This window comes from Lontra canadensis, unplaced genomic scaffold, assembly GCF_010015895.1.
Source record: "Lontra canadensis isolate GAN:19392208 unplaced genomic scaffold, GSC_riverotter_1.0 scaffold66, whole genome shotgun sequence".
Taxonomy (NCBI): domain Eukaryota; kingdom Metazoa; phylum Chordata; class Mammalia; order Carnivora; family Mustelidae; genus Lontra; species Lontra canadensis.
Window position 1 is genome coordinate 3,448,659 of NW_022631060.1, and position 68,404 is coordinate 3,517,062.

The 68,404-nt window shown below is 41.7% G+C and overlaps 2 protein-coding genes across 3 annotated transcripts in view; one reads left to right on the forward strand and one right to left on the reverse strand.

Annotated features, from left to right (window-relative positions):
• Positions 1 to 243: 243 nt before the first annotated feature.
• LOC116880325 (solute carrier family 22 member 9-like) lies at positions 244 to 32,605 on the forward strand. Of its 2 annotated transcripts, XM_032879297.1 has the most exons (11): positions 244 to 414; positions 553 to 959; positions 1,646 to 1,749; positions 12,311 to 12,465; positions 12,564 to 12,732; positions 13,698 to 13,821; positions 26,301 to 26,416; positions 27,583 to 27,797; positions 29,184 to 29,292; positions 29,978 to 30,181; positions 32,429 to 32,605. In XM_032879297.1, exons 1-11 carry the CDS (start codon positions 300 to 302, stop codon positions 32,487 to 32,489), a joined length of 1,779 nt encoding a protein of 592 aa, XP_032735188.1. In that variant the 5' UTR covers positions 244 to 299; the 3' UTR covers positions 32,490 to 32,605. The 2 variants fall into 2 exon arrangements, with proteins under 2 accessions (XP_032735188.1, XP_032735189.1); XM_032879298.1 differs by lacking the exons at positions 12,311 to 12,465; positions 12,564 to 12,732 and having other exon boundaries at positions 246 to 414.
• A 27,381-nt stretch (positions 32,606 to 59,986) lies between these two features.
• The window catches only part of PLAAT5 (phospholipase A and acyltransferase 5), a 14,972-nt gene continuing 6,554 nt past the window's right edge, over positions 59,987 to 68,404 (reverse strand). The window contains exons 4-7 of the mRNA XM_032879907.1: positions 67,034 to 67,142; positions 63,723 to 63,831; positions 62,432 to 62,694; positions 59,987 to 60,713 (exon numbers count right to left, since the gene is read on the reverse strand). Coding sequence (XP_032735798.1) covers positions 60,621 to 60,713; positions 62,432 to 62,694; positions 63,723 to 63,831; positions 67,034 to 67,142 — 574 coding nt within the window. The 3' untranslated portion in view covers positions 59,987 to 60,620. The remainder of the gene's footprint in view (positions 60,714 to 62,431; positions 62,695 to 63,722; positions 63,832 to 67,033; positions 67,143 to 68,404) is intronic.

The following is a 68,404-nucleotide window of genomic DNA, read 5'->3' on the forward strand; positions in this document are numbered from 1 at the left end:
GGTCACTTTCCACCAGGGAAGGATTGCACCATACTTCACGTGCTTTTGTTTACTCGGGGTTATTTTCATTAACCTTTTTAATCAAAATCAGTACTACACTAAATCTTTAGGGCTTTTCACAGGAAAATCAAAAAAGGTTCCCTTTTGGGGCTCTCAAGGGACACATTCTGCAAAAAACTGGGATCCTTATAGTAGGTTTATTCTGTGTTATTTACAGATGTGGGGATCAAAGTCCAGGGCCATTTCAGGGCACTGCTGACGAAAAGACTTTTCACAAGGTGCACCTTTAAACAGTGCTGATGGTCAGCTGTTGGAAGCATCTCAGCAAAATACTTCTCTGGGACTTTAAAGAAAACGGCTACCTGCCTGATCCCCAAACAATTTGGAGAATCAGCTTCCGTGGCCCTGGTGGAGGTAAAGTGGGGCCCGTTGAGGAAAAAGTGGGGTCAGGATCAACACACGCTTGGTGTGACGTAGTGAATGGAGACCCTTCTTCCTTTGAATTTTTCTAAATAAAGTCCTTTTGCCTTCCACGGGGGATCACTTGTTCAGCCTCGATGGCCTTTCAGGACCTCTTGGATCAAGTTGGAGGCCTGGGAAGATTCCAGATCCTTCAGATGGTTTTCCTTAGTCTCTCCAGCCTCATAGTGTACCCTCATGTTTCGTTGGAGAACTTCACGGCAGCCGTCCCTGGTCACCGCTGTTGGGTCCACATCGTCGACAATGACACTGTCTCTGCTAATGGCACTGGGATCCTGAGCCAAGAGTCCCTCCTGAGAATCTCCATCCCGCTGGACTCAAACCTGAGGCCAGAGAAATGTCGTCGCTTCATCCATCCCCAGTGGCATCTCCTTCACCTGAACGGGACCTTCCCCAACACGAGTGAGTCAGACACAGAGCCCTGTGTGGACGGCTGGGTGTACGACCAAAGCTCCTTCCCCTCCACCATTGTGACTAAGGTAAGGCATCCGTTTACCTTTTGTGAGTACACAGTCTGGGTGTTTAGAGGCAGCACAAATAATGACAATGCTTCAAGCCTTTAATCACCATATAGGTGTTCATTCTTCATTATTTCAGGAAATATTCTTTATTAAATGCCACTAATTACGTATTTAATGAGTCTCAGGACTAAAAAGTAGATGTGACCTTGCAATTATATGGCTTTTATTCTTAGGAAGACTAAAGTTTAAACAAGGAATTTATGTAACGGGTTAAACTTGTTACGCTTGTGAATTAGAAACATCAGGATATTGATCAAAACCTGTGGCTGTGCCCGGCCACAAAGACTGTGCCCAGGAGCAGCCATGTGAGATCTGCGGTAAAACTCTGCCATCGGTGAAAGTTTAAAGCTTCTCCAACGATTGCATTCTGAGGCCAAGTTTGAATCACCGCATATGAAATGAAACAAGGCATTAATGTAGCCAACAAGTTTAGATGAATCCTTCTAGAGGAAGTTGTATTTAGGCTGATACTTGAATGATAAAGATCAGCTAATGCAAAAAAAAAAAAAAAAGGAAGCTGGAAAGGAAGAAGGCAGCCTGATATAAAGAAACATAAAAGTCATTCGAGTAGCTTCAATCAGGTTTCCACTGAGGGGTTATGAGGTGCTATACAGCGCTCCTTTGCCGGTTTCCTTTTCTTCCAGTGGGACCTGATATGTGAATCTCAGTCACTAAAATCAATGGCCAAATTCTTATTCATGGCTGGAATGCTGGTGGGAAGCATCATATTTGGTCATTTATCAGACAGGTGAGTGTCTCTGGATCAAGGGAGTATTTTGTTGAACCAACACATCATTCTTCCATGAAGACACACTTATTGTCGATTACACTGGCCTGGGGGCTTCTGTGGTCCCCAGGGATATAGAAACCCATGGGGGTTCACACTCAGTATAGCAGGTGCTGTCAGCTGTGATTGCCACATACAGGACACAGAAACAGCATCTCCGTCAGACATGGGAACATTTTCGGACAGGGTTTAGAGAGGAGGTGACACAGCATGTGGTTTAGGAGGTTGGGGAAAAGTTACCTATGGGAACAGAGAGGATGTATCATGACATAAGATTTGGGCTATTTGAAGACACAGATACGTAAAACGATGTCCCAGACTTTGGCCAGGAAGGCGTGTTCAGTGCCTCCTGGATGCTGTGAGCTGAATGCTTATGGATTTCCAGAACATGGTCACCATGTCCCTGTTTCCCAAGTGTGATGGGTAGGCATTCCTATTAAACTTGTTGTGTCCATAAAAATATGTCTTGATGGTATACAGAAAACATGTTTCCAGTGACCTTGATTTTTGTTTTTGCAAAAACAGCATTTTAAATGTAGTTTTCAACCATGTAATCAATCTAATGACAACTGCCGTCACCATTTGTAGTGTTAGAAATTGGAGAATCCTGTGACTGACAGTACCACTTCTGAGTTAAACAGACAATTGCCAGCACCAGGCATGTCTCCTCTGGGGGTTATGGAGAATTAAGGTTCCCCTTTCCACTTACCAACATGATGTCATCTGTTACGTCAGCTGGAAACTGTGAACTCTGAAGGTATGACAGTAAATGTAGCTTTTAATAGTGTTCCAAGTCAGAGTGTCCATTTCTAATGGTTCCATAACACAGAACCACCCGCTTACAGAAATAAAAATAAAACCATATCTCTGTGGCTGATTCATTTTTTGAAAAGAATTCCAAGATCATTCAGTTGGTAAAATACAGCCTTTTCAACAAATGGCTCCATGACAACTAGATATCCACATGCAAAATAATAAAGCTAGATCCTTACCTAAAGCCATAATAAATATTAACAAAAAATGGGTTAATGACTTAAATACAAGAGCTAAAACCATAAAACTCTAAAAAGAAAATGGGGGCAGTGAATCTATATGACTTTGGGTTTGGCAATGAATTCTTTGTTATGGCACCAAAAGCACGAGTGATGAAAAATATCTATAGACTGATCTTCATCAAAAATTAAAAACTTTTGCACCTCAAAGCACATTATCAAGAAAGTGAAATGATAACCTATGTAATGGGAGAAAATATTTTTGTAAATCATATATAAGCCATAAAAATAGGAAAACAGACCAATGGAATGGGTTTAGTATTCGGCATATATGAAGAACTACTCTAAAAAACAAAAAAGACAAAAAACCCGAATTTTAAATGAACAAAGGACTTGATTATACATTTCTTTAAAAAAGATGTACAAATGGTGCATAAGCACAGGAAAAAAAGTGTTCAACATCATGATATTGAAAACAATGTAAGTCAAAGCCATAGTGAGGTATACTTCATACCTACTAGAATGGCTATAATATAATAAAACAAGATGGTGGGTGCTCCTGAGTGGCTCAGTTGGTTAAGCCTCTACCTTCTGCTCAGATCATGATCCTGGGTCCTGGGATTGAGTCCTGTATTGGGCTCTCTTGCTCAGCGGGGAGCCTGCTTCTCTCTCTCCGGCTCCCCTGTACTTGTGTTCCCTCTCTTGCTATCTCTCTCTGTCATAAATAAATAAAATCTTTAAAACAACAACAACAACAACAAAACCAAGATGGAAAATATCATGCATTCACAAGGATGTAGAGAAATTGGAAGTCTGCTGACAGGAAGGTAAGATAGTACAGCCACTGTGAAAAATACTTTGGAAATTCTTTAAAAAGTTAAATGCAGAGAAACCATATGACCTAGCAATTCCATTGCTAGGTATAAAACCAGAAGAATTGAAAAAGTGACTCAAACAAATATTTACACAACAATGTCAATGCAGCATTATTCACAACAGCCAGAAAGCAGAAACAACCCGAGTAACCATCAATGGTTGAAGGGATAAAAGGGGTTGTGTACATCCAATGGAATGCTTTTCAGCCATAAAAAGAAATAAAGTTTTGGTCCATACTATAATACAGATGAACCATGAAAACTTTATGCAAAGCAAAATAAGACAGACAAAAGAGGACAGATACTGTATTCACTTCTATGAAATAACTAGAATAGGCAGATACATAGAGAAAAAGGTAGGTTAGAGACACCAGAGGATGGGGGAAAGAGGACTGGAACATTATTGCCTAATGGATACAGAGTTTCTGTTGAAGATTTTGAAAAGTTCTGGCAGTGGATAGTGGTTACACAACATTGTGAATCTAACTAATACCAGTAACTTATAACTTTAAAGTGGTGAAACTGGCAAATTATATTTTTTTACATATTATATTGCAATGAAAAAGGAACAAAATCAAGAGAATAAGACAAATCACAGGCCAGGAAAAAGAATACTTGCAAAAGATTTATCTATCCAAAATATAATCTTTTTTTTATTGTGTTATGTTAGTCACTACAGTACATCATTAGTTTTTTTTTTTTAAAGATTTTATTTATTTATTTGACAGAGAGAGATCACAAGTAGGCAGAGAGGCAGTCAGAGAGAGAGAGAGAGGGAAGCAGGCTCCCAGCTGAGCAGAGAGCCCGACGCGGAACTCGATCCCAGGACCCTGAGATCATGACCCGAGCCAAAGGCAGCGGCTTAACCCACTGAGCCACCCAGGTGCCCCTACATCATTAGTTTTTGATGTAGTGTTCCATGATTCATTGTTTGTGTATAACACCCAGTGCTCAATGCAATCCATGCCTCCTTAATACCCATCACCCAGCTCACCTATCCCCCGACCTCCTCCCTTCTAAAACCCTCAGTTTGTTTCCTGGAGTCCATAGTTTCTGATGGTTCAGCTCCCACTCCAATTTCTCCCCCTTCATTTTTCTCTTCCTTCTCCTAATGTCCTCCATGCTATTTCTTATGTTCCACAAGTAAGTGAACCATATGATAATTAACCTTGTTTGAATTATTTCACTCAGCATAATCTCCTCCAGTCCCATCCATGTTGGTGCAAATGGTGGGTATTCATCCTTTCTGAGGGAGGCATAATATTCTATTGTTCATATATACCACATCTTTATCCATTTGTCTGTTGAAGGTCATCTCAGCTCTCCAAAGTTTGTCTATTGTGGACATTGCTGCTATGAACACTGGGGTGCAGGTGCCCCTTCTTTTCACATCTGTATCTTTGGGGTAAATACCCAGTAGTGCAATTGCTGGGTCCTAGGGTAGCTCTATTTTTAGTTTTTTAAGGAATCTTCACACTGTTTTCCAAAATGGCTCCACCAATTTGCACTCTCACCAACAGTGTAAATGGATTCCCCTTTCTCCACAGCTTCTTCAACGTTTGTTGGAGCTTTGTTGTTTCTTGCCTTGTTGATTTTTGCCATTCTAACTGGTATATGGTGGTATCTCAATGTAGTTTCAGTTTGAATTTCCCTGATGGCTTATGATATGAACACTTTTTCATATGTCTGTTAGCCATTTGTAGGTCTTCTTTGGAGAAGTGTCTGCTCAAACCTTCTGCCCATTTTTTGACTTGATTATCTGTTTTTTGGGTGTTGAGTTTGAGAAGTTCTTTATAGATCTTGGATATCAGCCCTTTATCTGTAGTGTCATTTGCAAGTATCTTCTCCCATTCCATGGGTTTCCTCTTTGTTTTGTTGACTGTTTCCTTTGCTGTGCAGAAGCTTAGCTTTCTTAATAATTGTCAAACCTTGGAAGCAACCACCATTCCTTTCAGTAGGTGAATGCATAAATAAACCATAATACATCCAAACAATGCAATATTATTCTGTCCTAAAAGCAAATGAACAGTCTAGCTATGAGAAGACATGGAGGAGTCTTGGATGCATAAAATGAAGCGAAAGCCGATCTGAAAAGGCTACACGCTGCATGATTCCAACTCTGTGACATTTTGGAAAAGGAAAAACTGTAGAGGCAGTAAAAAGATGAGTGGTGGGCAGGGGAGAGAGAAATAAATAGGCACATTACAGAGGTTTAGCGCAGTAAAACTACTCTACAGGAGACTGTAGTGGTGGGTACCTGTTAGTATACATTTGTCAAAAACCATAGAATGTACAACACCAAGACTGTACCCCAATGTAAACTATGGACTTTTGGGGATAATGATGCATCAATGTAGGCTCAATTATATCAAATGTCTCACTTGGTGCAGGATATTGATGTGTAGGGAAGCTGTGTGTGCAATGGGACAAGATATATGGGAAATCTCTGTACTTTCTGCTCAATGTTGCAGCCAACTTAAAACTGCTCTAAAAATAGTCTATCATAAGGAATAACATGGAGGACATTAGGAGAAGGAACAGAAAGTTAATTGGGAGAAATCGGGGTGGGGGAGATGAACCATGAGAGACTGTGGACTCTGAGAAACAAACTGAGGGTTTTGGAGGGAAGGAGGTGGGGGGTTAGGTGAGCCTTGTGGTGGGTATTAAGGAGGGTATGTATTGCATGGAGCACTGGGCTTGGTGCATAAACAATGAATCTTGGAACACTAAAAAAATAAAATAAGATGGAAGAAAAAAAGAATTATAGCTTATACCCAAAAAATAGTCTATCTTTAAAAAAGAAATACAAAAAGTAGTTTAATAAAGAAAAGAAAAAATAAGAAAATGTGGATCACAAAGCCTAAAATGATAATTATCTGGCTTTTTACAGGAACTGTTTACTGCTTCCTGGTGTAACAGCACTCTGAGGCTCTTTGTTCATTCTCTCAAATCATTATTTCTCTCTGCTCTTCCCCTTCTATAACCCCTATTGATCTATCTTCACATAGTCTCTCTCCTGTGTCCACATGATTGCTAAATCCATCCAGGGAATTTTTCGTATTAGAAACTGCTTTTTCAGCTCTTGAATTTCAATAACTTTGGCTTACCTATATTGCCATCCCTATTAGAATGTCTCTTTCTAAGCTTTGCATTTCATAGGTTAAAATCATAGTTTATTTCTCTTTGAGAATAGTTATACAACCACTTTAAAATCCTTGTTGGTTAGTCCCAAATTTTGTCTACTTTCAGCAGAAATCCAAAAGATTTCCATTCCCTAGGGAATGGAGTTCCATTTTCTTCGTTCTTCACAAGCAGGATATTATGAATTATATCTTGAATATTATAAATATTAAGTTGTGAAGATTCTATTTTCCATTATTACTCACCAGTAATACTGATTCCTTTATTTTAGCAGATAATTTTCAAGCCTCGGACTGAACTAAAATCTATTTCCTTTCTTTTTGAAGATTTTATTTATTTATTTGACACAGAGAGATCTCAAGTAGACAGAGAGGCAGGCGGTGGGGGTGGGGGGGAGAAGCAGACTCCCCGCTGAGCAGAGAGCCCAATGAGGAGCTTGATCCCAGGACCCCAAGATCATGACCTGAGCCGAAGGCAGAGGCTTAACCCACTGAGCCACCCAGGGGCTCCTTTTTTTTTTTTTTAAGGTTTTTCCTTTTTTTAAAAAAAAGATTTTATTTATTTATTTGAGAGAAAAAGAGTTGGGGGAGAGAAGCAGACTCTTGCTGAGCAGAGATCCCAACATGGGGCATTATCCCAGGACACTGAGATCATGACCTGAGCCAAAGGTAGAGACTTAACCAACTGAGCCACCCAGGCACCACTAAAATCTATTTCTTATACAGAAGTTCCAACCTCAGTTCAGATCTTTGTCTGTAGTTGACCTGCTCTGAGCTTATTCTGCATGTACTTACTCTAGGGGCTATTTAGGGGATGTGTGGTAGACACAATTGAAGGATCCTCTCTTTGCCACTTTCCCTTGCTGGGACCCTCACTCCCTTTGATGTTCCGTTTCCCACCTTCTGTGACCTGGTTCCCCAGATCACAAAATGCATGCCATTCACTTCTCTCACTGTGTGGATTGCCCCTTATTCCAGGCTAATAGCTCTGGAAATAGGATCTTCCTTGTATTGGTCTCCATCTGCCCTCTTCGACAAGAGCAAACACTCCCCACCACAATCTACCTGCTTCTGTTCACTCTCAACTAAGCTCAGGTAGTTGCTTTTTGTGCTCTGTACATGTGTCTTTTCTGAAGGAGTGAAAGACAAGCAGTAGGGTTTAAGACCTTATTCCTATAACCTGAAATGTACCCATCAGAGCCTTTTAAGAGGATTATTATGATAGAATATTTTTAAAATATCATTCTTGATGCTCCATTGATAATTAAGTGGGAGAGCCAGAGTGGTGGTAGGGAAAGCATTTAAGAGGCTATCAAAATAATCCTTAGGAAAGATGACGGGAGTTTCAATTAGGAAGGTGTCTTGAAATGGTAACAAGTAGCTCTCTTTGGAACATACTTGGTAGGTAGATGCAACAGTTTCCTGATGGTTTCTGGTTTTTAAGAAGGAGGCTTTGGTGTGGCAAAGAGAAGATCAAGGATTGTATCTGTATCTTCAACCAGAGCAAATGGATACATGCTGATATCATTTATTGAGATGAAGGAAAATAGGAAATGAATCATATAAGAGTAGAAAGTTAAGACTTCTGTTTGGGGTGTAATAAATTGGAAGTGCCTATTAGTCATGCAGCAGGAGATTTCAAGTAGAGGAAAACAGTGCTGAGTATGGACTTGCTTGAAAACAGTCTGTCCCAAATATAACCCCTGGCCAAGATTACACTCATCTAATAAATACCCAAGCCGCCATCTTCCCATGACTGTCCCATTAAAGGGGAATATATGGCCAACCAAGGAGATTCTAAAGTTTTATTTATTTGAGAGAAATAAGTAGCAGGGGAGGGGCAGAGGGAGAGAGAGACAGAGAGAATCTCAGGCCGACTTCCTGCTGAGTAGGGAGCCCGCCAAGAGGCTTGATCTTAAGAACCTGAGATCATGAACTGAGCCAAAATCAAGTCGGACACTTAACCAACTGAGCCAGCCAGGCATCCTTAGAAACTACTTGTGTTTTTTAATACATGCATGCTAAAAAAAACTAGGAGTGATGGGTCACGTGGTTTGTAACTGCCATTCAGATGGTTCAACAGAAAAGAATGTGTGTGTGTGTGTGTGTGTGTGTGTACGTATTCACAAAGGCAAAGAAATACAGCAAATATAGCAAAATGCTCTCTAGTGGTGAATCCGCTTGAGATTTACAGCAGTGTTCATTGTAATATTCATTTAAACTTTCATATCTGACCATTTTCAAAATAAAGAGCTAAGAACAAGTCCACTCAAGTGGGAGCCACATACATCAGATATATATGTTTTAAATAAAATTGGTAAAAATGTATACGTAATTTTGTAACCTCTTTTTATGCATATGTTTACAGTTCTACATCATGTTTTCTTGTCCAATTAAAAAAAATTTTAGACAGAGTCTTGGGGGGAGGGGCAGAGGAAGAGGGAGAAAAAGAATCCTAAGCAAACTCCACACCCAGTGTAGAGCTTGACTTGGGGCTCAATCTCTTGACTCTGAGATCATGACCTGAGCCAAAACCAAGAGTGGGACATTTAACTGACTGAGTCACTCTGGCACTCCTCAAATAAAATATTTTTTCAAATAAAGTTGAGAAAACTATACCAAAAACGATATACACATACAAAACTTCTCTAGTTACATCATCAAACACAATTATTCTAACATTACTGTGTTAGCCAAGGTAGCTAGTTACAGTAAGAACCCTAGAACCAAAATTGGGATTTTAATAAAATCATGATTCTCACTGTCCTCACAGTGTGGTATGGGTCATATGCCCCCCCCCCCATCCTCTGAGCAGTGGCTCAGGGAACCAGTGTCTTCCATTGTGTGACTTTTTCATCTGCACCTTTTTTGTTTCCAGCCATGCTATGAAAGAGAATGAGCAGGACCCAAGTGGACCTTGTATGAACAGGCCTGGAAGTGGCCTTGGTCACTTCTCTCCACAATCCATGGTCAGAATGCAGACCTGTGACTCTAACTTAAATAGAAAGCCAGGAAGAGTCATCTTCCTCAGCATCTGGGAAAAAAATGGTGAACATACAACCAAATTGCACAATCAATAATTAATGAAACAATCATCTTTCTATTTTGCATGGCACAAATTGTTCTTCCTTTGACTATCAACCACAGACAGTTGAATTATACTCATTTCATGAGACAGTGTCCTCATTAGTTTGGCCATGAATTCCTTTCATGTTTGTATATATGTGTTTCATTTTTTTCCTTATGTCCCAATCCCATTTCCTTCTTCCCAACAGGGGTCATTATAATGCATTAGCTATATTTCTTTAAATTCATATGTGCTTTTTTCAAAATAAATGACATTGGTTTACATATATTTTAATTCACAGAGGTATGTAAATGTGTTTTTTAAAAGATTTTATGTATTTATTTGACAGAGAGAGAGATCACAAGTGGGCAGAGAGGCAGAGGGGTGGGCCCTGTTGAGCAGAGAGCCTGATGCGGGACTCAATCCCAGGACCCTGAGATCATGACCTGAGCTGGAGACAGAGGCTTAACCCACTGAGCCACCCGGGAACCCCTGTAAATGTGTTATTATCTTATACTTTCTCTTTTGTACCCATTGCTATGTTTTTTGAGCTACATGCATATTCCTATGTATACTTCTAGTTCATTCTTCTAATTGGTGCATGGTGCTCTACAGTGAAGATCCACGATGACGTTCCTCATGCATTTTTTGGTGATGGACAACCAGACTGTTACCAAATGCCTGCTGCTCTAAATATCACTGTATTTTAAAGATTTTTTATTTTGTTTATTTATTTGAGAGAGAGAGTGCGCACGAGCAGGGGAAGAGGGAGAAGCAGACTCCCTCCTGAGCAAGGAGCTGGACATGGGGCTTGATCCCAGGATCCTGGGATCGTGACCTGAGCAGAAAGCAGACACTTAATCAACTGAGCCACCCAGGCGCCCCTAGATATCACTACATGATATATCTTTAATACAGCTGCTTTTCATTTTGACTGACCAGACTTTCCAATAGTTGTCATTACATCGTTTCATTAACCATAACATTTCTTTACCTAGATTTTATTCCATTTCAAATGGAAATGCGAGTGTATGTAATATAAATACTCAGAATATAAAAGATTTAACACTATGTTATAATGGAAATATTCTGCAAGCATAGCAAGGATTTCAGGGTTTTTGTGCAATCCCACTGGTTGTCCATTCCCGGTCATACAGAACCAGCACAGGTGTCTCATCCACATTGTCCAGAGAAAGGTCCTCTCTCCCAGAAAACGGAAACACTGAATTCTCCTTCCTTTTTAAAAATACCTTCTTGGGGTGGCTCAGTTGGTTAAATGTCTGCCTTTGGCTCAGGTCATGATCCCGGAGTCTTGGGATCAAGCCCCACATCAGGCTCTCTGCTCAGCGGGGAGTCTGCTTCTCCCTCTCTCTCTGCCTGCCACTCTCCCGCTTGTGCTCTCTCTCTCTCTCAAATAAATAAATAAAATCTTTTAAAAAATAAATAAAATAAAAATACTTTCTTCTTCTCTGTTTCTTTACCCTCATCTTACCTAATCTTTTCCTCTGACAATTCACTCTGGACTAAGTTCTCTGAGTTGTGGCCCCCTTCTTACTTTAGAGAAACATGTTCTAGGCCTATAAAGCCAGACTGAGCAGAGATGGGCTCTAACGCAACCCATCAGCAAGTTTACTGTATTGTTTCCTGGATGTTCCTTTCGTATAGTGTGTTCATGACCTGCATGGTCCCAGAGTCCCAAGTATAGATTTAGATCTTGTCTTAGTGAGCTCAAGCTACCATAGTAAAACACCAGAGACCAGGGGGCTTAGACAACATAAATTTATTTTCTCAAATTCCAGAAGCTGTGAAGTCCAAGATCTAGGTGCAGAGAGATTTGGTTCCTGGTGAGAGCTGTCTTCCTGACTTCACGACAGCTGCCTTCTTGCTATAGCCTCACATGGCAGAAAGAGGACAGCAATCTCTCTTCTTATAAGGGCACTAACTCCATCATAAGAATCTCCCTCTCATGACCTCATAGAAACCTAATTAGCTACCACAAAGCACATCCCCAAATACCTTTTCACTGGGTATTAGGTCTTCAATATATGAACTGGGGTGGAGGCAGGGGATGCAACTCAGTCCATGGCAGCTCCCTTATGTTCTAGACACTCCACAGAGTCTAGTGTGTCATCTCTCTCAGTTAGTACAAGGGACCTTTGTGATGTGTTAAAATTTCCAGGATTGCAATCAGTCTCATATGGCTTCAGTGTGTCTCAAAGTTCTGGTAACAGACTGGGGAAGAAACTTTGTTACACTCAGTATCTATTTACAAACAGGAGGGTTACTTCTGGGATGATCTCCTGATGACTAGCTCTTGATTTTTTCAAGTTCCAAGGGCAAAGTTTCATTTATCATAACATGCACTAAATTTCAAAGTGTGCCTTCTTTTTGTTAATTTTCCCCACAGGTTGCTCTTATTCCCCCATCTAACCTGTTCCCGTTCCTCAGGTTTGGGAGGAAGCTAATTCTCAAGTGGTGTTTCCTCCAGCTGGCCGTTGCTGACACCTGCGCAGCCTTTGCGCCCACCTTTGTCATTTATTGTGTGCTACGCTTCCTGGCTGGCTGCTCTACCATGAGCATCATGACAAATAATATTATGCTGCGTAAGTAAACACGTGGCGTCTTTGACATTTTCCAAGCCTGGACTTTGACTTTGAGATTCCATCTTGGAATTCAAAATCCTGTTTGTGTTTTCTGTCAGTTGTAGAATGGACAGTGCCCCGATTCCAAGCCTTGGGAATAACTGTGGCAGTCTGCACGCCTTGCGTAGGACAGATGATCCTAGGAGGACTGGCTTTTGCCATTCGAGACTGGTACACCCTTCAGCTGGTGGTCTCTGTACCATTATTTGTCTCTTTTCTTTTCTCAAGGTAAAGGCTTTATTTTTCCCTTTGGCTTAGAGGATCCTGGGATGCAAGATACATGGAATCAGGTCCTAAGAATTCTGTTTGGTTCTTAGTTAAGAACTCGAGCACATGCTCTCTTAGTAAGGTTCCTATGCATACTTCAAGAAACTGAATGGGTAGAGTTGCCAGATAATTTCAAGGACACTCAGTTAAGTTTGAATTTCAGGTAAACAACAAAATCTTTTTGTATAATATTCCAAATATTGCATGGAGCATAGCTACATTAAAATTATTCACAGTTTATGTGAAATTTCTCCCTCTCTCTCTTTTTTAAAATATTTTATTTATTTATTTGACAGAGAGAGGTCACAAATAGGCAGAGAGGCAGGCAGAGAGAGAGAGGAAGGAAGCAGGCTCCCTGCTGAGCAGAGAGCCCGATATGGGGCTCCATCCCAGAACCCTGGGATCATGACCTGAGCCGAAGGTAGAGGCTTTAACCCACTGAGCCACCCAGGTACCCCGTGAAATTTCTCTTTATCTGAGAGTTCTGTATTTTTATTTCTCAGCATGATAGAATATAGGGTGTCTTATTCAAGTAAAATTTCAAATAAACAACAAATACTTTGCAGGATGAGTAGGTCCAAAACATCGCATGGGAGATGGTTATACTCAAGAATTACTCATAGTCACTGTTTATCTAAATTCAGATTTAACTAGACACACTATTTTCATTTGCCAAACCTGGAAATATTCCCCAGAATAAGAGTGAGGGGGCAATATGACTCCTGCTTTATATTGCCAGTAGTGAAAAAGTACTGCTGGAGAGGTCATCCTCCCAGTTTTCTAGTTATGGTAAAGGAGAACATAAGTTTGTGTTTCCTGGTTTAACAGAACAAGAGGTAGATATTAGATGGGAAAGGAGAGGCATTTCAGGACAAAGCATATGGACACATGAGCGACTTGGCTGCACCTCTGTCTTCTTTGATCAGGTGGCTTGTAGAGTCTGCTCGGTGGCTGGTTATCACCAACAAATTCGAGGAGGGCTTAAAGGCACTGAGAAAAGCTGCACACAGGAACGGAAGGAAGAATGCTGGAGAAGCCCTCACCGTGGAGGTGAATAGGAAGAGGAGTGGGTTATGGGGTATAGGAAACCTGTGACCTTGGTGTCTATAAGGTGAATAAAAGGTGGGGACACAGTTCTGGCTTCAGGTCCTCTTACCTCATTGTCCTGGTTCTCAGTGGCCATCCACGTTGTCTGAATTGATATAAAGAGAATATCCCGTTGCTGGGAACTGAACACAGATATTTTTACTCAACAAGAGCAGACAGCTCTTAGTGTTTATGATCATAAAGATTGTGTATTTGTTAAAGAAAGTAACACAAATGAAACCATTTCTTTCCATTCATATTCTGATGGCCTTTTTTGAGGATAGTAAGACCAGTAGAAGGGAGGCTTAGTGACCACGCAAAATAGAGCATGGCAACTTGGTCATACACTCTTTCACTCATGGTAGCTACCCCGTGCCTCCCTGGGCCCCTCAGTTCTCTCCAGGAAACACGGCATTGGTCACAATAGTCCACACCTCTGCTTTGTGGAGTTTACATTCTATTTATTACAAGTTCCAAGAGCATGACAAGTTCCAAAGAAGTCTCTCCTGCCAACCCTGGGCCTGGATGACAGTGTTTGTTGTGGATCATTAAGTAAACCATTTATCATATCATGAACATGTACATTATCTATCAAAAATTATAATGTGCTAGTCATGGTGCTTGATCCTAAATTGCAGTATGGGACGAAATTCCATTTTTATTAGTATTAGTATTTATTAGCTTAGTATTAATAAGAGAAAAATCAGGACATCTTAAAATTAACACATATTATGAGATCTGGCTTCTTAAACTTTTAACTGTATGATAACAGTGTTGTTAATTGTAAATACAATGATCTCTCAAACTTTTTTGTCTTGCATGACTAAAACTCTATACCCATTGAATAGCAATCTCCCATGTTCCTTCTCCCTGGTCCCTGGTAACCACCATTCTATTTATTGTTTTATTTATTTTAATATTTTATATACTTCATATACGTGGAATTGTGCAGTATTTTTCCTTCTGGGACTGCCTTATTTCATTTAACAAAACTTCCTTGAGATTCACCTGTTGTAGCATCTAGCAGGACTTCCTCTGTTTATGAGTGAATCAAATTCTGTTTTTATGTATGCGTCACATTTTCTTTACCCATTTATCCACTGGTGGACATTCAGTTGGTTTCCTTGGTTTGGCTATTGTGAATAGTGCTGCAGTGAACATATGTGTGCAAATGTATCAAGATCCTGTCTATAATTCTTTGGGGCTTAACTTTAACCTTTCTGTTTGCAATGGTAGGGGGATGGAAAGGATTCTCATAGAGACAAGGAACCATCATCTTCCCCTGTTTAATTGAAAAAGGAGAGGATTAGGGTCTTGACAGTCAAAGAGGAGCAATAAAACATGTTTGAAGACATGTTCAATGGCACATCTGAAGGATTTTTCTTAAAACCACTTTATGCGCGTGATGAATAGCGAGATTCTACCCCTGAAACTAATAATATGATATGTTAACTAACTTGAATTTAAATAAAATCTTTTTTAAAAAAAACCAGCTTTATGGAGGTATGACTAACATACAAAGAGCTGTACGTATTTAATATATACAAGTTGATGAATCTGATAAGTACACATCCAAACGTCGGCACCACAACCCATGCAATAAACATATCCATCATCGCCTGAAACTTTCTCCTGCCCTTTTTATTCATTATTTTTGTGATAACACTCAATACAAGACCTACTAATAGCAAATTCTCAATATATAGTATAGCACTGTAACTAGAGACACTATGCTATACAGTGGATCCTTAGAACTGATCTCACATCAGTGAAACTTTGTACCCTTTGACAAGTATTTCCCGGTTTTCCACACCCCCAGCATCTGGAAAATACTATTCTGTTCTCTGCTTCTTTGTTTCAGATCTTACATCTTAGTCTTTAACCCTTTGTGAGTTGATTTTTGTATACAATGTAAGATGTTTCCGGTTTCAATCTTTTGCATGTCAGTATCTGTTTTCCACAACACCATTCATGGAAAACACTATTCTGTCCCCAGTGTGAATTCTTGGCACCACTGTCTGAGATCAAGGGACCGTGTTTGCTTAGTCTAATGCTATTCTGTTCCATTGGGCTATATGTTTGTTTTTATACTAGTACCATACTGTAGCTTTGTAATGTATTTTGACATCAAAACATGTGATTGCCTCTGGTTTTGTTTCTGTTCATAAGTTCTTTGGTTGTTAAGGGTCTTCTGTGTTTCCATATGAATTTTAGGATTGCTTTTTTTTCTTTTTTAAATTTAAATTCAATTAGCCCACATGCAGTACATCGTTAGTTTCAGATGTAGTAGTCAATAATTTATCAGTGCTTGCGTTTTCTTTCTTCTAGTGAGGAATAGCTGACAGACAACATTGCATTGGTTTCAGGTATACGGCATAGTGAGTCAACAACTCTACATTATACTATGCCCACAAGTGTAGCTGTTGCCCCATACAGTGCTAGCATCCCACCATTGGCTATAATCTCCATGCTGTACTTCTCTACTTCATGACTTATTCATCCCATAACTGGAAGCCTATACCTCCCACTCCACTTCATCAATTTTGCCCATCTCTTCACCTCCCACCTCTCTGACAACCACTGGTTTATTTTCTATATTTATTGATCTGTTTCTCCTTTTTGTTTTGTTTTTTAGATTCCAAACATAAGTGAAAATGCATGGTATTTGTCTTTGTCTGACTTATTTCATTTACCATAATATCCTCTAGGTCCATCCAGATTGCCACAAATAGCAAAATCTCATTCTATTTTTATGGCTGAGTAATATTCCATTAATATATATGTCATATACATACATATGAATTATGCACATACCACACCTTCTTTATCCATTCATCTATCAGTGGACATTACATCACTTCCATATCATGGCTATTGCAATAATGTTGCAATAAACACAGGGGCTTTCTTTGGGTAAATGTTTAGTAGTGGAATTACTGGATCACATGATATTTCTATTTTTAAAATTTTTAAAGATTTATTTATTTATTTTAGGGAAAGCGTGAACATGTGTGTGAGCCAGGGAGAGGTGGGGGCAGAGGAAGAGGGAGGGAAATCCTCAAGCAGACTTCCTGCTGAACATGGAGCCAAATGTGGGGCTTAATCCAGGGACCCTGAGATCATGACCTGAACTGAAATCAAGAGTCAGATGCTCAACTGACTGAGCCCCCATGGTGCCCCTCTATTTTTAATTTGTGAGGAACCGTCCATGCTGTTTCTGCACCAATTTACGTTTCCATCAACAGTGTTATATCCTCTTATTGAACTGCTCCCTTTATCATTAGGTAATGCCCTCTCTGTCTCTTGTTACAATCTTTTTTTAAAGTCTATTTTGTCTGACATAAGTATTGCTACCTGGCCCCCCTTTTTTTCTTTTTGCTTCCATTTGCATGGAATATCTTTTTCCATTCTTCCACTCTCAGTCTGTATGTTTCTTTCGGTCTGAGGTAAGTCTCTTGGAAGCAGCATATGGGGGGTGGGTCTTGTCTTTTATTTATTTATTTATTTATTTATTTATTTATGTTTGATCTTGTCTTTTTTAGTCCATTCTTCTACCATATGTCTTTTGATTGGAGCATTTAGATGATTTACACTTAAAGTAATTGTTGATCTAGATGTACTTATTGCCATTTTGTTTATTGTTTTCTGGTTGTTTTATTATCTTTCTCTGGTCCTTTCTTCTTCTTTTGTTCTCTTTTCCTGTAATAGATGACTTTCTTTAATGTTGTGATTGGCTTTCTTTCTCTTTATTTTTTGTGTATCTATTACAGGTTTTTGGTTTATGGTTTTCCTGAGGTTCATATATAGCATCCTAAATATATAGTAGTCTATATTAAGTTGATGACCACTTAAGTTTGGACACATTCTAAAAGAACTTCCTTTTTATTTCCTTCTCCACATTTTATGTATATATCACCATGTTTTACATCTAATTACTGTGTGAGCCCCCATAACTAATTCTTTTTAAAATTATGTTATGTTAGTAACCATACAGTATGTCATTAGTTTTTGATGTAGTGTTCCATGATTCGTTGTTGCATATGACACTTGGCACTGACACCCAGTGCCAATTCTTTACATGTAATTGATTTTACTACTTTTATCTTTTAACCTTCATACTAGCTTTGTAAGTAATTGTCCTCTACCTTTACTGTATGTTTGGTTTTACTCATGAAATTTTTTCCTTCCAGAATCTTCTCACCTCTAATTATGGTCTTTTCTTTTCCATGTAAAGAAGTCCCTTTAACACTTCTCACAAGGCCAGTTTATTGATGATGAACTTTTTAAAAAAGATTGATTATTTATTTATTTATTTATTTTATATAGAGAGCACATACACATGTGTGGTGGCTGATGCAGAAGGAGAGGGAGAGAAATCTTAAGCAGACTCTGTGCTAAGCACAGAGCCTCACACAGGCTCAATCTCGTGACCCTGAGATCACGATCTAAGCTGAAACCAAGAGTCAGATACTTAAACTAGGTGCCCCTGGTGCTGATGAACTTATAAAACTTGTTTGTCCGGGAAACTCCTTATCTCTCCTTCCCTTCTGAATGGTAATCTTGCTGGGTAGAGTATTCTTGGTTGTAGGGTGTTGTTTTTTTTTTTTTTTTTCCTCTTCAACACTTTGACTCTATCATGTCACTCCCCTCTGGCCTGCAAAGTTTCTACTGAAAAATCAGCTGATAGTCTTATGGGGTTTCCCCTGGTATGTAACTAGTAGCTTCTCTCTTGCTACTTTAAAAATTCTTTCTTTATCTTTAATCTCTGGCATTTTAATTATTGTGTCATTGTGTGGAACTCCTTGGGTTCGTCTTAATTGGGGCTCTCTTGCTTCCTTAACTTGGATATGTGTTTCTTTTCCAGGTTAGGGAGTTTCTCAGCAATTATTTCTTCAAATAAGTTTTTTTTGCCCCTTCCTCTCTTTTCTTCTTCTGGGGCCCCTATAATGTGAATGTTTGTTCACTTGGTGTTATTCAAGAGATCCCATAACCTATCTTCATTTTTAAAAAATTCTTTTTTATTGTTGCTTTCAGTGTGTTTTCCATTATCTTGTCTTCCAGATCACTGACATGTTCTCCTGCATCCTCTAATCTACTGTTCATTCCCTCTAGTGTCTTTTTCATTTCAGTTCTTATATTCTTTAGCTCTGATTAGTTCTTTTTATATATGTATATTTATATATATATTTTTTTCTTTGTCAAAGTTCTCACTGAATTCATCCACACTTCCCTCCAGTCTGATGAGCATCTTTATGACCACTACTTTGAACTTATCAGGTAGATTGGTTATCTCCATTTCCTTTAGTTCCTCTTCCGAGGTTTTGTCTTATTCTTTCATTTGGAGCATGTTCCTCTGTCTCCTCATTTTACTTGGATTTTTGTGCTTGTTTTTATGAATTAGGTGGAACACCTACTTCTCCTAAACTTGAAGGAATCATCCTGTGTATGGTTATTGCCTGTGTAGACTCTCTGTGCCTGGTGACTTGCGCTGGATGGCTAGAGCTGTGGCTGGTGTGGGCTAGGGACCCTAGGGCACTCTGTGGGTTGTCCTTGGTGGGTTGCCTGGTGCTAAAGTGGGAATGGGCCAGGGTGTCCCAGGGCTCTCCATGCAGAGGGCTCCCTGTAAGGACAGCTGAGCTGAAGTGAATGCAAGCCTGGGGTTCCTGGGACTCTCCATGCAGAAGACGCCCTAGCAGGATAGCTGAATCTTAAGCAGTGACAAGCTAGGGTATTCTCTGGTCTCTCTGCACAGAGAACCTTGCTTCTCTGTGTGAGCTCTGAAGCTGAAGTGCGTGCAGGCTAGGGAGTCCCAGGACACTCTGTGCAGGAGACACTGTGGCAGGCCGGTGGGAGCTGAGGTGGGTTCAGTCCAGATAAGAGGTGGTCCAGGGAAGTTCACTCAGGAGATGCCCTGGAAAATCATTTGGGACAAAGGTGTGTTTAGAGTGGGAGGTCCTGGGGTGCTCTACACTGGAGATTCCCTGGTAAGTCATCTGGAAACAGAGTGGTGCTGGCCTGGAGGGTTCAAAGTGCTTTGCACCTGTGTCATATAGATGAGACAGCTGGAGCAATAATGAGTGTTGACAGAGGTGTCTTGGTGTGCACCACACTGGGCCACCTTGGTGGGATAACAGGCTGGTGTGGGATAGGGGTCCAGGGCTTACTGAGACAGTAGACTGGTGAAGCTGCCTGGACCCTGCTCCCATCTGCACTATCAAGGTTGTAAGGAAATGTAAACCCTGGTGCTTGCCAACTCCTCTGACCTGGAAAGAGTTCCAGCAGCTCCCCTGCCATTTGGCAGAGTTGTAAGGCTTAACCTTTTACATTTCATATGCTCTTTTAAACTGGCTTTTTTTTTTCTGTGCCCCAGGGCAGACAAGTCTGCTCATAGTCCCACTGCAGTTTGCAGTGTCTGAGATGGGAACTCCCTTTGTTATCGTGTCTCCATTTCTCTTGCCATTCTCTGTGTGGTCTATCTTTTCTTATGCAGAAGCTGTTCAGTCATCCCTCAGATCTTCTCCAGGATTAATTGCTCTATAAAGAGATATAGATCGGTGTGTTCTATGAGGGAGGTGAGTTCAGGGTCTTCCTATGTTGCCATCCTGGACTACTCAGGATTGGTTCTTTCTTTTTTGTTGTTGTTGTTCTTTTAAAAAATTATTTGATAATTCATTCTAAAGGATTTGATGCATTTTACAACATTCACATATGTGAATCACTTGTGAGGAAAACAGAAATCAAAATTTAAAAAACATTAAGACTGTATAAAGAATAACACTAGGGGCACCTGGGTGGCTCAGTGGGTTAAGCCTCTGCCTTCGGCTCAGGTCATGATCTCAGGGTCCTGGGATTGAGCCCCGCATCAGGCTCTCTGCTCAGTGGGGAGCCTGCTTCCCCCTCTCTCTGCCTGCCTCTCTGCCTACGTGTGATCTCTCTGTCAAATAAATAAATAAAATCTTAAAAAAAAAAGAATAACACTAACGCATAGACAAAAAGATTATATATATATATTCTCCACATGTATTTTGAATCCATCCAGCCATTTTTCAACTCCACTGCTACCTCTATAGTCTGCATCCTTCTTCCCTCTGGCCTAGTTTCTCTCCCACCTCCACTGTTGCTCCCTTCTCATCCCTTGCTCAGAAAGTAGCTAGAGTGGGGCACCTGAATGGCTCATTCCGTTAAGCATTCAACTCTTGGTTTTGGCTCAGGTCATGATCTCAAGGTCCTGAGATCGAGTCCTACTCAATCCCCATCAGGCTCTGTGCTCAGTGGGGAGTCTGCTGGAGATTCTCTCCCTCTGCCCCTCCCCCACTTGTGCATGCTCTCTCTCAAATAAATTAAATTTTTAGGGGAAAAAAAAAAAGGGAAACAGCCAGAGGATACTTTAGAAACATAAGCCTGATCCTCTAAACCACCTTCTCCTGCCTAACAACATCTATAGATTCTCTCTTGAATTTAGGATAAAAGTCAATGTCCCTACATATGACCCACTAAGCCTTTTGTGGTTTGGTGCTGACAACTTCTAGCAGCCATTGTTGATTTTGAGCTGTCAATTAACTATTTGTATTTCCTAATTGCAACCTAGTTTTCTTTTAGGGAATCACATCTTTATCTTTGGATAAAACAGTCTGGTGGAACCCTCAGTTTGGTGCCCTGTCTTTTCCTAGGCATGGGGCAAGCTTTTTTTTCTTTTCTTTTCTTTTCTTTCTTTCTTTTTTTTTTTTTTGCAAACATATCTTAAGAGCAAGGCCAATAGATGCTCTGAGAATGAGTTGATGGACAGAGGTAAAAGTTGGTTAAAGTTGATTGATCCAAAAGGCAAGTACCTAGACCTGGACATACCTACTACAAGACTCTTCTTCCTGGACTTCCTGCTCCTAGCACTTTGGAGATTCCTGAATCCCGCCTATTTGAAATCCTTTCCATCAATTCAGGATTGTTTTCTCTATTTCTGTAAAGAATGACATTTGGATTTTGATAGGGATTTTATTAAATCTATAGATCACTTTGGGTACTATGGGTATTTTAACAGTATTCTTTCAATCCATGAATATGGGATATCTTTCCATTTTTTATTTGTCTGCTTTAATTTGTTTCTTCAGTGTTTATAATTTTTAATATACAAGTTTTTCATCACTGGTTAAGTTTATTTCTAAAGACTCTATTACTTTTGAATTTATTGTAAACAGGATTTTTAAAAAATACCACACCCAGGGTGGAGCCCAGTGTAGGGCCTGAACTCACGATCCTCAGATCAAAACTTAAGCTGAGATCAGGAGTTGGATGCTTAACTGACTGAACCACCCAGTTGCCCTGAACAGGATTGTTTTCTTAATTTCATTTTCAGATAGTCTGTTGCTGGTGTCTAGAAATGCAACTGATTTTTGTATTTTGCTCTTGTGTCCTGAAACTGAATTCATGTATTGTTTCTAACAAAATTTGGAGGTGTCTTTAGGGTTTTCTGCATAAAAAATCATGTCCTCTGCCAACAGAGATAATCTTTTTTCTTCCTTTCTGATTTGAATGCCTTCTGTTTCTTTTTCTTATCTAATTGCTCTGGCTAGGACTTTCCAATCCTATGTTGAATTAAAGCATCATTCTTGTCTGGTTCCAGATCTTAGAGGAAAAGCTCTCAGTTTTCCACCATTGAGTATAATGTTAGCTGTGAGCTTTTCATATATGACCTTTAAGGTAAGTTCCTTATTTCTTGAAAGTTTTTAAAATCATGGATGTGGGTTGAATTGTGTCAGATGTTTTTTTACATCTATTGGGATGATCGTATGTTTTCTAACCTTCAATGTTTTCTAACCTTCATTCTGTTAAGGTGGTGTATCACATTTCTTAAACTTTGCATACGTTGAATTATCCTTGCATCCCAGGAATAAATCCCACTGAGTCATGTGTGCAGCGTGTGTGTGCTGTTGAAGTTGGTTTGCTAATACATTGCTGATGATTTTTTCACTTTTGTTCATTGGGGATATTGCCCTGTAGTTTTCTTTCCTTATGGTGTCTTTGTCTGACTTTGGTTTCAGAGTCATACTGCACTCATAAAACAAATCTGTTAGTGTTTCCTCTATTTTTTGGAAAAGATTGAGGAGGATCAGTGTTCATAACTTACATGTTTGGTAGAATTCACCATGAAGCCATCTGGTGTCAGACTTTTATTTCTGGGCTACATTTAAAAAAAAAATTCTAGTTAGTTGACATACAGTTTCAATATTGGTTTCAGGAGAAGAGTTCATTGGCTCATCATTTATATATAATACCCAGTGCTCATAATAACACATGTCTTCCTTAATACCCATTACCCATCCCTCCCATCTCCCAACCACCTCCCTCCATCAACCCTGTTCTCTATAGTTAAGAGTCTCATGATTTTTTCCCTCTCTCTCTCCTTTCTTCCTCCCAAATGTTCATCCATTTTGTTTCTTAAATTCCACAAAAGAGTGAAATCATATAGCATTTGTCTTTCTCTGATTGACTTATTTTCCTTAGCATAGTACACTTTAACTCCATCCATATCATTGCAAATGGCAAGAATTCATTATGTTGATGGCCAAGTAGTATTTCTACATATATATATACACACACACATACATACATATATACCACATCTTCCTTATCCATTCACCAGTTGATGGGCATTTGGGCTCTTTCCCTAGTTCGGCTGTTGTTGATAATGCTGCTATAAACATCAGGGGGCATGTACTCTTTTGAATGTGTATTTTTGTACCCTTTGGGTAAATACCTAGTAGTGCAATTGCTGGATCATAGGGTAATTCTATTTTTTTTTTTTAAAGATTTATTTATTTATTTATTTGACAGAGAGAGAGATCACAAGTAGACAGAGAGGCAGGCAGAGAGGAGGAAGCAGGCTCCCTGCTAAGCAGAGAGCTCGATGCGGGGCTCGATCCCAGGACCCCGAGATCATGACCTGAGCCGAAGGCAGAGGCTTAACCCACTGAGCCACCCAGGCGTCCCGGGTAATTCTATTCTTAGCTTTTTGAGGAACCACCATATTATTCTCCAGAGTGGCTGCAATAGTTTGCATTCCCACTAACAATGTAAGAGAATTCCCCTTTCTTCACATCCTTGCCAACACCTGGTTCTTGTTTTATTAATTTTAGTCATTCTGAGAGGTGTGAGTTGATATCTCATTGGGGTTTGGAAAATTGAAAATTTTCATTAGTTTTTGATGTAGTGTTCAATGATTCATCAGTTGCATGTAACACCCATGCTCCTCACAACATGTGGCCTCCTTAATACCCATCATCCCAGGGTATTTGTTCATTTGAAGAAGCAGTAGCATATTCCAGTCTTTAAAGTCTGCTTAGCAGGAAAAGCCCTTCACCAGTCACCATGGCTGGAGATTCTGGGTAAGCCAGTTAGCAGGGTTTATCAGTGGGTCTGCTCCTTGGGCCCATGGATTTGTGGACCTTTTGCCAGGGTCTGCAGGTGGATCCACTGCCAGCTTCATGAACAGGTGGGCCAGGTTGTGGGCTTGCTAAAGCCTCTTTGAAGTAAAGCAAGGGTGGAATGTGAATAGCGAGAGAAGGACATAGCCTGGATTGCAGATGTGCAGGAGCTGAAAACTACTTGAACGTAGTTACATTTGAAATGGGCCTTACAGGTTGAGGTAGAACTAGCCAGGTTTAAATCAAGCAGGGATAGGACTAAATTTCCAATTGAGAGCAGTCCAAATGGCGGCAGAGGGGCCAAGCCAGTGGTGTGCTAGTAAATGTTTAACACCTAACATTATAGGAGGGTGGAAAAAAGCCATAGATCTCAAATTTGTGGTGATTATCAATTTCTGTAGTATGAATACTACCACCATTGTCAATAAAAGCCACCAGCATCACGGTGATTGTTTTACAAACTATCTAAAAATTTAACGAAGGGCTTTTGTGTATTTGTACCTGCTAATTCCAGGACAACAATGGGCAGTTTCATGCTTTTCACCCCAACATGGTGTTATGATGGGCACAAATAGTTTTGTGTTTTTTTTTTTTTAACTAGCAAAGGACAATCAGAGAAAAAGAAAAGATGCATTTAAAAAAACAAAGATCCAGCAGGCTCCCATTTGAATATAGGCCTCCTCTTTCTTAATTAAGAATTTTACCAGGTACGAGGAGCTCCTTGACTTCCCATAAATGACATGACATCACCTCCCTAAATTCTTCCGGAAATACAACTCACATCTCTGCTCACCAAAAGTGAATGGCCAGTGTGAAATAACCCATCAGCATCTCCCAGACGTTTACTCTGATACTGGATATGATTTGAGGTCAGTCTCACAGGCATGGCAGCCCTCATCTGGCCCAAGTTTAAGGTATGCTTGGAACCCATCCTTAGAATACTGCCTATGACAATGACCTGTGTTCATGAGTTTCTGGTGTTAGTTGCAGGAAGGAGATGCTATCTCGACTCTTCTCTTCCAAAAGCATAAGGCCAGCATTTTGCTGCTTGAACTAGATCTGCAATTGAAAAAGACATTCTTAATCTGGTAGGTCCTCACTTAGATGACCTTACATTTCTCTAAATTCCCTTCCTCATGGAATTTTTCCAATGGACTTCATGGTATTGTTTCACTTGTAAAGGCAGGATGAGAATTAAGTCAATATTATTGGAATAATTAGTAAGTAAGTATTTGAGGTTTGCTGGATATAATTCCATCTACATATTTATAACCTAATGTATGGCTAGAATGTCTTCATGAAAAGGTGCTATTATTTTTCTCTATTTGTTTCTTCTCCCCCTCCGTCTCCTCCTCCTCCTCTCCTCCTTCTTCTTCATGACAGAGAGATTGGGGTTTAGAAATACTTAATAACCTTCTGCAAGGTATACACCTAGCATGCTGCAGGGCCATTAAGCAACTCCAGATTATAACCAACTTGGGTATGAGTTATTCTACATCAAGATGCCACCCTGGTTTCATCCTCAGATTTAATTCTAGGCATCACCTTCATGGAAGCACAATATGCCAGGAATTTCCTCAAAGATACTGAATGAAGAACCAAAACAAAGGCTCTCAGGAAATGTCATTTTTCCTGAGGTAAACAGGATGCAAAGCATCTTTGCAAAGGATGGCTGGCTGAGAACCAAACTTAACGTCCAGGTCTTTCATGCCCATCTAGCATAAATGGAGCTTTGGACCTTAATCCAAGTAACTCACATTTGATTCCCTTCCTGATCTGAATATCTAACATACACACCCTTTCTGATGCCCGACAGCCCACTCAGATCTTGTGTTTAAAAAGTCCTTTATTTTCCCGAGGCTCCTTTAACTCCCTAATTCACCTTTCACATGTCAGTGTCTTTTTGAGGTCTTGATTTCCTCCTAAATATAACAGCAAGTGATCTAGCTTATCCTCTGTAGGGGGCCTCCTAATGCTCACATTGTGTGACAACTGAACAGTTTCTTGTGGTGGTTGTTGTTGAAGGTTTTGAGATCCAGCATGCAGGAGGAGCTGGAGATAGCACAAGAAAAACCTTCCGTGCCTGACTTGTTCCGCACGCCCATCCTGCGCAAAAGGATCTGTTTATTGTCCTTCGTGAGGTAGGTTTCACACTGTGCATGAAGAATATCAAAATAGTGGAGACATGAATCTATTCCTATCAAAGGATACAACAGGCTGTAGGGACAGATTTGGAGATAAAATGAGGAAGCCAAAGATAATTGTGTTTTTTAGTTACAGAAAGACTGACCCAGAACTAATTGTGCAATGAGTTTTGTTATTAGGTCAACTTATCAGTGGAAATGAAAGCTGTGAACTTCAATCACAGTAGAGATTTTAGCTTTAAGTTTGTTCACTTATTAGTTTCCATGTCAACGGAGATAAAATCACAAAGAGTTGGGATACCTGGCTGGCTCAGTCAGAAGAGCATGTGACTCTTGATTTCAGGGTTGTGAGTTTGAGCCCCACACTGGGTGTAGAGATCACTTAAATAAACTTAAAAAAAAATTCTTAAGTGCACCAATGTATATAGCTTGATGGATATTTGCATATGTAAATGTGTAACCATCACTCAAATTAGGATATAGAAAAAAACTCTAAAACCCTTGAGGGCCTCACTATTCTTTCTTTTTTTTTAAAGATTTTATTTATTTATTTGACAGACAGAGATCACAAGTAGGCAGAGAGGCAGGCAGAGAGAGAGAGGAGGAAGCAGACTTCCCGCTGTGCAGAGAGCCCTATGTGGAGCTTGATCCCGGGACTCTGGGATCATGACCTGAGCCAAAGGCAGAGGCTTTAACCCACTGAGCCACCCAGGCACCCCAGTATTCTTTCTTTTTAAAAAAAAAAAAAAAGATTTTATTTATTTATTTATTTATTTGAGAGAGAGAGAGAGAGAATACAAACAGGGTGAGGGGTAGAAGGAGAAGCAGACTCCCTGCTGAGCAGGACTCCAAGATCATGACCTGAGCCAAAGGCAGATGCTTAACTGACTGAGCTACCCAGGGGCTTCCCTCATTGTATATTCTTAAGAATACCCTCACCCACCAATGGTTACCAAAAAGTAACCATTATGACTTCCAATTTATGCAATATTTTGTGACAGTTTTTAAATCATCACCACGTAGAATATTCTACAAAACAGACCGTACCTTTGTGCTTGAACACCAACCACTGGCTGCCTGTCTGATGATATTTATGATTGTGTTTTGTAGAACCTAGGGTCTAAACATGATGACATCTATCTTTCTTCTTTTGTTCCCTGCAGATTTGCAACTTACATGCCCTTTTATGGCCTGATTCTCCACCTCCAGCACATTGGGAACAATGTTTTCCTGTTCCAGGTTCTCTTTGGCATGATCAACCTCCCCGCCAATTACGTTGCCCTTTTGGCACTGAATCATATGGGCCGTCGAGTAAGCCAGATGATTTTCGGGTCCTTACTTGGAATCTTCATTCTGACCACCACGTTTCTGCCTGAAGGTGAGAAAAGAGCACAGGTTGAAGAAAAGAAATATCTCAGGGACTTGGGGACTAGACTCACACAAGGAAAGGGAGAATATGGTTCTAATGATTCCCCAAAACTGATCTGAGGATTTAGGACAGATTCTACCATTAAGCAGCTGGGAAAGAGTCATAGCTCAGTAAGAGCTGGTGCAGACGTATGGCTATCCTTATCACATTTGAGAAGTATCTGGTGCTGTATCTTCCTTGAAGTTTCTCTAGGAGACCAGTTAATCACTTGCCCTTTTGGCTTTGACCAATCACACTTGTAATTGTAAATGACAGTATCGTGTCCAATATATGTTAATTTTATCTCATATGAGAACACAACACCCTCATTTCTGCTGTCTGGTTATTTTCTTATTACTACAGCTTCGGTGACAATTTCCTCCCTAATGTCTACCTATATTCACTTGTGTGTCTTGTATTAGGTCACCATCACTGCAATCACTGTTTAGGGAAGGCTTTTTGATTTCAAGAAAATAAAAGTATCTTGTCTTCAAGCAGAGAAGCAGGCAATAGGAACAAGGAGTGAGGCAGTTAAAGCCTCTCTTAGAATCTATTTTACTAAATTAAATGATCTTATGTCATGAATAGGGGAACCGTGGTGGTCCCGCGCTTTGCCTAACTCCCAGCATAGCTGTGTATGTTACAGGATCCCAGATTGGTAGCTCTGCCCTCATCTTGGATGTGTGCACTGATGCATGTTTGCTGCTTTACCACAAGTGTACTCCAATGTTGTAACACTCTCATGAGATTTTTTTTTTAATTATTGAGTAGAAAACGGACTCTGAGATTTCCTTTCAGAGGTTTCCAAAGTCCAACAATCATTCCCCTAACACAGATCTTTATTCTTAAATCTTCAAATATTGCTCTAGATCAAGCTAGTCTCCAGCTTATCCAGAACATGAGACAAAGGTCTTATTACTCTCTGCCGCAGTACTAGCCCCACATTAATATCATGTGTGCACCCAGGTTTTAAACTCCTCAAGGACATCGATGAGTTTTACATTCCTCCAAAATTGTTCATATGGAGTCCCACTTTATACATGAAAGGCAGAGGAGACGCTGGACAAAATAAATGAAAGCGAACTCACGTTCCCCTCTCCGTCTTTGGCAAATCTCTGATGTGTAAGGGAGAGGTAATAAAATGACTCGGGTTTTTTATTCTCTGTTTAAGTTGTAACATACAGATAAGTCACATTTCTCAGCTACTAGTCACTCCACGTTCTCTGCCTCCGTGCACTTTTTCTACAATGTACTTAACACATGCAAACATGTCCAATTGTCTTTTTCATTTGTTATTTGGTGGATGGTGATTCCTTTAGCTCTGATTTCCTGAGTCTCACTGGTCTTCCTCTCCAGAAATGCAGACTCTGCGTGTTACTTTGTCAACTTTGGGAGTAGGAGTTTCTTCTGCAGCTCTCATGAGTTCTTCTGCCCATGGAAATGAACTAATCCCTACCATAATCAGGTACAAAGCTCATGGAAGCTCTAGCAGGGTCTAAATAGACCTTCCCCAGCTAATTAACATTTATAGTGGAAAGAACACTGGTGAGTTATCAGAAGCATCAATTTTAATAGCTTTTTTAAAAAGATTTTATTTATTTATTTATTTGACAGAGAGAGAGAGAGAGAAAATACAAGCAGGGGGAGTGGGAGAGGGAGAGAGAGAAGCAGGTTTCCTGCTGAGCTGGGAGCCTGATGCAGAATTCGATTCCAGGACCCTGGGATCATGACCTGAGCTCAAGGCAGACACTTAACGACTGAACTACCCAAGCGCCCATAATAGTATTAATAGTAACAAAAATTACAACCAAAATTTAAACTAAATTTAAACTAAAATTTATTAAAATTTGACTTTGGCAAGGCACTGTGTTTTTTTTTTAACATACTATCTCACATAATCTACAGAACCACTCAGTGGTAGATGGTATGGAGAAGAGTATTTTTTAAATGATGAAAGTATGTGCTAATGCACTTGTGCACTTGAAAAAAATTGCTAGCAAACAAGACAGCATATTTGAAATGTAAGAGTATAACGTCAACCTTCATGTATCTAAACACTATTGTGATATCTCCCATAATTGAAACAAAATAATAAATCACAAATTACCTGCATGGATTTATACCTGTGTTTGTATTGTTTGCACTCCAAGGGCAACAGCGACAGGAATCCTGGGAATTGCTGCTAACTTTGGAGCAGCCCTGGCTCCCCTCTTGATGATCCTAACTGTGTATTCTCCCCACCTGCCCTGGATCATGTATGGAGTCTTCCCCATCCTCTCTGGTCTTACTGTTCTCCTCCTTCCTGAAACCAGGAATCGGCCTCTGCCTGACTTCATCCAGGATGTGGAAAAGGAGTGAGTAGACCCCCTGGCTGCCACTTAGGGGAACTGTGTGCTCTAGGTCTGTGACAAGGAAGGCAAGACACCATTCAGGATCACTGTCCCCTGGGAAAGATTTATGAATTTTAAAAATTTTTTTGATTTATTCATTTGAGAGAGAGAGAGAGCACAAGCAGTAGGAGAGGCAGAGGGAGAAGGAGAAGCAGACTTCCTGCCCAGCTGGGAGCCGTAGGGCTTGATCTCAAGACTCCAAGATCATGACCTGAGCTGAAGGCAGACACCCAAGCGCCCCTATGAATTTTCTTTTTTTTTTTTTAGTGAGCTAAATGCCCAATATGGGGCTTGAACTCATGACTCCAAGACCAAGTCACCTGCCCAGCGACTGAGCCAGCCAGCTGCCCCTCCCAGGGAAAGATTTAGACCTAGACATATGTCATGTGGTCAGTGCCTTTGGCTTAGCTACAGCTCTGTGCCTCTTCACACTGACTTCAGATACTCCGTGGCTCCCCAGGTCACACAGACTGGCTCTGCCCAGCAGCCAAAATTAGGTGTCTTAGGGTGACAAACACACCCTGAAGGTATTTCATAGACACACAGATCCAGACACCAGGATCTCATCCCTCAGACCCCAGAAGCACCCAGCTGGGGGAGTGCAGTGAGCTCCCTGGAGCTTCTGAGGACTGCCCTGGTCACTGAAGAATCTGAATGGGATCAGGGAGATGACAGGATCCCCTCCCACAGATGACCATGTACCTCAGGGGAAGAGTCTCACTGGGCTACCTGTGAGATCCAGACCAGCTGCTGGTTTTCTGCTGGGAATGCAACTGTTAAGAAAAGTGGGAAAGGAGGAGTAAATATAAGTTGGTTGGTTGGTTGGTTGGTTTTACACAGAACAAGAAATTTTATTATCTTGAATGCTGGTGCATTCAAACAAATAACAAGCTTAATTAATCAGAGGGAAACCTCATATACCATGGCAGATTTCTGGGCAGGTTTCAACCCTTTAAAGGTTGAAGGCATAATTGTTCAGTCTTCTTTCAGATGGAGGGCTTCCCTTTTACTTGACATTTTTACTTTAGCAGTTGTTACGAAGTTCAACCAAAGTCTTTCACCTGTAAGGTTAAATGGAAAACAGAGTGAAAAAAAATTGTTAGCGTTGGACTTTGTTTTCTTTGTTCTTTCATATACATGGTAATGTCTAACTTTGAAATTTTCTTATGGGCATCTTAATTTTTGAGTTTTTAAAAATGGTAAGACCATGAATTTTCTTGCTTTATGGATCATAGTAGCTTCACAAATTATGACTAAGATACATGTACAAACAAAATTTCAGATGCTCTCAAAAACATATTTGGAGATATAGCACACGTGATATATATTTCTTTTTGGGTCCTTATCCTTTTGGGATACTGAAGAATACCCAATTTAAAATATAGGCATTTTTTTGGTCATGGGGCCTACTCAAAAAGGAAGGAAGGAAGGAAGGAAGGAAGGAAGGAAGGAAGGAAAGAAGGAAGAAAGGCGTGCCTGAGTGGCTTAGTTAGTTACATATCTGACTTTCAATCTCAGGTCAGGTCTTGATCTCAGGGTCATGAGTTTAGCCCATGGGCTTAAATGGGCTCCATGCTGGGCATGGTGCCTACTCAAAAATAAAATAAAATAAATAAAATATAGGCATTTTAATTGAATTTTTAAATTTTTTTAAATTTTTTAATTTTTTAAATTTTGAAGAATTTTTTAAATTTTTAAAATTTTTTAAAAGTCTAAAAATTTTAAAAAATTTTTAAATGATCAAGAATCTGAAAAGGGGTGCCTGGGTGGCTCAGTGGATTAAAGCCTCTGTCTTCAGCTCAGGTCATGGTCCCAGGGTCCTGGGATCGTGCCCCACATCGGGCTCTCTGCTCAGCAGGGAGCCTGCTTCCTCCTCTCTATCTGCCTGCCTCTCTGCCTGCTTGTGATCTCTGTCTGTCAAATAAATAAATCAAATCTTAAAAAAAAAAAAAGAATCGGAAAGGATTTTTAAACTTTTGTATATTGCCTTTACCTCTTCCAGATCCCTTGGCCTCCAAAGGTGAGGGTGGGAGTTGAAACTATGGAAGCTGCCTTCCCAGAATTTACTCAGATCCTTCGGGCGGGGGTCCTGGTTTTAATCAAAATTAATGGGTCAAGAATCAGTTTGCTTTAAGAATGCAGGACCTATATGTTGACTTGATGTCTTCTCATTTTTGTGCTTCTTTGTTGGTTTCATTGTATTTTTACCAGGAGAGAAGACCTAAGAAAAACAAAGAAGGAAGATACCTTCATGAAAGTGACACAGTTTTAAGGAGTTCCAGTAACGAACTGCTAATCAAGGAGCAAGACAGAGGAAGGAAAGTCAGGATCATCCCCAGATACTGGAAAGATCTGTAAAATAAACAAAACAAAAAGCTATAAAGGAAACATGGATCCCTTTTATAATTGCAGGACTAAGTAACTATGCAATAGCTATAGTTAATCATAATGAGAAATTTGAGGAAAGCCCTAATACTTGAAAAAGTTTTTTTATTCTTGAAGTCTCGTAGATATACAATGTTCTATTAGTTTCAGGTGCACCACATAGTGATTTGACAATTCTATACATACAAAGTCATAATATTTTTAAAGGAATCATAGTAAAATATGTGCAAAATTATAGATGTCTAGCATCTTTCTGGACAGAAAGGTAGAATAGAATTTTAAAACTTTGATTTTGCCCCAGTTAATTGGTAGAGTAATTGCTGGAGTAATTACAATGGAAAACTCCATCTTTGGGGACAACTCCAAAAAGAGTTCCATATGTATGTACAAATTAATAATAGGCAAAATGATTCAGAGAAATGAGGCTCATGGAGGGAGGACGAGGTAGGTTTTTGGGGCAACATATGCTGGAATGAGACGCAGTAGGTCAAAAACACAATAGCAGATGACTTTACAAATCCAAAGAAGTCCAGAATGATATGGTAGCATATTTGAAACTTGAAGTTTGATCATTATCAATGATTTCATTATCAATGATTCATTGATCATTATCATTATCAACTAATCATTATCAATGATTTATGATGATTAAGGGTATCATGAATCACTGATAGAAATAAGTAATTACATAATAATTACCATTATATGATTTTATAAATAAATGCCTGGGGCGCCTGGGTGGCTCAGTTGTTAAGTGTCTGCCTTCAGCTCACATCTCAATCCCAGGGTCCTGGGATCGAGCCCTGCATCGGGCTCCTTGCTCAGCGAGGAACCTACTTCTCCCTCTCCTTCTCCCTCTGCTGATGTTCCCTCTCTCGCTGTGTCTCTCTCTGTCAAATAAATAAATAAAATCTTTTTTTAAAAAATAAATAAATAAATAAATGCCTAATTTTTAAACTTCATTCCCCAAACCAAAAAAATACTCCATGTGATTAAAAAGATATATAGAACAATTAAACCATGTTATTCAATACAAAACCTGGCTACAAAATCTTGGGGTTACAAAAGTGTTCTGCATAGTAAAGCAAATGCCAGAAATCTAAATGCCTAAATACTCGTTTAAAACCTCTGTTGGTCCAGCCCTAGAGATATAAGAGAAATCTAGAATAATACTCATAAAAATTATAAAAGCTGTAAACCTCTAGTGGTGTACCTTTATGAGATTTTTATTTTTTTATAAGTCTTTATATTCTAAGTTTAAAAAGGATAATGCACCATTTAAAAATATTATAAGGAATCATCAAAAATAAATTTCAGGGACGCCTGTGTGGCTCAGTCACTTAAGTGTCCGACTTTTGATTTCAGCTCAGGTCATGATCTCAAGGTTGTGAGATTCAGCCCTGGGTCAGGCTCTGAGCTAGGTGTGGAGGCTGCTTAAGATTCTCCCTCTCCTTCTGCTCCCCCCACTAAAAAATTGCAAAAGACAAATTAAAAATTTTCAAAATGGCTCTATATTAATATGTATATCTAATAAATATTCATGAAAAAGTACATAATTCAAGATTAAATAGTCAAAAAGCAAAAGCAGGGGTGCCTGGGTGACTTAGTGGGTTAAGCCTCTGCCTTCAGCTCAGATCATGATCTCAGGGTCCTGGGATAGAGCCCCACATTGGACTCTCTGTTCAGCGGGGAGCCTGCTTCCCTCTCTTTCTCTGCCTGCCTCTCTGCTTACTTGTGATCTCTCTCTCTCTCTGTCAAGTAAATAAATAAAATCTTTTTTAAAAACCCTAAAGCATATAATTTTCAAAGAAAAAAGTCTTGCAACTAATGAATCATTGAACACTACATCAAAAACTGATGATGTGCTATACAGTGGCTAACTGAACATAACTAAAAAAAAAAGAAAAAGGTCTCATAATAATGCAAACCTGTACAAAACCACTGGAATTTAAAGACATTCAAGCAAAAATAAAACACTGACGAACCATGAGAGACTGTGGACTCTGAGAAACAAACTGAGGGTTTTGGAGGGGAGGGGAGTGGGGGGATGGATGAACCTGGTGGTGGGTATTAAGGAGGACACGTACTACATGAAGCCCTGGGTGTGGTGCATAAACAGGGAATCTTGGAACACTGAAAAAATAAAATTAAATTTAAAAAAACAACTTTTATTTTCCAAAAGACCAAAGATTTGTAAATAGAAATTTGTTAATTGATGGCAGAATTATAAAATAACACCTACTATAGAACTGCTTAAAACACTGGATGGTGTCATTATATAGAACTCTAAAAATCTTTAATTAATCCAGCAATCATTTATTTGGCATATAATAGTTATCAAGCAGTATGCTGGGAACCTTGGATATAAAGAGGTAATGAGGGGTGCCTGGGTGGCTCAGTCGGTTAAGTGTCAGACTCTTGGTTTCAGCTTGAATGGTGATCTTTGGGTCATGAGATTGAACCCAGCATCAGACTGGATGATGATGGACATGGAGCCTGCTTAAGATCTTAAGAATCTTAAGCCTGCTTAAGATTCTCTCCCTCTTCCCCTCCCCTTCTCAAAAAAAAAAAAAAAAGATCATGACATCAAAGATATAAATGAGGAAGGTTAAAAGGAAGGATACTTGATAAGTGAATGAAGATAAATTGCTATCAGCAGAAAAAGGATTATTTCATGAGATGTTTTCTGTAGACGTCATTGTAACCACCAGGCAAAAATCTAGAGCAGAGACACAAAACATAATAAAGGGGGAGACAGAGCAAATCACCGTGGAAAACCACCAATTTAAGAAGTAAACAAAAACAAGAAAGAGAAACATGAGAGAAACAAAGTTACCAGAAAACAAAAGATGGAATGGGAGTAGTAAATTCTTACATATTGATAATTACCCTAGATGAAATTGCTTGAACTCACAAATCAAAAGGCACAGAGTGGCTGAATGGGCTTAAGAATTACCTGAATATATACTGCCTGCAAGACAGTGAAAGCGTGGAAGAATATATTCCGAGCAAGTGGAAACGACAAGGCAGGCGTAGCCTCACTTACATCAGACAAGATAGACTTCAAGCCAAAAAGGGTAAAAGAAAACCAAAGAAAGGTTATTGTATGATATCAAAGAGATCAATACATCAAGAAGATATAGTTATCACAAATATATATGCTTCCAATACCTAAGCATTGAAATATATTAAGCAATTAATAACAGAACTTAAGGGGGGACACCTGGGTGGCTCAGTTGGTTAAGCGGCTGCCTTTGGCTCAGGTCATGATCCCAGCGTCCTGGGATCGAGTCCCACATCAGGCTCCTTGCTCAGCGGGGAGCCTGCTTCTCCCTCTGCCACTCTGTCTGCCTGTGTGCTCATTCTCTCTCTCTCTCTCTCTGACAAAAAAAAAAAAAAAAAAAAAACTAAAAAAGGTAACAGAACTTAAGGGAGAAACAGACAATACAATAACAATAGGAGATTTTAATAACTTACTATCAGCAATGGATAGAACACCAGACAGACAATCAACAAGAAAATACTGAAATTGAAATGCACTCTACAACAAATGGACTTAGTAGACCAGAGCATTACACCCAACAGCAGCAGAATACATCCCTTTCATCCAACATTCAAAGATGCGTAGTCTCATATTTTTCTCATTTCTTTAAAATGTTGAATATCTAAATGTTTAGATATAAACAAGGCAATTAAAAATTTCATGCTTTAAATCTCTTGAATAAACCAGACCCCACCTTCAGTCCACTGCTGGTACAACACCCATGCTGGTGCCCTTGTAGAAATAAGTTTTAAAACACCCTGGTGGGGGTGACTCAGGGTGTGGACATGGGCTTCTGGGACTCAGACAACTACCACAGTGATCACAGTTTTGCCAATTAAACACCAGTCCAAGCCTAGACAAACCTACTCAACATTGGTTCCTTGAATCCTTTCTCTTTGCATATCTAATGCAATAGCCCAAATTCCTTTATTTCTTGAGTAACCAGTAATCCTGTTTGCCTAACTATTTGCCTAATAATAACATCCGCTTTTGATGTCAAAAGTATCCCACTGAGTATGAAAACTTTAGGGTCATTCTACATATTCCTGACTGGAAAGAGGCTACATCTAAGAGTTTGGAGAAAGGAAATCATTGGTAATGCATTCAAGCCTTCTGATTATGATTAAAAATTTTATCATGAACCCTGATCTGAGACACTGACCTTGAGTCATATACAATGTCATCCAGATTATTATCTCCCAAGCCTCCTTTGGGATCATAGAAGCAATAAATAATTGGGTAAAAAGAAGGAAATAATGAGCCGTCCTCACTGTCACAGATTAGAAACTGCTTCCTGGAGACTCTGCATGATACCTTCCCTATTCCTACACAATATTAAAAGGACTCTCAAGATGTCAGTTCTTCCCAACTTGATCTATAGATCCAATGCATCAAAATCAAAATCTATGCAGATTATTTTGTAAATATCAACAATTAATTCTAAACTTTATATGGAGAGGCAAAAGAGATTCCTCAAAAAATTAAAAATAAGACTACTATATGATGCAAAAATTCTACTTCTGGATATATACCTGAAGGAAACAAGGGACACTGTGTTGAAGAGGCATCTGTACCTGCATGTTTATTGCAGCATTATTTACAACAGCCAAAACATGGAAACAACCTAAGTGTCTGTCGATGGATGAATGGATAAAGAAGTAGCATGAAATACCATTCAGCCAGAAAAAAAGAAGGAAACCCCACCATTGGCAACAACATAAATGGATGTTGAGAGCATTGTGTTGAGTGAACTAAGTCAGACAAGGAAAGACAAATACTGTATGATCTCACTTAATGTAGATTCCAAACAAAACAAAAAACACACATAGAAAAAGAAATCAGATTTGTGGTTACCAGATGTGGGGCAGTGGGAGGGATTGGATGGAGGTGGTCAAATGCAATAATTTCCAGTTGTAAGATAAATAAATACTGGGGATAAATAAATACAACAGGATGGCTATAGTTAATTCTGCTGTATGATATATTTGAAAATTGCTAAGAAAATAGATCCTCAAAGTTTTCATCACAAGAATTTTTTTTCTTTTTGTGTCTCTATGAAATGACTGCTGTTAACTAAATTTATTGCAGTAATTTCACAATACATGTAATTCAAGTCTATGCTATGTAAGTTTAATGTCTTAAACTTACAGAGTGCTGTGTGCCAATTATATCTCAATAAAATTATGAAAAAAATATGCATCCATCATCATAGTACCTAAATAAATTAAGCAAATACTAACAGATATAAAGGGAGAAGTAGACAGCAAAACAGTAATAGTAGGGGATTTAAATACCCCATTTTCAACCAGACAGAAAATCAATACAGAAATAATGAACTCAGAGTATACTTTATGCTAAATGGACCTAAGTGTTCTATAGACATGTGGAGAACATTCCATCAACAGCAGCAGAAAATACATTCTTCTCAAGCACATATGGAATGCTCTCCAGCATAGACCATACGATAGGACACAAAACAAGTGTTTCTGCCAGCTCGGCTGCCTCGCTTCCTGCTCACTGTGGTTCTTGGCTGGACTTTCTATCATGACCATCTTTGCAAATAGTGTTATGCTCAGTAAGTCAACACTTCTGGCCTTGGGCACTTTCCAAGCCTTGACTCTGACTTTGACATCCCGCCTTTGTTTGAACTTCAAACCCTGTCTGTGTTATTTTGGTTACAGAATGGACAGTGCCCCTATTCCAAGCACAGAAGTGACTCTGGTAATCTGTATCAGTAGTTTTGGACGTTTAATCTTACGAGGTCTGGCTTTTGCCATTCAAGGTTGGTGTACTTTCTAGCTGGTGGTTTCTGTGCCATTGTGTGTCATCTTTCTGTCTTCAAGGAATAAGCTTTCTCTTAGTCTTAGAGGATCTTGGAATGAAAGATGCATGGAATCAGCATATGTGGATTCTGTTTGATAAATACTTGAGCATGTTCTTTACTAATCTGTGATTTGAAAAGCTGAACAGACAAGGTTGTCAGGTAATATCTTTGGACACTAAATTAAATTTGAATTTCAGACAAACAACAATTTTTTAAAATAATAATACCTCAAATGTTTCATGGCACATAGATACTCTGAAAATTATTTTTTACTTGTGTGACATTTCTACTTGTTTGAGGTTCTGTATTTTTATGTACTACCTGGATAAAATACAAGATGTCCCATTCAATTCAAATTTCTGGTACACAACAAATAATATTTTAGTATAAGTATGTCCAAAGTAGTGCATAGAAAATAGTTTTACTAAAGTTATTCACTGTTCATTTGAATACAAATTTAACTAGGCACACTGCACTTATTTTCACTAAAATTGACACCTCCCCTGAATAAAAGGGGAGCCAATACAACTCCAAGTCTTTATCTTAAGCAATGAAGGTGCACTGCATGGAGGGGTCATTGTCACATTTTTCTAGTTATGGTACAAGAAGAAGTAAATCAAATATTTTCCAGCATAACTGAATAGGGGTGGGTATTAGATGGAGAGGAAAAACATCTATCTGCTGGGGAAGAAAACTTCCTTGTACCCTTTTAGATTCTGTGGATGGCCTGAGAATTAAACTGACATAAGACAGATTAGTAGGAGAAATACATACAAATTTTTCTATATTTTTACAGGTACATGGGAGTCTTCAGAAGAAGAATGGGAAAAACAGGAAAGAAAATTAAGAGAAAAGGGGGGGGATGAAAAAGAGCAAAGGGGAAGGAAAATGAAGCTTCAAAAATCCAATAAGCCTAAAGGCTTATATACCTTTTGACTACACACGCACACACACAAGCAGTAAATCATGGCAATGAGACAAAACAAAGAAGCTGGGACTGGGGGTGGTAATTTGTGAGACAGTGAGTAGAAAATATGTAGGGAAATTAAGGGTAAAAGTTATTTTATTATGAGTTTTTTTTTTAAGTTTGTACAGATCCTTTTTGGCATCAACTCCCAGTCTCTACTGATAAGAATGTTCTCTTCCTGGCGATTCACAGACCTGTACCCCTGGGGATAAAAATACATTATATGTTTATAAAAAAATAAAAAAACAAAAAAATAAAGATGAAAAAAAAAAAAGAATGTTCTCTTCCTGGCACAGAAAAGACATCTTTGTCATGGGAAATTTCATGACCTACTTTCAGGTAGAAAGACAGGTTGGAACTCTTCCTGCATCTGCTCTTTCTCATGTGCCTTCAGCTCAAAATAATCAGTAGGGTAGAACAGCATATTTGGGGAGGTACATTCTGAGCATCTCCACATCTCAAGACAAAGAACGTGTGAAAAATGGGCACATGAGAATTGGCTGCACCTCTGTCTTCTTTGATCAGGTGGATGACAGAGTCTCGTCTGTGGCTGATTATCACCGATGAACCTGAGGAGGACTTAAGCTTAGAAAGGCTGCACACAGGAACGGAAAGAATGTTGGCGATGCCCTAGCCCTGAGAGTGAGGAGGAAGGGAGCTGGATAGGGACATGGGGAAGACATAATCTGATATCTTTATTAGTTAGTATCCATAACAGGAATGGAAGGTAAAATTACAGGTCTTCTGAGCTCACTTTCCTGGTTCTTAATGGGTTTCAAGATCGGTTGGGCCAAGTTAGAAGGGAATATGTTGTTGCTAAAAGTATTAAACTCATATTTTGCTCAATGGAGGCAGGAAGCACTGAGTATTAACAATTCTAAGAAGTGTATACTGGTCTCACTCTGTGTAAGGAAAAGTAATATATGCCTGTCCAGCGAATGTTATGGCAGCCATTTTTCAGAAGAGTAAAGCAAGTAGAAGAATTAGTGACCGTATAGAAGAGAGCATAAGAAGAGTTTCCTATTCATTCATTCATCCACACGCTTTCATTAATGGGGTATGTAGTGAGCGTCTACCTGTGGCAGGTTTTGTTCTATCTCTGGAAATATGTAATATTCCATTATTCATATATACCACATCTTCTTTATCCATTCATCTATCAATGGACACTTGGGCTGCTTCCATATCTAGCCTGTTGTAAATAATGCTTCAATGAGCATAGGAGCACATATATTTTTTCAGATTAGTGTTTTTGCTTTCTTTGGGTAAATACCCAGTAGTGGAATTATTGGATCATACGGTATTTCTATTTTTCACATTTTGAGGAAACTCCACACTGTTTCCCACAGTAGTTGCACCAATTTACATTCCCACCAAGACTGCATGGGGTTCTGTTTTCTCTACATCCTAGCCAACACTTGTTATTTCTTATCTTTTTGATACCAGCAATTCTGACTGGTGTGAGCTGGTATCTCACTGCGATTTTGATTTGCATTTCCCTGGTGATGAGTGATGTTGAACATCTTGTCATGTGTCTTTTGGCCGTTTGGATGTCTTCTTTGGAGACATATCTGTTCATGTCTTCTGCCCATTTTTAATTGGATTATTTGGGGGGCTTTTTTGATGATTTGTAGGAGTTCTATATATATTTTCCCAACACCATTTATTGAAGACTCTCTTTTCCCCATTGTATATTCTTGCCTCATCTGTCATAGATTAATTCACCAGACAAACACATGTTTATTTCTTGCTCTCTATTTTGTTCTACTGATCTATGTATCTATTTTTGTGCTATACTGTTTTGATTACTATATCTTTGTAATATATCTTGAAAAACCTGAGATTATGATACCTCCAGCTTTGTTCTTCTTTCTCAAGATTGCTTTGGCTATTTAGGATCTTTTGTGGTTCTATATGAATTTTAGGATTATTTGTCCTAGTTCTGTGAAAAATGGCTGGTATTTTGATAGGGACTGCATTGAATCTGTAGATTGCTTTGGGTAGTATGGACATTTTAATAATATTAATTCTTCCAATCTGTGAACATGATACATCCTTCCATTTGTTTGTGTCATCTTCAATTTCTTTCATCAGCATCCTATAGATTTCAGAATATAGGTTTTTCACTTCCTTTATCAAATTTATTCCAAGGTATTTTGTTCCTTTTGGTGCAATTGTAAATGGATTGTTTTTAAAATATCTCTTTCTGCTACTTCATTATTAGGGTACAGAAATGCAACAGATGTTAGCTGTGATTTTTTTGCTATGACTTTTTGTCATGAATGAATGTTGATTTTTGTCAAATGCTTTTTCTGCATCTACTGAGATGATCACATGGTTTGTATCCTTCACTTTGTTAAAGTGATGTATCATGCTGATTGATTTGGGGGATATGAAACCATTCTTGCATCTCTTCTTACTCATCTTTTTAGTGACAAAGAGATTGAGGCTTAGAGATGTCCTGTTACTTTCCTCAAGGTATATACCTAGCATGTTGCAGAGCCATCGTATAAGGCCAGGTTATAAAATCTGGGTGTAAATCATACTACACCAAGCTCTCCCCTGATCTCATTCTCAGATTTCATTCTAACCATCTCATTCATGCAGCACAGAATGCCAAGATTTTTCTGAAAGAGGTAAACCCAAGAACCATAATATAGGCTCTCAGGGAATTATCCTCTTTCCCAAAATAAACTTTTTTTTTTTTTTAACTAAGAGGGGCCAACTAGGAACCAAGCTCAATTGCCAAAACTGTCATGCCCATCAGATAAAAATGAAGCAGTGGAACATAACTCTAGTTACTCTTCATTTAGTCCCCATCCTAATCTAAATCTCTAGACTACGCACCCCTTCTGAGGCCCTGCAACCCAATTGAGTCTCACGTTAAAATGTAATTGTCACAGCTATATGTAGAAGAATGAAACTCGACCATTCTCTTACACCGTACACAAAGATAAACTCAAAATGGATAAAAGAACTCAACATGAGACAGGAATCCATCAGAATCCTAGAGGAGAACATAGGCAATAACCTCTTCGATATCAGCCACAGCAACTTCTTTCAAGATATGTCTCCAAAGGCAAAGGAAACAAAAGCCAAATTAAACTTTTGGGACTTCATCAAAATCAAAAGCTTCTGCACAGCAAAGGAAACAGTCAACAAAACAAAGAGGCAACCCACGGAATGGGAGAAGATATTTGCAAATGACAGTACAGACAAAAGGTTGATATCCAGGATCTATAAAGAACTCCTCGAACTCAACACACACAAAACAGACAATCATATTAAAAAATGGGCAGAAGATATGAACAGACACTTCTCCAATGAAGACATACAACTGGCTATCAGACACATGAAAAAATGTTCATCATCACTAGCCATCAGGGAGATTCAAATTAAAACCACATTGAGATACCACCTTACACCAGTTAGAATGGCCAAAATTAGCAAGACAGGAAACAACATGTGTTGGAGAGGATGTGGAGAAAGGGGAACCCTCTTACACTGTTGGTGGGAATGCAAGTTGGTGCAGCCACTTTGGAAACCAGTGTGCAGATTCCTCAAGAAATTAAAAATAGAGCTTCCCTATGACCCTGCAATTGCAGTACTGGGTATTTACCCCAAAGATACAGATGTAGTGAAAAGAAGGGCCATCTGTACCCCAATGTTTATAGCAGCAATGGCCACGGTCGCCAAACTGTGGAAAGAACCAAGATGCCCTTCAACGGATGAATGGATAAGGAAGATGTGGTCCATATACACTATGGAGTATTATGCCTCCATCAGAAAGGATGAATACCCAACTTTTGTAGCAACATGGACGGGACTGGAAGAGATTATGCTGAGTGAAGTAAGTCAAGCAGAGAGAGTCAATTATCATATGGTTTCACTTATTTGTGGAGCATAACAAATAGCATGGAGGACAAGGGGAGATGGAAAGGAGAAGGGAGTTGAGGGAAATTGGAAGGGGAGGTGAACCATGAGAGACTATGGACTCTGAAAAACAATCTGAGGGTTTTGAAGGGGAACCAGGTGGTGGGCATTAGGGAGGGCACAGATTGCATGGAGCACTGGGTGTGGTGCAAAAACAATGAATACTGTTACGCTGAAAAGAAATTAAAAAAAGAAAAAATATGTCATTGTCACTACATAATTTCCCTCAGTTCCCTCTAGTCCCCCAATTCACATGGTACTTCTACACTTACCAATGCATCTTTAATGGCTGTATTTTCCAGTATACAGAAAAATAAGCCAGATATCTCGTCCTCCATTATGGACCACACAATGCCTACATTTTGGGGAAACTCAGCGATTTCTTGCTGTTGTTGTTGAAGGTTGTGAGATGCAGGAGGAGCTGGAAGCAGCACAGAAAAAAACCCTTCTGTGTGTGACTCAGTCTGCATGCCCAACCTGCATAAAGGAATCTGTGCCCTGTCCTTTGTGAGGTAGACTTTGCACACAGTTCATGAAGAATGTTAAAATACTGGGGATATTTTTCTGTTTGTTATTTCAGAGGATACAACACACTCTAGAGACAGATTTGAAATAAAATCTGAGGAAGCCACAAAGATAATTGCTGTTTGGAAGATATGAAAAAACCAAAGCAAAACAAATTGTGTAATGAGGAGTTTTATCACATGGCCCTACAAGGCTCATCACTGGAGATGATGCTGAGAGCGTCAATCATGGACAGACCTCGCTTTAAGTTCCTTTACTTGTTTGTTTTCATTTCAACTGAGGTAAAAGTATAAACAGTAAAGTGCAGCTCAATTAATATTTCTACGTGTGAATATATAACCACCACCCAGATAAAGATATAGGGAAAAACTCCCAAACTTTAGAAGGTCCCATTATGTGTCTTCCACCCCCCAATAAACTTAACAATGATTATAACCTCCATGATCATATCATTATTTTAGGATAACTTTTAAATCATTAACTTGCAAAGAAACTGTGTTTAAAACGTACCCAGAGATTAGTTTTAATCAGGTATGGCAAGACATGCACACTTGGAAATAATTATCATGAAGGAAGTTATACTCACAGATCCCTAGAAAGAGAAGGCATGGCATGCCAGAGAGGGCTATGTGGAGAGCACCAGGGTCAATCCAGAGGCAGAGAGAAGAAAGTATAGCCTAGCACCTTTTTTTGCAGTTTTGGTGGGAACAGGAGAGGGTAGGTCCCCCAGTAAGGTTAGGATTGGATGGTTTAAATAGTTCTGGTAGGCTCTGGGCTATAGCAGTGACCCCTAGTTGTCCAGAACCTGGCCCTGGGGTGGTTTAGGCAAGGGGGAATGTTGGTGTGGTATGTAAGCTTGATAAAGGAAATGGTTGGGGTTGGAACTCTGGGTTGGTGGTTTGTGTGTTAAAGGTGCACTTATGGGGGAGTTTTATGCTCTATGACTTAGCTAACCCTGGGAGAGGCAATCTCTCCAAGGTCAAGAGCCTAAATGCCAGTGTTTCAAAAATATGGAAAATAGGAAAATATAGTCAACACAAATATTCTACAAATCAAACCATGCCTTTATATTTTAACACCAACCTCGGCTTCCTGGCTCAAATTATCATTTTTAGGACAGAGAATCTAAACCTTATGGCCTTTGTCTTTCCTCTTTTGTTCACCACAGCCTCACAGTTGCCATCCTTGCTTATGGCCTGACTCTCCACCTCCAGCACATGGGGGAAATGATTTTCTGGTCCCAGATTCTCTTTGGCTTCGTCAACCTTCCAGGCAACTGGGCTGGATTTTTGGCAATGAGTCGCCCAGGCTGGGTGAACCAGATGATTTTTAAGTTCCTGCTGGGAATCTCCATTCTAGCCATCACATTTGTGCCCCCAGGTGAGAAAAGAGCACAGGGTGGAAAATAGCTTCTCAGTGTTCCTCCAGGATTGTGTGGATCACTGATCTGAAGCCAGAAGGAAAGGGAAGATGGTGTTCCAAGGATTTTCTGAAACCCTTCTTGGGGTGAGCACAGTTTCTGCCATTACATTGCTGGGAAGAGAACCACAGGTGAGCAAAGGTCGGCTCAGATATATGATTGCCCTCATCACATCCTGGAAGTATCCGGAAACTGGTGCCACCCCTTGCTGGCAGGTTCTCTAGGACAGCAACTGATCACTTGTGTTTTGGCTGGTAACTCTCTATAGTAAGCGTGGAGGATCTGGGTCTTGTCATGGTATCCCACGTGAGAACACAATACCATCACTTCCTCTGTCTGGGCTCTTTTTTTATTACTACAGTTTTGGTGAACATCTACCCTCTGGTAGGTCCATAGCCACTCATGTGCCTTCTATCAGGTCACCATAACTGCAACTCTGGTTTAGGGATGTCATCCTGACAGCAAGAAAATAAAAATTCCTTGTCTTCCAGGAGAGGAGTGCATGGTAGGAACAAGGCATTGAGTCATTAAGAAGATCCCTTAGGTCTCTTACTAAACGGAATGATTCTATGTAATGAGTGGGGCAACCAGGGCGGTCCCCAGGCTCCACCTAACTCCCAGGACAGTTGTGCATTTCATAGGATCCCAGATCGGTGGTTCCACGTCTCCTCCTGAATGTCAGCAATGATGCAAGTTCGCTGTCTTACAACACAACCCACTCCAATGTTGTAACACTCTCTTTTATTTTTTTAGAGAGTGAGAGACAGAGCTGAGGGGAGAGGGAGAATCTTAAGCAGGCTCCACACCCAGTGCAGAGCCCATCATGGGACTCAGTCTTAAGAGCCTGAGATCATGCACACCTGGGTGGCTCTGTGGCTTAAGCCTCTGCTTTTGGCTCAGGTCATGATCTCAGGGTCCTGGGATCGAGTCCCGCATCGGGCTCTCTGCTCAGTGGGGAGCCTGCTTCACCCTCTGTCTCTCTGCCTGCTGTTCTGCCTACTTGTGATCTCTCTTCCTCTCTCTGTCAAAATAAATAAGTAAAATATTTTTTAAAAGAGAGGGAGAGAGAGCCTGAGATCATAACCTGAACTGAAATCAAGAGTCAGACACTCAACCGTCTGAACTACCCAGGCGCCCAGGAGTTGGTATTTTATTATTCTTTTCTGCAATGCTAGTCCCATGCCAACAATGCATAAGCTCCTAGGTTCACACGGACTCTTACATTCTACAGGAAGGGCAGAGGAGACCCTGGACAGAATAATGAAAGCAGCTCCTGTCGGACTCAGCTTCCCTTCCCTCCTTTCTTGGCAAATCTCAGGTACACAAGAAGAGTGGATGAAATAACGCAGACCCTTTTATTCACTGCAGCCAGATTATGAAGGTCAATCGCGCTTCTCAGCAGACTAGCTACCACACATGCTCTCCTCTGCACGATTTCTCTACAGTGTATTTTAGAAATGCAAAAGCATCTCCAAAAAAGACCTTTTTGGCTTGTAATGTGATGGATTCTGATTCTTCCAGCTCAGATGTTTTGAGTCTCACTGGTCTCCTTCTCTCCGGAAATGCAGATTCTGAGCAGGGTTTTGGTAGCTTTGGTGAGGAGGAGTTTCTCCCACCGCTGTCACCACTGTTTCCACTCATGGAAATGAATTCATGGCCGCCATAATTGGGTCTAAATCTCATGATGCTCTTTCCTGATCAAAACAGACATTTCCCAGTAAATTGACACTTACTAGGATAAGAGAACCAGGATGAGTTGGTTGCCAAAAGCATCATATAGTGATGATAATAGTGATTATAATAGTGATTAATAGTGATGATAATAAAAATTATACCTAAATTTTATTGAAGGCTGAGGTTTTGCCTGGCACTGGATTAAGCTGTTTAATGTAACATCTCGTGTGATCTTCTGAATCACACAAAGGGTAGACACTATGGTTGACAGTATTTTTTTTAATGATTGAATTCTCTTAATGCTCAATTAAACTTGAAAAAGAACATGGTTAGCAAAGAAGAGAGATTTCCAAAGAAAGAGGATGTCATCAACCTCCCATGTATCTAAACACACTGATATGCCATCTTCCATAAACAAAGCAAAAAATAAACTACAAATTATATGTGTGGAAATTCACTTTTTATTTTGTATTATTGTTTGTACCCCAAGAGCAACAGCCACAGGAATCCTGGGAATTGCTGCTAGTACTGGAACAGCCCGGGCTCCCCTCTAGATGATCCTGCGTATTCTCCCCACCCGGCCTGGATTGTGCATGGAGACGTCCCTGTCCTCCCTGGTCTTGCCGTCCAACTCTTTCCTGAAACCAGGAATCAGCCTCTGGTTGACTCCATCCAGGATGTGGAAAAGGAGTGAGCAGACCTCCTGGGTGCCCTGGTCTGATCTCTGATGAGGAAAACAAAACATGAGCTGAGCCCACCCACCCCAGTCTCAGAGCCAGACTATTCCATGTGGCCAGTGTCTTTGATATAGCCACAATCTCATCTCTCCTCACACTGACCTCAGACTCCCCAGGTCACGCAGACCAACTCTTCCCAGCCTTCACCGTAGGTTTAGGGGTGATGAGGTAAAAATTGGGTGCCTTAGGGTGACAAACACATCTTGAAGATATTTCACAAACACTCCCAGATCCAACACCAGGCTCTCATCCCTCAGACCCTGACAGCCCCCAGCCCAGGGAGTGAAATCAGCCTTCTGGGGCTGCGGATTCCTGTGAGCCTGCATGACTCTGATTCCGACTTTCCAGAGAAACAGAACCAGTAGGATGTGTACATATACAGAGAGACATTTATTTTAAGGAATTGGCTCATGAGACTGTGGCGGCTGGCATATTTGAAATCTGTGAATGGGGAGCAGCCTGGAGACCCAGAGAGGAGTTGAAAGAAGAGATGAGTTTCTTATCAGAGAAAACCAGAAAAATATTCACCAAAATGATAAAAAAACAATTAACTTTTATTGGTGGGCTTTTGATTGTTACTTTTCTTCTTTGTAATTTCCTGTATTCAAAACAAGCAATATTTAAATTTCAAAATATCATGTCAAAAATAAAAGAACAGATGACAAAATACAATTTTCAAAATACAGTTGTAATATCTACCCCCTAAAAAAGACTATAAGTAATTCAGTAGAAAAATGGGTAAAAGGTGGAACATTAAATTTTCAAAAACCAAAAGCCACATGGCCAATATATTTATGTAAAAACCACATAAACCCCTTGGAAATTAAAGACATACAAACTAAAATGGAATATCAACTTTTATCTTCAAAAGACCAAAAATTATTTATTTATTTATTTTTATTTTTTAAATTTATTTTTTTTAATTGTGTTATGTTAGTCACCATAAAATACATCATTAGTTTTTGATGCAGTGTTCCAAGATTCATTGTTTATGTACAAATAAAACTAGAAAAATTAATTAATTAATTAATTAATTAAAGGAAAAGACCAAAAATTAAAGAGTGCTCATTATCAAGGCCAGTGAGAGGGCAGTTAAATAGAAATTCATGAACCAATAGCAGAATTGTAAGAAAGTTTCTGCTAGAAGGCTGCTAAAAACGCAATTTGGCATCATTATCGAGAACTTTGAAATGAGTCTTCATTAATCCAGCAGCCATTCACAGAGCACATAGTGACTACCAAGCAGTGGGGTAAGCACTCCCCAGATGAAGATGGAATGAAAACAGAGGCCTAAACAGAGGGAATGGTATATAGCTCAGTGCACAAGTACAGGCAGGTGTAGTCTCATAGTTCTATTTTCTATATGGCAACATAATTTTAATTTAAGTCCCCATTTCCTCCAAGTTGGCAGTAAATCACAGGTTGGTTAGTTTTGTGGATTCTTTTTATGACCCTTCCCTACCAGAACTATCTGCATCCCATGGACATGGGTGGTATACTACAGGGATGGGGTGAGAAAAAGCCAGGGATTATTAGTCATCTGTTTAAAAAGACCACCAGGTTACTACTGGCCCTGGACATGCTTGGCTGCTACAGTGTTGACATTCACTACCACACAAGGCCTTGGAAATGGGGCTTCCAGTCTGGCTGCTCCCCTTCCTAAGAGCCGCTCTGTTTCGGGCCTGCTGCTTCCCTGGGGTGCTACCAGACCTCAGGACTGAATCCTTGCCCCCCAAAACCTGCAGACTCTGCCCCACTTTCCACCATTCCCAAGCACTCAACTTCTTTCCTCTCTCTCCTGATCTCTTCCAGAGAATCTCTAGTTTTACTTGGGGACTATAGGTTTTGAAAGCAAAGCCAACCAGTCTTAATAAGCTTCTTCCATTTTTCATCTGCAAAATGCCTTCCAAGAGACAAAACAAAACAGAAAAAGCACAGATAGGATAAACCGTAGGAATGTGGGAAAGACACAAAGGAAATTCCAAAGAAATCATCCCTAATATTATTGGCTTATCCAGCTACATCCTGCCTCCTAATGAGATGTTTGGGGTCCTATTGTGAGAAGGAACATACAGAACCTATTGTTGTTCACCTTGAAGGATGGTGGCCAGTCCATGGGTTCTGAGGTTTCCAAAGGAGAGTGCCCTCCCATTCTTCATGAGCATTTGTCAGTGGTACAAAGATTGAAAAAGAATTAAGTAGGAAGTGTCACTGTGGAAGATGGGAGAGAAGGAAGCACCAGGAATCCATCTTTTCATCTGGACAACAAAAGTACTGGCTCAGATCGTGATCTCTGGGTCCTGGGATTGAGCCCCAAATCGTGTTTCCTGTTGAGCAGGGAGTCTGCTTCTCTCTCTCGCCCTCCCTCTGCCCCTCCCCACCACTTGGTTCCCTCTCTCTCTCTCAAATAAATAAAATCTATGAAAATTATAGAGTCTATTCAAAGTTTATGGCTTCCAGATGAAGTCTTGGTTGATCAATTGTTTTTCATTTTAGTCAATTTCAGCCACTAGCACAGCATTGGCCACCATCCAGAACACCCATCCTGGTAGGCAGCCATGCCCACATTCCTGGAACAGGCTACGGGAGCCAGGATGGGCAAAGAGGACCTTGTCCTTCAGACATCAAGGATCTGTGTTCCCTTGCTACGTCTGATCAAAGAGGTGCATACATAGAGGCAGGCTGCCATCAGCACAGACCCTACAGCTTGAAACAGCTCCCAAGAGATTTAAAGAGAGAGCACCTATTAATTTTTTTTCTTTTTTTTCCCCCATTTGCCCTTTTTGGGAGCTATACATTTAAGAACTAGCAACCACATAAGGGTTCCCGGCTGGCTCAGTCAGTAGGGCATGCAACTCTTGGTCACGGGTTGTGAGTTTGAGTCCCATGTTGGCTGTAGAGATTACTTTTTTAAAAAAATGTTTTAAATCTTATTTTAAGAAAACCAACCAAATATACAGAGAAATCTAGACTCATGCTCAGGTAAATTCAGGCTCAGAAAAGAACCAAAAAGACCTTAAAATTTCACCTTGGACTGATCTCTATCACAGAAACACCCCATAACAGTTTTTTTTTTTTAAGACAGAAAATCTGACTTCCAGCGTTATCATATTAAGATTCAAATGTTAGATTTACAGAAAAAAAAAATCACAAAGAAACAGGAAAGTGTGACCCGTTCAAGGAATAATATAAATCAACAAAAGCCAGCCCTAAGCCCAGAGGACGAACTTACTAGATAAAGACTTTAAGGGGCATCTGGGTGGCACATTCAGTTGAGCAACCAGCTCTTAATTTTGGCTCAGGTCATGATCTCAGGGTGGTGGGATTGAGCCCCACATCAGGCTCCATGCTCAGCAGGAAGTCTGGTTGAGATTCTTTCTCCCTCTCTCTCTGCCCCTCCCCCCTGTACTCTCTCTTTCTCTAAAATAAATTTTTTAAAAATAAAAAATACATGGAATGCTAGAACTCTATCATCAAAAATGTATTTAAAAGGCCTAGGGCAGGGGGTGCCTGGGTGGCTCAGTTGGTTGGGTGGCTGCCTTCAGCTCGGGTCCTGATCCTGGAGTCCCAGGATCGAATCCTGCTCCTTCTGACCTTCTCCCTTCTCATGCTCTCACTCTCTCTCATTCTGTCAAATAAATAAAATCTTTAAAAGGCCTGGGGTATTTAACCAGTGTTGTATTTTTATGCAAAATAAGATATTATTTTTAAGTAATAACTCATGTTCTATTTTTTCTACACACACATACACACACACACACACACACACACACCAATCTTCAGTTAACATCTTCATGTATGCACGAGAGTGATCGTACATCCTGGTTTGTCCAACTCACACCTGTTATCCTGGCATAATTATTCAGTGTCCCCTTTTACTTCCAAAAGTGCCTCAGTTTTGCTTTTATGATCATCCTACCTAAGACCTTTCTTTTCAGGTCAAGCAGCTAGAAATGAGTCATTAAACTAGACACGAGTTATCATGTCATGGCAGGGAACGTGTTAAGATAAACACGCAAATTATTTACTTTGGGTTCAGAAATCTTCGTCCAAGTGTAGGAAAGAGTTAGGGAGACAATTTATTTAATTAGTCTTGTCCTCCATACCATCCCCTCATCCCAAAGATTAGCTAAAGACCTTCTGAGCTGGGGAAGGACTGTCTGAGAGGAAGCAATAGGAGAATAGGAGCTCATCCAGGACTCTGGTCAGAGTATATGCCCCATCATCCAAAATAGAGAGAATGAGCTCTCCCACTTAGCAGGAAGTCAAGGGTATAAGGAGGTGCATTCATGGAGAGAATTTGAAAACAATCAATAAAACTTTCCAAGTCAATCTGTTTTATTATCACCATGCATCAGCCATTCAAAATAAGTGATAAACTCTTCCCACCCATCCCAAAAATACTTTGTCAGTCCAAGTTCAAAATAATTGATGTGAGGACTGCTAAATTTTAATAATATATCTGTAAGCTTTAAGTGAGTACAGTTTTGTTACTTATCAATATTGTATTCACATGGACATTGATTTGGGGCACTGCCTGTTCCGTAGTTGATTCCAGGTATCTGTGGACCCAGCCACACTCACACTCAGACACACACACACACACACACACACACTGTGGACTCACTCACTTCTCATTCAAGAAGAAGTCCTTGAGAATTCAGAATCATACCAGCTCACTCTGGGCACTAACGTGTGTGTCTTCAATCCCTGTGGTGCGACATATTCCTGCCTTCCCATAGTGGATTCAAACAAATGATGAAAGTGTAGTGATTGGAAAGAAAACAAACTTGAATTACTTAAATTATGTCATTTTCCGTGGCCATCTGGAGTCTTATCAGTGTTTAAAATTTACACCAGTAAAATATAGTGCCAATCGTGAGATGACACACTTTTGTTTGGCAGGTGAACGTTTAATTTCATGTAACGAAATATTTCACTGAACTCGAATAGCATCTTCCAGCTGGAATCTACATTTTTTAAAGTGCTTACCTCTTTTAAAACTAAAGAACAAATCAGGAAAACAAAACGTTAGGTAAATGGTACAACAGTCGTGGCTTCTATTGTACTTTTTGCTGATGTCTCCATTCTGTTGTGTGTAGTTTTTGTTTTAATTTACTTACTGGACAATTATTTACATAAAATATCATATCAGGCTGTAACCAGAGGGTCAAGTTCAAACGACAAGGCAGAATAAAAACTATGGAGCAAAGGTATAAGGAGGTGGATTGCAGTAGTGGTACTTTGTGTTAGTTGTTTTCTCTTATCTGATTGTTTTACTTGCTTGGTTATATATTCGAAATCCAATTTAAAAATTTTCTCTGTCTATTCCGGCTGTGAGTATTATTTGCTTATTTCATGATTATTACTGAAAACAATTTTGCCATATAGAGGATGGAGGGCTTAAAGTATGAGCTATTCCCGGTGACAAATATGCTAGGTTCTGCCCCTTCCCTGCCCCCGCAAGAGGGTTATGAGAATAGAAGAACTCGTGCACAACTCCCAGAGGAAACTCCTGTCACTTGACAACGCTCTAGATGTTTCCCTGCCACAAAGGCAAGGAAGTAGCGGAGTATGGCTGGCTGGCTGCACGCCGGGAAGTGGCGCCGCTGCGAGCGGCGGCGGCGGCGAGAACAGCTGGAGCTAAGTGATGGCTGGAGGACGGTGCCCCCCGGTGGACAGTGGTGTGAACTGCACCTATGGGAAATGCTCTGCCAGGCGTTCTCGATTCACCCACCGCAGATGTGAGCCAAGCGGGAGAGGAAAGGGACCGCACTCGACCCTCTTCCGTCTCACTTCAGTATCATCCGTGGGCAAAAGAAAGAAGAGAAAATACCGGGAAATGCTCGGTTTAAACCCGAAATGGCTGAGTACGGATGCTGTCTGCCATCAGGCAGAGCTGGGAATTTAAACAGACGGAACGCTCTTTTTTTTTCGAAGTTATATTTTCGCAGAGCCTAGTTACGTGGCTTTAGAGGAAATCTGATTTGCAATTCTGACACCGGTGTTGAGTAAAATCCGAACATCCCCCAAACAGAGATCGTTTCGTATTTGCGGAAAGAATCGCATCGATAGCAAAGGGCAGGCAACACGGCGGTCTCCACCGCCCCCGCCCCCCCCCCCCCCCCCGCCTCCCCAGCCGTGGGCATCTCCTCCACTCGCGGAACTTCTCACGGGGCCTTTTTATCGTCAACTCCCCAGAAACCATCAGGGCGCCCAGAAAATGTTAAGTATAGTAGAAACTGCTGTGGATGGCCTATGTATGTGGTGTCCTGTCCATTCGCCACCGGCTTCAGGACTGAAGGATGAATTTCCCACGTTCCCACCTGATAACAGTGTTGATGGCTGGCAGCTCCCAACTGAGACGCTCTCTTGGAGAGTCCCCCTCATCCTTGACAGCCTGCAGCCACCAGCGGATAAATAGGCCCACTATTGAAGGACAGCCCCACGGGTCCATCGAGTCTCCCCAGCTCGCCTGTAGGTTGGCTCAGGCTTTTGCTGGACTCTCTCTGCCTGGTCCCACTGCCTCCTCCTCCCCCAGTGAACTTCCTACAGCAAACCTCTGTCTCAGACTCTGGGTCCCAGAGTCCGTCCCGTGAGTCTGGACGGAAGGATCACCTTTTGGGCATCAGAACATGTTCTCGGTCCAACGGGAAGAAAACAAGCCAAGACCTACTGTAGTCCTTTGCTCTTTCTGGCTCTCCCAGTTCTTGACTTCCTAACCCACAAGAATCACATGGTTCGGGAGAACCGGCCCATTACATTATTTTCAAACTGATGTCATGAAGCCCTCAATCCAGCTGTCCTCATCTACTCCAGGATTTGACAGTCACTTACACCAGTAAATTCCTCACTTTGTTATTTTGTTGAATTTTCCAACCTTTGCAACTAAGAGGGCCCTAAGACAGCTCCTCCTGCAGCTCTGGGAATATCTAGACAAGAAGAATTCAAGAAGCCTCTCCCAGACTAATTCCCCATATTTAGAGGATGACAGATCAGTCATGATACATATGCATCTTCCACATTTTTCTTCTTATGGATTTGCCATGATCCTCATGCTTGCTATGTGGGTATAAGATCTGGAGTGACAAGGCTGGGTGAGCCTCCCCGCCGCGCCCCCCCCACACCCCTTCCAAGCCCAGCCTTGCAGACTAGTCGTCTAGCTGGTGCTCTTTGCCACATCAGTCCTGAAAGATTAATTCGTATCAAAGAGACTCTGATGTCCTGTGACTCCCTCGTCCCTCCCCAGACTGAGTTTTTCTCCACCTCCCATAAAGATGACGGCACCGTGTTGCTTCCGCTCTGTGGATCTTGACTGTGTGTGGGCAAACACAGCTCAGTGTCGGAATCCTGCAGAACACGTCCATCCCAAAGGTGGCACAGATCAGCCTCAAAAATTCATCCTCCCGACTAATCTCTCCTCCTACTCAGCCAGGAGCCAGAGACCCACCGTTGGGATTATGTGCGGACTCTGCCTCTGGTCAGTGGGCCCCAGGGAGAATACAGTCCTTGGTTCTGCCTACACTGTCATGCATCTTTGAGCCTGAAGTACTCTCTTCCCCTAGTTATCTCTGGGTTCATTATCAAGCAGCTCTTAAAAAAAAATAAAGCCACTCGATGTCCTTACTTCACCAAGCAGAGACATTACTGCTATGAACATGTACCCACTTAAAGCCCTGGATTAAGTGGGTCGAGCAGGGGCAGCTGTTTGAGGGGCCACAGAGTCTGCAGTGAAGGTAAGAAACACATGGTCAAGGGAGGTCCTAAAGCATTTAAAATAGAACGGTGTGCACGCTCCGTGAATGTCACTATTACTGTCGTCCGTCGCTAATGTGGAATTCTTATCAATGCTTGGCAGAGCACATCTGAGAGGCTTCCCATCCAGCAGAAGCTTTCCTCCACCTCCAGTCCCCTGCTGCCTGCAGGGAGCTCTCCCCGCCTCACCCAGAGCTGCCCCATTTCTATTCCTGGTAAACACCAGCAGCTTGATGACATCATGCCTGGAGAGAAGGTTCTGGGCTGTGACATGGGAGCCACAGTGGACTTGTCTTTCTGACTCACAACTCCTTACTGCCACCCTAACCCCTGCTCTGAGGTTCTGGGAAAGGTGAAGGAAACCATCTTTCATCAAGGTGAGAAAACAGGTGTGTGGCCTCTGATGATTTCCTGGAAAGCGTTTCTTTTGAAGCAGAAGCAGAAGTACCCAAATGTATTCATTCACAAAGCATTCCCCACGTGGCCACAGACTCAGACATGCTTTACCTTTGGGGTTGAACTTTAAGCGTATCTGTTTGAAAGCAAATATAAAAATTAACCTTTTACATTTAACCTAGCAAGCTGAACAATTTGAGTCACCAAAAGATTAAACAAAAAATACCCACCATAAAAAAACAAAAAAACAAAAAACAAACCCAAAACCAAAACTACTTCTTCTGTGCCAGGGAGAAGCCATGGGGCCCAGTTGTCTTCTCATTACAGGCTCTGCCTAACTGACGGATGGCTTCAACCGCGCTGGGAACAGACAGTTAGAGAGAACAGAACTTTATGTGGCTCGCAGAGCCTTCCCCAACTTTGTATGACCATTTATTGTTCTGCTAAAGCAATAAAAGAAGTTTCGGTAGGAGCAGTGGGGGTCAAAATGGTCTATGACCATTAGAAGGCAGTGTGTTCAGTTCCCACAGCCCTTATGTTGGGCCAGACCACGTTTGGCTCAAGCATCCAAGACCCGCAGATTCGGAAGCCAGGCTTCCCTCTAAAATCTTGCTTTTGGGGCGCCTGGGTGGCTCAGTGGGTTAAAGCCTCTGCCTTCAGCTCAGGTCATGATCCCAGGGTCCTGGGATCAAGCCCTGCATCGGGCTTTCTGCTCAGCAGGGAGCCTGCTTCCTCCTCTCTCTCTGCCTGCCTCTCTGCCTGCTTCTCTGTGATCTCCATCAAATAAATAAATAAAGTCTTGCTTTTGTGGAGTCCTTGTGCCCTGTTGGTGGGAACGCAAGCTGGTCCGGCCACTGTTGAAAGCAGGATTTAAATCAAAAAATTTAAAACTTAGCCATAAAAAAGAATGAAAGCTTACCATTTGTAATGACAGGGATGGCACTAGGGAGTATTATAGTAAGTGAAATAAGTCCCTCAGAGAAAGACAAGTACCATAGGATTTCACTCCTATGTGGAACTTAAGATACAAAACAAACAAGCTAAGGGGGGGGGGGAGCCAAGAAAGAGACTCTTAACTGTAAAGAACTAGTGGTTACCAGAGGGGAGGTGGGTGGGAGATGGATGAAATAAGAGATGGGGAATCCTGGGGCTCAATCCCAGGACACCAGGATCATGACGTGAGCCAAAGGCATATGCTTAACCAACTGAGCCGCCCAGGCAACCCGAGTCTGACTCTTGATTTTGGATCAGGTCATGGTGCTCGCTTCGGCAGCACATATACTAAAATTGGATCAGGTCATGATCTCAGGGTTGTGAGATGGAGCCTTGCCCTCAGCGTGGAGCCTGCTTAAAATTCTCTCTCTCCCTCCACCCCTCCCCCAACACTTGCACTCTCTCTCTCTCAAAAAAAAAAAAAAAAAGGGAGGGGGACACATGCACCCTAATGTTTATTGCAGCATTATTTACAAGAGCCAAATTACAGAAGCAGCCCAAGTGTCCACCCATGGATGAACGGAAAAAGAAGAAGTGACCGCTACATAGAGAATGGGATACTACTTATCCACGGAAGAGAACGAAATCCTGCCATTTGCCACAACATGGATGGATCTAGAGGGTATAAGCCTAAGTGAAATAAGTCAGACAGGGAAAGACAAATACCACATGATTTCACGCATAAGTGGAATGTAAAAAACAAAGCGAAGGAGGAAAATAAACGCAAACAAAAGCCGGACTCTTAAATACAGAGAACAAAGTGGTAGTTATCAGAGGGCAGGTGGGTGGGGGATGGGTAAAACAGGGGAGGGGGATTAAGAGCACACATTTCACAAGGAGCACTGGGTCAACTATAGAATTGCTGAAACATTATATTGTACACCTGAAATAACTATAATGCTGCATATTAATTATACATGCACTAAAAATTTTTTTAATTAAAAATACATACATTTCCATAAAAAATAATAATAAAATCCCACTTCTTTGACCAAGTTCCCCTCCTGTGTGACTGCAGGAGATCCAATTCCCTCCCAAGGTTTTCCCAAGGATGTTGACCTGGAACAACCCCCCGTCCCAGGTCTGCTTGATTCAGACGGACTCCCTCCAGTGGTCCCCTGGGCCTCTTGTCTCTGCAGCAGTCACTGTCTTGGGTACCACAGCCTTGCGCCCTGGCTCCTTCATCCCACTTCTCAAGACAAAGCTCGAGAATAACAAAAGGTGATTGTGAGCATTAGAAGACACTGGGAGCAGCTTATCTCTTCTCCCCTCTGCCCTTGTCTCCCCTCAGCCTCTGGCCTGATGCCCGAGAGGTGGGCTTCACTCTTTGACTCAGCTGGCATCCCTGACTGATATGTTTTCCACTCTCTCTCTCCCACTTGCAGCCAGTGATAACAGATCCTTTTACCCTCATAATAATCTTTGCAGAGCTCATTTAGTGTTTCCTGATGTCGCCCTTTCAATCAGTAAGCCAAGCACCCAGATTGAGTACAGCCCCTGCTGGGTCATGTGTCATGACTACTGGGTGCCCTACTGTGAAGGGACGTAGCACAGTCAAGTTCTTTGACTTTCCCTTTGACGTGCCCAGTGGGCCAACACCACCACTGAGCCCACTCCCTTATCCCCCCCAAAGGGAAAAGGAATCAAAACACTTTAAAAAAAAAAAAGGCACACAAACAAGAGATCTGTGCATAACATCTTGGAAACATTGGCGTTCACATGGCTTTCCCGGAACAGCAGGTGTGTTCCTTATAGCTCCAAGACGGAGAAGGCTCACCCAAGTGGTTCCACCCAAAGCAGAGAATTCAGTTATGACCATAGAAGGCAGGAACTGCTCCAGGTTTGTAAACAGCACTTTAAGAAACCCTCCTCCCTCCCACCCCACACCTACAAAGTGTAGGGCGTGCGTTCCAGAGCTCGCAGCCTTACGCGCACCTGCGAGGCAGGAGTAGACGCCGTCCAGCAGGTGTTCTCCACCCCACGCCCCACTGTGTGTTGTGTCCTTCCAGCCGATGCAACTTCTTGCTGCTGTCCCTAAGCGCTGCTGGTGGATTCAGGCCAAGGTGGGGAAAGCCAGGATGTGGCACGTGCTAGACGCTCAAAAATGTTTGTTGCATGAATGAATGAACGTAAACCCTGATACGCAACTGAGGCCCTCGGGCCCACTGGGTGCAAACTGAAAGAAGTCCCAGAAGTGTCCTTCTGTCCCAAACCTAAGCAAGAGATAGATGAGCCCTTAGTTCACAAGTTACTAACCACTCTCTGGCATGGGGGAGTTGTCTGTCTGTTTACCAAACAAATCTGGTTTTTTGGATGAATGATTACTACGGTCTGGGAGGTCAGAGTCAGAATCAAAAAGTTCACTAATATACAACAGAGTTAATTCAAAACTAAAAGGAATATACTTTACAGGAGATAAATTCCTGGTGCTTGGGTTCTACTTCAAAGGAAGCCTCAATCTAGACCATAATGAAAAAGGAGCTGAAGGGAGCAGTATTGGGAGCTCGGGAGATTCTAGGGGGTGGGGAAGAGATGGTTGGAGGGACTCAGGGTGGGTAATAATGACTTTATCCTCCTCATGATTCACAGAAATGAGGGCATATGCTCCACCGACCAACCCCTGGAACTCCCACGCAAAGCAGAGAGAGAGATCATTGGAAAAGGCAGATGCAAGACACACACACACCCAGACCCAGCGTCTAGACAACAGGAGGATGCAGTCAAGTTCGGATTGCTAGGAAAAGAGTGGGAGGGGGAAGAAATGGAAGAGTTTCGCTGAGAGTCTACTTTGTCCAAATAGGAGAAAGGCTCACGGGCCATCCTAACAGATCTCATGTGAAATGCTCTGGGGGCTCCGTCCTGCTTCCGTCCACATCACTCACGGTTCCTAGCCATTCTGAGAGGCCCTCTCTAGCCTTCCTGGATCCCTTCGGCTCTCAACTAGCACCAACAGGCCCTGGTCTTCATTCTAGATCTGCTTTCATGCCAACAGCAGTCAACACACACACAAAAATCACTCCTTCCTCTCCCTCATGTGCACAGAAGTCCGTGGAGGAAAGTATTTTAAATATTTCTCTGAAATCAGTGAAACTAACTATTTCCGATTTTCCAGTAATTCTAAGGTAGAAAAGCAAAGTAAATGTTGATTATACTTTAAAGCAGGGGGTGTTCAGCAACAGAGAATAAGGCTGGTGTATGATTTTGGATTAAGCACAGGGGACCCTGCATAGCAAGCCGCTGAGTTTCTTTCAAGCCCTCCTCCCCCCGCACAGCGCTGCGGGTCAGGAAGAGCTGGATGCGCGTGAGGGCGACAAGCTGGAGACATTCTAGTTCAAGAACAAGAACTTCTGAAAAAGAGCTCTCTGTTCCTGGGAATGTTCAAGCAGAGGGCTCCAGGATGGCGTAGGTGGTATTCAAACATCACAGACCAGAGTCAGCCTGAGAAACCAGCGAGACCCTTCCCACCGGGAGGGAGATGACACAAGCCTAGGAAATGCCTAGCACGGTGCCTGGTGCCTGGCGGAAGCATAATAATAAATATTAGTTTCTTCTCACCCCGAGAGTCCATGGATCTAGGATCACATATATTGGATGTATTTCTGGAGGGGTCTTTGGATACATTCTAGATTCTTCCAGAAGTTCACAATTTTCTCGAGTGGGGCTATGGAAAGAGAAGGCAAGGGGAGGCAAGGAGGCACGTCGTCCCTACCGATGACAGCAGTTCCTCCTCTGCTTGGAGTTCCGAGCTCCTTCAGGCCGTTATGGGCTTGGGCCTGATGCTCTCCACGACAGCTGAGATGACCGCTCCCGCAGCCTTCGCACCTTCCATCAGTGCGTGCTCCACCTGCAAAGCAGACCAGTCCACAGGACACTCAGGGGTGATCCCAGGCTTGTGCCTCGCCCCACCACTCCCCTTCAGCACCCGGTCTGCCTGGAGGAGGAAGTAACCCGTGCTAGCCTCTATCTCCAAAGATCCTAGCATTGCAAGGGACCTAGAGAAGTCGGGATGGCCCAGAATGGGACATCCGAGGCAGACGCACTCCCTGTCCCTCCAGGGCATCCATGGCTCCTGGCCTCCTTGGTCCCTCAGAGACATTCAGCCCAGGGTCTCCCTCTGGAGTAGGGGCAGGGAGGCAAAGGATCTCAGCGTGCCTGAGCCACTGAGACCTTCATCTACATACAGGGAATCTGAGAGCCAGGGAGGGGAACTCACTTGGACAAAGTCATGGTAGGAATCAGTGTCTGAGCGTGGCCCACACTCCAGAGAAGTCTCCCTGGCTTCCATTTGGTTCCTGGGGTCTTGTCATATACAAATGCTTGTGGGATGGGAGATCCCTGACACCAGAGCCCCCAAGCCCCCCTACACTGGAGCGAGGCCTCCAGAGAATGGAGTGCAGGCCGGGAGAGGACAGAAACAAAGGAGGAAGGTGCAGAAAGTGGAGGGGACTGGGGTGGGTGACCTGCTCACGCTGACTCGGCAACAATAGAGAGACCAGCATTGGGATTTAAGCCCAGTATCCTGAGGGGACACAAGAGCCACAGAAAAAAAGCAGAAAAAAAAAAGGTGTTCCTTCTTTAATTCTTCATTTCTCAATCTATCAAAAAGGGGATAATAAATGCACCTGCCACTCCTCTCGTGGGGTTTAGTAAGGATCAAATAGGAAAGAGGGCAGCTCAGGTTGTCACAGATATTTTGAGCTGTTTTTCAAAGCCCTTGAACACATGGACTGTGCCTCATTGGGGTTATCCCCACCCCGTGTGGTTGGGGGGTCACAAACCCAAACACAGCACAGGGCAGGCCAGTAAAACGGGCGAAGCTTGCAGGTGGCACGTCAACCCCCACACACCCCATCTAAAGAGACAGCCACTACTCAGCCGCACAGGGTGTCGGCGAGCAGAACATGGGCCTCATGGCCTGATCCATCAGTTGTTCTAGAATGGCTGTGAATCCACATCTTTTTATATAAAATTTCTATATTTTGGGGGCGGCTGGGTGGCTCAGTGGGTTAAAGCCTCTGCCTTTGGCTCAGGTCATGATCCCAGGGTCCTGGGATCAAGTCCCATATCAGGTTCTCTGCTCAGCAGGGAGCCTGCTTCCCTTCCTCTCTCTCTGCCTGCCTCTCTGCCTACTTGTGATCTCTGTCAAATAAATAAAATCTTTAAAAATTTTTCTATATTTTTAAGTGTCGGTAAGTCGTACAAATTAAAAAAACAAAACCCAACAACACTACCCATCCAAGCAAAACATGTCTGTGGGCCAGATGTAGCCCCAAACCTCACTTTACCCCCGTTTTGTGAAAGAACAAACAGAAAGAGTCTGACCAAGGCGACCCCCCAACAAAGGGTCCCAGCTCTACAGCCCAGAGCCTCTGCACTCCTCCACGGGCTAACAGAGGGGAAACCACCTCCTGAACGGTGAAGTCCTGTGGACGGAGAAGGCCCCTGGCACAGCAAAGAGCGCAAAACCACTGACCCCCGCTCAGATCACCGAGGAGATGACAAGCCCCAAGAAGGCTCAGCCAGAAGCCACCGTCCTGGCAAAAGTCGCAAAGGTCGCCCTACCTGCTGACTCCGGGGCACGCCGTATCTGAGGTCATTGACAAAGTGCTCACAGTTCCCTTCGATCAGGCTGTACTGCACAATCTTGTTGATCATCTTTTTCGTGCGCTGGAGGATCTGGTCCACGGGCAGAGGCAGGTACGTCCCATCCAGCTTGTTGTTGATCTTCCAGGAGCAGCCGTGCAGCACGTCCTCCAGACGGCTGTACTTCACCACCGCGCGGTTGCTGAAGATGGAAGTGATGCTACCCACCTCGAATTCCTCACCTGGGGACCAAGAGGAACAGAAGCTGGAAAGCTGCGAGGGACAGCGGTGGGCGGGGGAGCGGGTAGTGCACTGGCTCACTCTAAGATGTCCGTCAAGCGGCTTCCCTCCAAGGCTTCGGCTTTGGCATGGCCGAGGAAGGCAAGTGGATGACATGAACTGCGCCCCTGCCTCCGCCCCCCCAGTGGGACACCTTTCACCTGGAGATCAGCCCATCAGCCTTTTTTTTTTTTTTTTTAATGACAGATGATGTTGAGCATCTTTTCCTATAGTGGGGCACAGGAGAGAGCTTCGCCCTGCAGGGGGGAGGCAGGACCTAAGGAGGAGGACTGAGCCCTGGGGGTGAGGGCCGTGAGCATGGTGTGGCCACAGGCCTTTGGTCCCAGGGCCCTTCTGCAGTTTCATCCTGAGTGGACAGTACTCACACAGAATGCAAAATTCAGAAGGTATCAGAGCGTACACAGGGGTGTCCCCTAGCGTCCCCTTCTCCCAGCGCCTCCTGGTCCCTTCGCACAAGGGGACCACTGTGACTAAGTGTGCCTCCTGTTCTATCTTCTTCCATCACCACATCCTCCCATCAAATCTCCACTAAATTTTTATTAGTCACCAGTTGAATCTCAGCCTTGTACTAGGCGACCTTGAGGAATGAAAGGAAAGCTGTGTGTCTGGGTACAGTCAGAAAGAGGAGGGCGACGAGCCAGGAAGCTGGAAGCAGCATCTAGCGGCCATCGGAACGTGCAGGCATCTGCACCCCTCCTGCGGAAGCCTCAGAAATAGGAGGAAGGACACCGAGGCTCAACGAACACAGGGCCACCAGGTGCACTGCATCTCCTTTAGGGCTGGACGCTCCGGGGCGTTGGCTGGACAGAGATCAAGCTCCGTTACCCAGTCCACTGAGGGCCAGGAATGCACTGAGTGTTTTTTGCGAATGAAGGGCAGCTGCTGAGGAACCCAATAACTAAATGCACTTATTCTTACTCTGCTAACTTCAATGTCAATATCAATATGTCAATAGAGTATCCACCCTTACTCGGGGCAGCCAGATGCACCACGCAGTCGTCTTCCACGTAGATGGCCCAGTGTTCATAGCCAATTCGAAAAATCTCAATCAGGTCTCCGGGTCTGGGCCTTGGTTTGCCCTGTGAGGGGAGAAATAAGATAAAATAAAGAAGCTGCACCTGCCCAAGGAACTCCGGAGACCCTGTCTGGGGATTAGCTAGAGTCGGCCTGAAGACACAGGGTTTCATCGCTTTGTAGAAATCCAGGCTGCCAGAAGCTGGGGATGGGTGGGGGGGAGGGCCTGCTCCCCTCTTGCTGTCACTCAGTTTATTAAAGCCACAGGTTAACTGTGCCAGCAGCCGATGTATTGCCACTGGGCTCCAAATGTGCCCTCCAGATAAGCTCTGTGATATGTGCTGGAGCTCTTTTAAGCTTTTCTCCTTAAAAATGAGCACTTCAGGGGCGCCTGGGTGGCTCAGTGGGTTAAAGCCTCTGCCTTCGGCTCGGGTCATGATCCCAGTGTCCTGGGATCGAGCCCCATATCGGGCTTTCTGCTCTGCGGGGAGCCTGCTTCCTCCTCTCTCTCTCTCTGCCTGCCTCTCTGCCTACTTGTGATCTCTGTCTGTCAAATAAATAAATAAAATCTTTTTTTTAAAAAATGAGCACTTCAATAAGCATGCAAGAGGGAAGGGTTCTCCTGCAGGTTCTGGCTTGCAGCAGGGGATAGGAGGGTGATGGTCAGTAGAATGGGTGTGAGGACCTCCGGCAGAGCTCTACCTGAGCCAGAAGCCTCCGACAGTAACCTTTCTCAGCCCTTCCGCAGAGAAATCAGTGCCCAAACACCTCCAACACCTGCTGGTGTCTTAACTCCCTCTGCACGGATCCCACATGGACTGATCCAGAGGGTCCCCCCAAGGCTGCATGCTCAAACCACCTGCTGACAACCCGCCACCACCACCGCCCCATGGCCAAACCAAACTTCTCTGATCTCCTCTCTAATGAGGAGATTAGAGAACCCCTTCCAAGTTTGTCCTTTCCTGAGAATTCTCCCTCAGGCCTGGGAGGCCATGTTGAGTTTCTTCATTTCTTATAGTTACTCTGATATAGCTTAACAATTTTTTAACCTTTCCCCTGTTTAATCTACTGGGTAGTTTCTATCTCTTGATTGGACCCAAAATGATGATACTCTATCCCTTCAAAGAGGCCTAGGGAGGAGACGTGTGTGTGTGTGTAATGTGTGTGTGGGCGTGTGCCGCACGTGCCTGTATGTGGGCACAATGCAGTATTGTGCACTTAAAAATTTATTGAGGGTAGATCTCATGTTAAGTGCTCTCTCTTAGCACAATTTAAAAAAAAAAAAGAAAGAAAGAAAAGAAACCTTAGAGCTTTTGCAATTGCAAACCCAAACTAAAAAAAAGAAAAAGGAAGAAGAAAAAGAACTCTCTTATCCCCTCCTTCTGTACTATGAATCTCTCCCAAACTGTCCCTAAGTTTGTCTAGGAGGGGTCCTGGGAAGAAGTTCTGCTCACTGGTTACTCCCTGAGAAAGCAAGTTGGGCAGTCAGAGCCCACAGAGACCTGGAGAGCCCTGGAGCAGATCACACGGCCCCACCTAACCATCAGTTTCACAATGGCTTTGTCACTTATTCAACCATTTGCCCACTTTAGTCTAATTTCCTCAAGGTTGCATCTCACCTCCCAGTTGTCAGCTCTATTTTCCTGGTGGAGGACAGCCCTTTGCCTGGCAAAAATTCACAGAAGTAAAAGGGGGCACCTGTTTCTTTTCTTAACTACAATGTACAAAATTTACAAATTTACAAAACCATCACCACCATCCATTGGAGTTCATCAAAATTTATAAAAATTTTTTTCTTCGAGAGCTCTTGTTAAGAGAATGAAGACACAAGCCACAGACACTGAGAGGATCCTGCAAAGCATGTATCTGATGAAAGGCACGGACACAGAATTTCTGAAGAAACCAAGGGGGGAAATGGGCAAAAGGATTTGGACACTTCACCAAGGAAGATGGATATGGAAGATGTTCAACATCGTTAGTCCTTAGAGAAATGCAAATTAAAACCACAATGAGACCCTTACAGACCTATGACGATACCAACAATTAAAGAGACAACCAAATGCCGATGGGGAGGCACTGGAACGTCCACACACTGCTGGCGGGAATGTCAAACGACACAACCGGTTTGGAAAACAGGAGGTTAAAAATGCAACTACATATGGGGGAGCCTGGGTGGCTCAATTAAGCATCTGCCTCTGGCTCAGGGTCCTGAGACTGAGCCCCGGGAGGGCTCTATGCTCCGAGGGGGAGACTGCTTGAGCTTCTCTCTCTCCCTCTGCCCCTCCGCGCCTTCTCTCTCAAATAAATAAATAAAATCTTTAAAAAAAAAATACATCTACCAAGGGCACCTGGGTGGCTCAGTGGGTTAAGCCTCTGCCTTCGGCTCAGGTCATGATCTCAGGGTCCTGGGATCGAGCCCCCACATCGGGCTCTCTGCTTGGCAAGGAGCCTGCTTCCTCCTCTCTCTCTCTGCCTGTCTCTCTGCCTACTTATGATCTCTGTCAAATAAATAAATAAAATCTTAAAAAAAAATTAAAAAAATACATCCACCATATGATCTAGCCATTTCATTCCTAGGTATTCACCCAAGAGAAAAGACAACATCTGTCTGTACAAAGACATGCTCACAAATGTTCGTGGCAGTTTTATTTGTAATAGTCAAAAACCAGGAACAGCCCAAATGCCCATCAAGTGGTGAATGGACAAACAATGGTGTATTCATACAATGCATTCCTACTCTGTAATAAAAAGGAGTGAACTACTAATCACATGCAACCATATGGATATAATTTTAATTACACAAAATTATGTGAAAGGAGATGGACAAAAAGGGCCCATACAACATGATTCCATATCATATCAACAGAATTCTCTAGAAAATGCAAATTAACATATAGTGACAAGAAGCCAATCAGGGGCTGCCTGGGGAAGGGTAGGGGAGAAGAGGCGGGATTTACAAAAGAAAACAACGTTTTGGGAGTTATGGAGATAGTCATTACCTTGACTGTGGTGATGATTTCATGGGTGTACACACACCATACCAAACATATCCAACAGTATATTCTAAAAATGTATACTTTATGTAGTTATAGCTCAGTAAAGCTTAATAGAGTTCAACAAAGCTGTTTTTAAAAAAAATTTTAAGGCACAACCAATATCCCAAATCAATATGCACTTCAACCTGCCACACAGTCTAAATAAAGCAGAGTCTGTAGAGAAGTCACGGGCATAGTAAAGATACATGCAAAGAACTCTTGTGATTCCCACCTCAGCGGCTTGCTTTGCCAATTTCCCGGCGCTCTCAGTCTTCGGGGCTGAATCCAACTCTGCTCTTTTCTCCTTGGGTGTGGTCTCCAAGTTAACTATGGGCTTCTCCCTAGATGAATTTTGTGATCACAGAGTTAACGAATAACAACATTTCACCATTACTGGAAATTCTGTATTACTTCAGACTTGTGATTTTCGGATCTCTTTCAATTTCAAGACCCTAGGAAACAGTTTCCTCAAAGCGTGTTTCTGTGATCACGCTCTTAGCTGCCTTACAAAATAATTGCCGTTTCCTGCATTTCGGATGATCATTAAACTGCTAATGATAGCAGTGAGTAGATTTCAGGATTTTTTTTTTTTTTTACTGCTGATCATCTTTCTTACATGTTTATCAAAGTGATACCTGTACATAGCTTTAAAAAAATGGTAACGGTACATAATGGCTTCTAATGAAATACAACAGGCCTCTATTCCCTCCCTTCCTTCTGCCCATCCTACTGGGAGAGGCAAACCCCTTGAGCTGTTTCTTCCAACAACTAGGTCCATAAATCTGAGAAATCTCATTAAGCTTCAATACTGTAACTGCATATGTCTTGAAAGAAATCAGTACATTTTGTTTCTTGAACCAAAACGTTATTTTGAGAGGACTGAAACCAACGGCAGGAATAGCTTTGGGATAATATAGTGAAATATATTGGGGTCAAAAAGGCCTGGAGTTGGGGGGCCTGGCTGGCTCAGTCAGTAGAGTGCTAGAGTATGTGACTCTTGATCTCGGGTTTGTGAGTTCAAGCCCTATGCTGGATGTGGAGATTACTTAAAAAAAAAATCTTAAAAAAAAAAAATTACGGGGTTTGAATCCTGGCTCTGATCCTTGCTATCCAACTTTGAGCTAGTAAATGAATGTGTCTGAACATCAATTTGATCATCTATAAAATAGAGATGAGAGTATTTGCATCTCAAAATTGTCAAGAGGGTTAAAAGAGAGAGGGGTGCCTGGGTGGCTCAGTGGGTTAAAGCCTTTGCCCGTCATGGGGCTCTTTTCTCGGTGGGGAGCCTGCTTCCCCCTCCCTCTCTGCCTGCCTGTCTGCCTACTTGTGATCTCTGTCAAATAAATAAACAAAATCTTTAAAAAGAGAGAGAGAAAAAGAGGGGCAAGACCCAATGACCCCCCCCATGACTAGCTGCATTGTTTCTACATGACTATTTGTTTAAGGCTTCAGAAATAATTCAGTCTCTTAAGTAGCTTAAAACGTGTCCTTTCTCTTTGCAATTTTACTCTCTGCTTTCCCAGACAATGCAAAGATAAACGCACTCCAGATCCATCCAAACATAATACGAATTAGGGGGCAAAAAAAAAAAAAAAAAAAAAAA

Bases quoted from the DNA above. Each gene is read 5' to 3' on its own strand.
- LOC116880325 (XM_032879297.1), top strand. From the start codon at position 300: ATGGTCAGCTGTTGGAAGCATCTCAGCAAAATACTTCTCTGGGACTTT. The intron at 415-552 runs GTAAAGTGGGGC...TCACTTGTTCAG, and splicing joins CTTCCGTGGCCCTGGTGGAG to CCTCGATGGCCTTTCAGGAC. The intron at 30,182-32,428 runs GTGAGTAGACCC...TATTTTTACCAG, and splicing joins ATCCAGGATGTGGAAAAGGA to GAGAGAAGACCTAAGAAAAA.